The 58,299-nt window shown below is 39.8% G+C and overlaps 2 protein-coding genes and 1 pseudogene across 2 annotated transcripts; 2 read left to right on the top strand and 1 right to left on the bottom strand.

The window, feature by feature from the left end:
- Window positions 1-3,822: 3,822 nt before the first annotated feature.
- Window positions 3,823-22,788, top strand: GCAT (glycine C-acetyltransferase). Its single transcript, XM_026694906.2, has 9 exons — window positions 3,823-4,099; window positions 8,974-9,104; window positions 12,321-12,422; window positions 12,999-13,145; window positions 13,656-13,810; window positions 16,105-16,187; window positions 16,816-16,987; window positions 18,845-18,966; window positions 22,054-22,788. The coding sequence occupies exons 1-9, from the start codon at window positions 3,901-3,903 to the stop codon at window positions 22,203-22,205; spliced, it is 1,263 nt and encodes a 420-aa protein (XP_026550691.1). The 5' UTR covers window positions 3,823-3,900; the 3' UTR covers window positions 22,206-22,788.
- A 4,504-nt stretch (window positions 22,789-27,292) lies between these two features.
- LOC113430859 (noggin-1-like) lies at window positions 27,293-28,869 on the bottom strand (annotated as a pseudogene).
- Window positions 28,870-49,177: 20,308 nt separating this feature from the next.
- GALR3 (galanin receptor 3) lies at window positions 49,178-52,539 on the top strand. Its single transcript, XM_026693258.2, has 2 exons — window positions 49,178-49,567; window positions 51,878-52,539. The coding sequence occupies exons 1-2, from the start codon at window positions 49,218-49,220 to the stop codon at window positions 52,446-52,448; spliced, it is 921 nt and encodes a 306-aa protein (XP_026549043.1). The 5' UTR covers window positions 49,178-49,217; the 3' UTR covers window positions 52,449-52,539.
- Window positions 52,540-58,299: the final 5,760 nt, after the last annotated feature.

The raw sequence follows: 58,299 nt of genomic DNA, 5'->3' as shown, positions 1-58,299 counted from the left end.
AGAATACCATGCAGATGTGGCTTTATAAAGTTAAACAATTAATTGACATTTCTCTGACATATTTAAGATAAAAAATCAAAATGGAAAATTTCTGCAGGAATGTTTACTTTGTAGCTAAATCTTCACAATGGCTCCTGCATCTAGTCAAGATTAAGATAAAATAAAGGCAAATAGAGAAGAGAAATTGGAAGGAGGCGTGCATCTGCATCACTTTTCATATAATGCTACACACATAGCTGAAAATATGTGTTTGTCATTTGTCTTGTGATGCAGTTGGGAAAGGTGCATTCACAATCATAGTTTTAAGCCAGCATGCCTGCACTCACCCACCACACATTGCTGTAAATAGGTTTCTTTGAAGTCAGCCAAAATCTCCCAAGTTGAACAAGTCTTATTGAAACACAAACAAAACCCTAGTGTTTCCAGCTTGAAAAAAACATGAAAAAATTCTGAAAAATAGAATAGGAACAACTAACACTTAGCTGAAATATAAAAACCTGAGCAGGTTTGGGGTTAACTTCCATCTTTGAAGATCAGAAGAAGAAAAAATAAAAGCCCTGTAAACTAGTAATGGTAAACAGATTATCAAAGAACAGTGAATATAAGAGCATATCCTCCTCCCAATTGTAGCACAATTTTGAGAAATCTCATTTTTTCCCAAATTTGAATTTTCACTCTCAAATCCAGCTAAATATGTCCACTTTAAACAATCCTAGTGAATGTTATTATTAGCATTAACAAGTTAATAATTATATTATTTTAATTATAAAACCTTCACTGATTTTCTTCTAGTATGCAAACATTCTCAAAGCAGAATAAAAATATCCATTACATATAAGCAACTTACTAAATTAGAACAGATCTAAAGGGTAGCATAAAACCATGTGTAAATATTAAATGCAGGAGCAAAAAGATCCTGGCATGTTGACCAAGTACTTCCAACCTTATTTGAGGAGTGTGGACTTTCCTGAGTCCCTTAACAAATGGGCTTTTCGGTTTCAATTTTTCTGAAACCAGAGGAACCAGATGTTCATAGAGCTTAAGATATGTATTTTTCCTAATTTGTCTAAGGAAATCAAGGCAGACAAGAGAACACTGCAGATTTTAAACAACATATAGGAGACCTACTTCACAGCCTGATCTATAATTTTACTTTATTAATGCATTGTTATAGGCATTTATTTTGCATGATATAAATACGTTATTCCCACTCCCTCATTTGTTCTTTACCTTCTCTGATCTCTGTTGGGGCGTACAGCCAAGCCCCAAACACAAAGGAACAATACGAAATGTTAACAATGGCAAACATTACAAAACAAAAATCAAATCTAGGTACAGAAACCTACAGCAATTGAAAAGAACTTGGTTTCTATCAGGGAATTGTTTGGATTTCACACACTATTGCAAATCTCAAAAGCCAGGCAACTTTGTACAGGAGAGGCAATCTTTCAAGTAATTAGATCCTAAACCACTAATTGTACTGTTGGAAGAAAAATCCTTCTGGGTTCAGTTCCAAGTGGGGAAAAAGACACTGGAAACATGGAGGCTGTTTGGAAGGTTTAATGGTGGACCAGGACCACATGGCCTGGAGCTCCAGAGTGAAAAGAAAGGATGATCACATGCTTCAAGCTGAAGGAAGAGATCAAGAAAAACAGCTGAGGTGCTGAGAGTGCCTGGGTTTTATAACCTTTGTTGGGATTTGAATTGGAGCTTGTATTCTGATTGGTTGTCAGACTCCCATGAGGCCATGCAGGGGCAACTCTGTAGGCTGTCCTGAGTTCCAGGTTTGGTTGAGCCTTGCTGGATGATGATGCACTGAAAGGGCTTTTGAGCAATTGCTATAGTTTTACCTGGAGAACTTTGTTATGTAAAGTATTCTGGCCCAAGCCTTAATGGCCCACCCATTAACAAAGGTGGGGGTGAGCGTCTGCTTCTGAGGTGAGTTTCCGCTTCTGAGTTTCTACTCTTTTTAGAGGAAATATTCTGCCTTTTTAATATTTCCCAGGATATTTCATTTTTCTAGGAGAGGGGTGGGTGCTAACTTCCTACAGTACAAATTGTAACCAGTACTTTGAATGGTCCCAGAAACCAACCAGATATGCTTCCTTCCTAAACTGGGCAAGGTACTTCTGCTTGAGACAAACTTATTCCTAATTCTTAATCCATCACACATTTCTTTTGCAGAAGGGTTTCAATGGACTCTTAATACACTACTGGTAACAGGATAGCATTTTTCAGAATAATGTCTATGGAGATTGTGATGCAGGTCATAGCTGTCCCAAAGGTGCTTTTTTTCTTTTCTTTCAAAAGGGAATTGGACTATGTTATTCTTTGAAGACATTTCACTTCTTATCCAAGAAGCTTCTTGGATGAGAAGCGAAACGTCTTCAAGAAAAACAAAGTCCAGTTGCCTTTTGAAAAAAAAAAATCACCTTTGGGACATTTTTCAGCATACAAGCAAGATATCTAGATCAGCAAGCTAGATTAGGATGTGTGAACAAGCTGTCCCTCTCTGAGATAAACTTTTTAAATTTGGAAATAGGAATTTCCTAGTCTGAAATCAGAGCAGGATAAGACATATTTGGAAGGGTCATTCTACAAGCCAAGAAGAGAACTTTTTCCGCAGCAGGCATTCCCCTCCAATTTCCACCCATTTTATCTTACTCAACTGAACATCACATTAAAATCCCTGGGTGTGGAATAGTCAATTCCAGATAATTTTCGGATTCTATGGGTTTGTATTAAAGAAAAAGCAATGGCAATTTGAACTGATCCTACAGTATGTCCTGACTTCTATTTATACGTTTTATATGGTGAATTGATTGTAGTTCTCAAACTGACTTCAAGGCAATTCCACAGGAGAAACTTGAGAGTAATCTAATCATGAAACTTAGCAAAGCATCTCTAAAGTTTCTACATAAATAAAGGTTGAGCACAGATAGCAGGCAACAGGTAGATTCATTATGCTATGTTCCATCTCCAGAAATATCCAGTAGCTTCAAAAGCCATTGCACTTAACAAGCCACATACAAATAATCACGTTGCTCTAGTCTGTTGTGTTAAACTCAGCAAAAATGAGCTTCTCTTTTTCACAGATTTCAGTCGCATTAACTTGTGGAGGAGATAAGGGAATTCCATGTATTTCACAACAATTCTTATTACTGCATATTAACATTTTCAAAAGTTTCCATGGTTTTTCTAGCCAAACATCCCCTTAAACCAGTATTTCTTAAAGTGTGGCCCTAGAAACCCCCCCCCCCCCAGATCTCCAAGACCCTCTCAGGAGCCTGTAAAATCAAAATTATTTGCCAGCCTATGTTGAAAAATAGTACACTATTAAAATCCCATCCAATAATCATAAGAAGCAATAATGGCAGAAAATGCATCCACTTTAGTTTTTAATACAATAAATATCAATAAATGTAACTAATACGAACAAAACTCTTTTGGGTTCCTCCATAATTTTTGAAAGTGAAAAGGCATCCTAAGAGAAACAAAGTTTAAGAAACGCTCCTAAACAAATGAAAAGTTGCGGACAAAACTGATCGGTTAATTCTAAGGAAGTTAATTTTCAGTTAACTTAAGCAAGCTTTCAGGTTTCTTTATATTCTTTCCTATTAGGCCTGCATGACTTGTTCCAATAACCCATTTGGCTATTTTTCATTCCGCTCCTTACCAATTTCAGTTCAATTTCTGCTCCGCTTTAGAATCTCAGAATATCATTCCCCCCCGCTTAAGGTTACCCTGTCTCTTTAAATAAATTCTGCTGCTTATTGGTGCGGCTGGAGGGAGAAGCCTTTTCTGTTCCCTGATTGGCTGCTCAGTCCATGCCTCTTTTGACAAAAAGCCCTCGCCTGTCGGATCTCCCACTGTCGGTGTGGCAAGTTTTCCTTCGGAGCCATGTGGTGGAGCCAGTTCCTACGGGCCCCGTTTGTTCTGGGGCAACGCAGCCCTTCGCGGGCGCAGTCTGCTTTGGCCCAGCTCAAGCACCTGCTGGAGGGGGAGCTGGAGGGTATCCGAGGGGCCGGGACCTGGAAGAACGAGAGGGTGATAACATCAAAGCAAGGCCCGCATATTAATGTGGAAGGCAGCCGAGGAGGTAAGCCGTTGGGAAAGAGAAACGAAAGAGAAACGGAGCTTTGGGGGAAGGGGAATACAGAAACTTATTTGGCAATAGTTTCAGGAATTCATGTTTCTCTTTCTTATTGAACTGACATATTTGGCAAGCAGAAATCAGACAATCATCTCATGTATGTTAATGATGCTGGTTAGCCGTACATGAAAACGAATAAAAAAAGACAGATCAAGTATAAAAGTTAAGATTTGAGTTACTTTTAGAGTGGCTAAGTGGGAAGATGCTTGCCTCCCACTCAGAACAGTGGTGGGATTTGGGCATGGCAGGGGAAGGATACTTTAAAAAAAAACAAAAAACCATTCCTTCCCCATGCCTGGGGGAAGGTTACTGCAAAATCCCCATTCCCTCCCCACCCCACTAACCTGCTTTCCAGCTCTGTTCTCCTGTGCAGGGAAACAAAAGAAGACCCAGCCAATCAGCTGGGACTCAGGAGGCAGAGAATAGATGGGGGCGGGGCCAGTCAGAGGTGGTACTTGCTGGTTCTCCAAACTACTCAAAATTTCCACTACGGTTTCTCCAGAACTGGTCAGAATCTACTGAATACCACCTCTGACTCAGAAGTTTGAGAGTTCAATCCTGGGTTGAGAGAAAATTCAATCTGGGTAGTGGGAAGATGCTTGCCTCCCACTCAGAAGGTTGAGAGGGAGTTCTATCCTGGGCAGTGGCTGTGAAGGAGTCAGGAAGGACTCAGTTCCACCCAGTCACCCTGACTCTATACAGGGAAGTTTCTTTGAGGTTACTTTTCTCCTGCATGGGACAACTCCTACTGACTTTGCAGAAAGCGCTATGTCTTTTTCTTGGGAAAGATCCTTCATGATCTTTCTAATCTAGAAAGGTTCACACCCAATTTTTCTTATATGTCCCTTGGGACAGGGGTCCCCAACCACCGGTCCGCGGACCGGTACCGGTCCGTGGAACAAATCCTACCGGGCCGCTGGTTTGCTGGGCGCCGCCATCTTGTTTTGATGAAAAAGTGCTTCTGGTGAGCTTTTCCGGGTAGAAAGCTCACCGGAAGCACTTTTCATCAAAGATGCGCGCCACGATCGATGCGCGCGGCGCCCAGCTGATGCCGGTACCGGGCCGCGGCGCCCAGCTGATGCCGGTACCGGGCCGCGGCATAAAAAAGGTTGGGGACCACTGCCTTGGGATGTCCAGTAGTCTTGAAAAATAATACTTTGTTGAATAAAATTCATCTTAAGGTCATGTAATACTGATCTGACATTTTTTAAAAACCCTAGCCTGTTGATTTGCTAAAAAAAAAAAAAAAAATCTAACTTATTGAAGCCATGTGCAAATTACACATATTTTTCAGTGCCATTTTTCAATTGTAAATAAAAATTAGCTCTAGGAATAAAGCTTTTATTAAAATACTTGATAAAGTCAAGTATCTCCAGATGCACCTAATCAATCACACTCAAACCATACTATCAAGTGAGAATATTTTTTTCATCAAATGTATGATGAGAAATTTAATATAGTCAAAATTGTTTTCACAAAACATCAAAAGCTGCTCCAAAATGTTAATGCTTCCTCCTCAGGAATTCCAGAAAAATCATTTGTGCCCAATTTTAAGGATTAGATTGTCCCATAGGCATAATTCCACCTGCTTATTTCAAACCACATTTACCATTTTAGTCCCCACTCCTTCCATTTAGAAGCAGCATTTTAACTCTTTAGTAATTTGACTTGCACTGTGTCATTTGAGAATACATTAAAAAGGATCAGTACTTGGAATGTTGCTGAACTAGGAACCAATGCACAGATTACAGACTTTTGGGTGAGAATTAACCTGGTGTGTAAATGTTCATACCACCTCCATGGCTAATGCCTTCCCCATCACACACATATGAATATTGTTGCGATAGTTGAATTGAGAAAATTGGAATAGGTGAGGAAAGTGAAGACGGGGTAGATTTTTAAGGTCTGGGATCAACTTTTTTGAACAAGACCATGTTATATTTAGAAGAGTGGGTTTGGGGTAAATATGGGGATTCATGTTTTTTACCACTGATTTCTTTTGTAGGGCTTTCTACTTTAGTTTTCATCTATTTCCCAGATTTATTCACAGCACAGGCTCTTAAAGTTTCTTTTAAAGTGACAAAGGTGGTTCCAAGCCAACAAGAAAGGGATTCAAGTGGAACTTCCGTTTTGAAGGACTTCGGCGACAGGCAGGAATCTGCGATCGTGCGCGGTTTCTGCCTGGGCTTGCCACTGGAGCGCCCCGAGCCGGCTGGTTTCGGGGCTAAGCCACCCCGTAGAGGTGGTGAAGAGGGGGGAGATCGCCAGCAGGGTCGAGGAGGGCCGCATCTCTCCTCCTCAGCTGGCCATTACTCCCTTTCCCGAAGGCGGTAGGAGCGGCGGTCAGAAATGGCCGCCTCAAAGAAGAACCGGACAAGAAAGTGCAGGAGGAAGATAAGTGAAAGTTTTGGCTGACCGGGTTAAGCTGAAAAAACAACAATTAAGGTACCCTGGAACTTAAATTTTATAAAAGATAACATCGCTCCCAAAGAAGAGTTGGAAGCAGCGGAAGAAAGTGAAAAGGGAAAGTTTTTTTTTTCTTCTCTCTCCTTCCTTACATTGACAACCAAGAGGTCTGAATAAGAAATTGGAAAAATCCGCTTTGGCATCAATAGGCAATTAAGCTGAAAATATAATTAAATGCTAAAGGGACAATAAAGATTTCTGGACATTAAAAACTTTTTTTTCTATAAGCAGGAAGGGAGAGGAAAAGACTAAGGGCAGGATCTGGAGGGAGGAGACTGCCTGGATTTCAAAAGAATCTAAAGTAAAATCTCAATAAGACTTCTAAAAGATACATTTTAACTGGAACTTTGCAACTAAATAGTAACCCCAGGAAGAGAAAGTGAAAAAAGAAGAAAGTGTAAAAAGAAACAGCTTGTGTGTATTTGGATTGCTTGGTGACTTTTGGATTTTTAGTTATTATATTTGAATGACTAAAAACAATTGGGTGGTTGTTTAAATTTTTTTTACAATGGCATCACTTCTGGATGAATTGAAAATGGAACTTAAAAAATATAAAGAAAATTCACAAGAAGGGAAGGGCTGTTTTGGCTTCATTTTTCAATTCCTAGAAATGGAGATCTACAACTACGAGAAACAACAAGCAAAACAAGAAGACTGGGACAAAGAAGAAGCCATCTTTAATGAACAAGTAACTCTATGTGGTGAAGAAAAAGGAAAGGGGGGAAAGAGGATGGAGAATTTAAGACTTAAAAAAACAGCCAAAGAAGGGAGAAACAATTTGAAAAGTGGATATAATGTTGGAAAGCAACAGAAAAGGGGAATACAGAAGAAGGAAATGGAGGTGGAGAGACGGGGTAAAAAGGAGAGAGAGAAGAAGAGAGGGAAGAAGGAAGAGAAGTTACAAAGGTTTGGAGCAAGATGTAAAGAAACAGGACCTATTTAAAGAATGGGTGAAAATCTAACTGAAAAAGGGATTCTGTGAAGATACATAAGATTGTATTGTTATATTTGTAATAGAAATAATGTTAGAAAATTGGAAACAATATATGGTTAATAAGAGGGATAAAATAGTGTAATTTAGTGAAATGTTTGTGAATAAAATAAATGAAATAAAATAAATGAGAAAATTGAATTAGGAAGGAACGGGAACATTTTAATTAGTCAATGTTTTATAAAATATAAGTGAAGGGGGGGGGGGAATTAACTATGGAAAGTTTATAATTGTTCCCATAGAAGTATGATATTTATTTGAAAAGTAATGTGCAAAATGTTAAGATTTAAATGAATATTAATATTAATGATAGAATTGAATTGGAATGGATTGTTGTTTTAATTATATTATACATTTATAATTTTTTCTTTTTTTAAGAATATAGTGTGTAGTTTTAGAATGTACCAAGCAGAATCCGAATGGAAGTTATGTATTATATTAAGTGCTACAATTTTAGGGGAAAGATATAAAGGCATCATACTCCAATCAGTGATTACAGGAGAAATTTTGTTTAATGAGAAAAGATAGCAGACCATTGAAACAGGACAGACAAAGAATATAAGTACAATGATTTGAATTGAGATGAAATAAATAAAATAAAATTAAGAAAGTTAAAAGAGGGGAGAAGCTATATAGAAAATGTAGAATAGTAATAAGATATGGAATGGAATATAAAAATGAGCATGAACTTGAATTTGTGTCTGTACGAAGAGATGTAACCCAGGATTATGCTGCTTTCAAAAAAGATGTTTTATGTTTTTATGTTTTGTTTGTTTATGTTTGTTTTTAAAAACCAATAAAATTTACAAAAAAGGGGGGGGATTCAAGTGTGCATATTTGGGACCTCAACTTACCTACCTTTGGAGTAGATTAATACTATAATTTAGCTTTGATCTTGCTATTCTCATGATTAATCTTTGCATTTATATCCATAGTTCTGACAATCCAAACAAAGATTCATTCTCCCATATTTGCTAGTGTAAACAAAGGGTGTTTTTAGTAACCCAGTAGACCTGGACCTGCATATACTCTATATGCAGTTTTTAAAAAAAGTATCAAAACCTGCTTGAGGAAGATCTGTACAGTAATGTTATTCTTAAGGGTCTATCTTCAAATATTCAAACTTCAGACAAGAGGCAAAATGATGTTTGCTAGAAGTCCTGACAAGCAGAAGCTGAAGCTTAACCAGAATAGGATGTGGACAAAACTATCTCATGACATAAAGTAAAACCATATATATATAAAATTGAAATATAGAACATATTTCTATATATAATAGAAATGTAGAATTATTTAAGAAGCTGCATATGGCTGGATCCCTTGTGCCCAGTTCATTTCCTACATGTCATTTTTTTTTTTGCAGATATCCTGAATTTCTGTGCCAACAATTACCTTGGACTTTCTAGTCATCCAGAAGTCATCCGTGCTGGACATGATGCTCTGGAGAAGTACGGAGCTGGCCTCAGTTCTGTCCGCTTCATCTGTGGAACACAAGTAGGAAGCCATAGGAATGTGGATCTGTGTAAAAGCTATCATTTTATAATTCAATTTATAATGCCTTATAGCACTATATTTGTAGAGCAAGCATTTGAAAATTTGATTTTCCTTAGCAGTTGCTCTGGGGACAATTTTTAAGAGTTAAACATTTTCAAAAGCAAGGCAAGGTTCTGTTGTATTATTTCTTAGGACTGTTCAATTTTGAGGCAAAAAATGCTTTGGAACATATGGGGTACTCCCATAGCAGTATCTGCAACTTTTTGAAGGAGCTGCATCTTTCAGGATCCAATCTGGGTTGGTCACTGGGACCAAAGGTTTGTCTTCTGACTTTTGGACTCGTGCTGGAACCCATCTCCAGGGAACTTCTCTCTAGTTAACTCTCTCTAGCTTGGAAGACAACATTTTGGGTCCCAAAGCCGGACCCAGATTGGATCCTGCAACATTATCCCTGGACAGGTATATTCACCTTCATTCATCTGCTGTATCTTGAATTGAATTGAATACTTTATTTGGCCAAGTGTGTTTAGACACACAAGGGATTTGTCTCTGATGCAGAAGCTTCTCAGTGTACATGCAAAGCAACAATAATAATAATCAAAACAATGCCAATAGGAGGGGGTAGTAAAGAAGATAATAAGGATAAAAATACTACAGTCCTACTATATGGGTAAATACACATAGACATTTGAAAGCACTGTAAGAATTAGTGTTCAGGCATGAGGGAAAAAACTGTCCCTGTGTCTAGTTGGTTTGGCCTGCAATGCCCTATAGCGCTGTCCTGAGGGTAGGAATTAAAACAGTTTATGTCCAGGATGTGTGGGGTCTGTATATATCTTCCCAGCCTTCCTTCTGACCCAAGCGATATACAGGTCTTCTATGGAAGGCAGGCTGATTGCAATTCTATAGTTACAATTTCAAATCTCCCAGGACCTTTCTCCCGCTATAGTACAATCCCCAAAAAAGACTTTTGGTTGAAGGAATTGCAGGCAGTTGTCACATATATGCCCCATTACACACTGAGTATTTTTTTTTTTTTTTTACCTTTGAATCCAAAGCAGTGCACATCCTTCACATTTATATTATGGAATCTATAATTCTATATAAAAAGTTGGGTACTGGAAGAAAGATAAAAACATGAAAAAATATCATTAGTAATACATTTCTGGTGCTAGCTTTAGGAGCCTAAAGTTCATAAAAATTTGAGTTTCTCAGGATTCTACTATACACAAAGTTTGGATTTTCTGTTTTCTCATACAGTAGGTCTTTTTAAAGCTGCTGTGATTTGTCTTGGTGGGATAATAGTTAATGCATTTGCACTTATTTGGATATTTCTGAAAAGAAAACAGAGGTTACCATAATACCAGCCTTCCGTTTGGATTTGACTGTGTAGATATTGGCTTATTCTATGTGGAAAATGCTGGTGGTCCTTGACTTATGACCACAATTGAGCCCAAAATTTATGTTGCAAAATGAGACATTTGTTAAATGAGTTTTGCCCCATTTTACGACTTTCCATGCCATAGTCGTTAGTGAACCATTGCAGTCATTAAGTTAGTGACCTGATTAAGTGAATCTGGCTTCCCCATTGACTTTGCTTGTCACAAGGTTGCAAAAGGGAACACAACAACTGTCATAAATCTGAACCAGTTGCCAAGCATCCGAATTTTCAGCACATGGCTGCAACTGTTGAAAGTGTAAAAAACGGTCCTAAGTCACTTTTTTCAGTGCCATTATAACTTTCCGTGGTCACTAAATTAACTGTTGTAAGTCAAGGACTACTATGATAAGTTACTCTTGGACATACTGAAATTGAGCATAATGTTGGAGGTATAGATCTATTAGGTAATAAATAACATCTTTTCTCAAGCTACCGTGTTTCTCATATAATAAGTCCGGGTCTTATTTTTTTTTGAGCCCCGAAAAAATGGCTAGGCCGTCTTTTCGGGGGTGACTTAATTCCCCCCCCCCCTGCATCTTCGGGCGGGCGGGTGGTGATGGCTTGGATGTTGACCTCGGCATTGGTGGGGCACTTTGTGTTGGGGTCAACGCAGGCAGCACCATATCCGGGTGTGCAATAAAAGTACTTCCTAACGGCAAGCCCCCCACCATTCCCCCCATTTCGCATGTTTTAATATAGGCCTTAATTTGGGGGGAGGGGCTTAATTTCATTTCATGCCTATAAAACATGCTGGGACTTCCTATTGGGGGAGGCCATATTGTTGGAGAAACAGGGTACTACACTCAGATGTGTGAATTGTTTATGGCAGTGGTTGCCAACCAGTGTGCCGGGGACCACTGGTGGTCCGTGAGAAAATTTTGGTGGTCCACAGAGAAATGTTCCCCCCAAAGCAATTAATCCAGGCTGCGCAGGAACACAAGGCTGCGTCGCCCACATGACCTGTGGGAACACAAGGCTTGCATCGCTTGCATTGCACACAACACAAGGTAGTGAGGGGAGGGGGGAAAGGGCAGAGTGGGGAACTTCCCCCCCCTCGCCCCATGCGCTTGGCCTGGCCACCAGGCTGCTTCTTTCCACTTCTTTCTCCTTCTGTTTTTGGCTGCATACAAGGAAAGCAGCAAAAGTCTTTCTTTCTCTTCCCCCAAACTCCACCAGAAATGAGTCTTTGGGACCCTGCAAGACATCCTGCTCCAACAGGCTGAGCAGGCAAAGACTCATTTCTGGCAGAGTTTGGGGGAGAGAAAGAAAGACTTCTGCACCTGCTGCTTTCCTTGCATGAAACCAAAAGTCCCCCCCCCGCTCTCTCCCCCTCCCTGAGAACGGAGCTGGAGACTGTATCCTGTAATCCCAAATGTTCGATTAGTAGGAAAATGGGGTGGGGGATTTTCCTGCAGACTTTTTTGGGGATTTTCCCAGGGTCTTTGCTGCTTTCTGCAGAGACCCTGGGAAAACATCAGCAAGACACCATCAGTCAAAATTCATATTAGTGGTCCGCGGGATTTAAAATTATGAGTTTGGTGGTCCCTGAGGTCCAAAAGGTTGGCGACCCCTGGTTTATGGCATAGTGCTGCTTATAACACTTATCTACTTTGTGCAACAAAATGAGATTGAAGTAAACCATAATTAATGTGTGCATGCACTGTGGTTTGTATCACCAAAAATATGGGTGTAGATTCTTCAAGCTGCATGGGTAATAGTGATAGTTGTGGCCATTTATGTTGGGATTTTTTTTTCTCTATTTTCCAAATTTTCAGAATATACATAAGGATCTGGAGGAGAAGATCGCTCGTTTCCATCAAAGAGAAGATGCCATTCTCTACATCAGCTGTTTTGATGCCAATGCTGGGATCTTTGAGGTTGTTAACTTTGTGTAAATAGGAGATTGATGCAAGAAGGGGTGGATTACCCACCACAATTGTAAAGCAACCCTATTTCAGTGATTTCTGAATGGTTCACTATAGTAGTGCTATTACAATAAATAACAAAAATTGTTCTGATCCTTCTTCCATGATATTATGGCACAGTGATTAGACTCATATGATTTATGATATGAATTGATTTGGTTTAGTGTATTGTGTGAATCCAGCCAAATGTAGTTTATCTAATCATGGTTAAAACATGGTTTAGTGTGACATAAGTATCCATACAATATTCCAGTAATGTGCATATGGAAATAGATGTTGGGGGTATTGAGGGGTAAAACATGTAAACTGATGTTAAAGGAAAATAAATGTTTAAGAAAAAAACATTTTATAATTTGTTATAATCTGTGTTATAATCTGTTATAATTTACATGTCTACACAATAATACAATACAAAATAAACATACCAACATTCCAAACAGCAACAATAAATGCCTTAACACTGTTAGAATTCCCATGTATGATGGGATTATTTTTATAACTGTTCTATTTGTTTTCTGGTATTTACAGGCACTTTTGACGCCCGAAGATGCAGTACTGTCAGATGAACTGAACCATGCCTCCATAATTGATGGAATCCGTCTTTGTAAAGCCAATAAGTATCGTTACAAACATATGGATATGCAAGATCTGGAAGTCAAACTGCAGGAGGCACAGGTTAGTAGCTGGGTAACTCCTACCGTGTTTCTCATATAATAAGGCCGGGTCTTATTTTTTTTTTGAGCCCTGAAAAAATGGCTAGGCTGTCTTTTCGGGGGTGACTTAATTCCCCCCCCCCCCTTGAATCTTTGGGCGGGCGGGCAGCGACGGCTTGGATGTTGACCCCGGCGTTGGTGGGGCACTTCGTATCAGGGTCAACACATGCAGCACCATATCCGGGTGTGCAACAAAAGTACTTCCTAATGGCAAGGGCCCCCCCACCATTCCACCCCCCCCATTTCGCATGTTTTAATATAGGCCTTAATTTGGGGGGAGGGGCTTAATTTCATTTCATGCCTATAAAACCTGCTGGGACTTCCTATTGGGGGAGGCCGTATTGTTGGAGAAACAGAGTAGATTGTTCAGTAGTACAGATCTCCCAAAAACCAAAGCAAAACAAAGCTCCCAGAATCTTTTAACTAGCCAGAATCCCTTGCCTATACTCTTGTCACCCACTGTTCTGCACAGAAATGTCGTCTGCGGATGGTGGCTACAGATGGTGCTTTTTCCATGGATGGTGATATTGCCCCATTAAAGGAAATTTGTGGCCTCGCTCAGAAATACAATGCCTTTGTTTTTGTTGATGAATGTCATGCCACTGGATTTCTTGGGCCTAATGGCAGGTAAGAAACTATTACTTTTTTCTGATCGATGTTAGAAAAACAGCTATATTTGTTGAGAATAGCAAATTAAAATTTGTTTCTGTGATGCTTTTTGTAAAAAAAAAAAAAACAACCACATTTTTCTACATACAATGTGTAGAAATACAGCCTACTTTCTGACTTCTCACATCAAATCATCCACGATTTCTTAAATAAACCATGATGTCCAAAGCACACTGCAATACCGTTTCATGGTGCTTTACAGCCCTCTCTAAACAGTTTCCAGAGTCAGAATATTGTCCCCAACAATCTGGGTCCTCATTTGACTGACCTCAGAAGGATGGAAGGCTTTATCAACTTTGAGCCTGGTGAGATTTGAACTGCCAAACTGCAGCCAGCCAGCAGTCAGCAAAAGTAGTCAGCAGTACTGCATTCTAACACTGCACCACCACAACTCGTATTGATATGATTTTTGGTCCACAATGGTTGGGTTCGCACAACAAGCTAAGTCAAAATCAAATAAAACACAGTATGATTTAGCATAATGTAGGTAGTTCTTGGTTAACGACTGTCTTGTTTAGCAACCATTTGAATGTCTAGTGGCACTGCAAAAATAGGCTTGTGACCAATTATCAAAGTTACATGGCTTACAGCATCCCCACAGCAATGGGTTGTAATTTAAGAGCTTGACAATAAGTGTGATTTACAACAGTTACAGCATATCACAGTTACATGATCAACATGTGCAGCCTTTGTAGCCAGTTTCTAAGAAGCTCTCAGCAGTATATAATACAAAATAATCAGAATCGGACTAGAATGGAAGTTAAGCATTAAAAAGTTCAATGGAATAGGGATATGCTTAAAGGATGATGATAACGTGTTTGCCATTCTGCTTGTAAGATGACAACAAATACAATGCATTCTGTGCTGTATCTACATTTGTGTGAAATTCTGTATATAAAGGGAAGTATTAGCCTTTTAATTGTGTTTGCATTACCCCTTGTACATAAGTCAATTTTTATCAGATTGTTTCTGGGAATTCTTTTGTGAATTAATCATGAGTGGTAGATAAGCATTCCTAAAACTACATTAATCTTCTCCAATGCGAGTGCTGTTGAGAAATAAGCACCTTTAGGTTATATATTCACTTTGAGGTGTATAATATTCAGATCCAAAGTGGGCAAGTATTCTTCAAACCCAACATGAATACATTCTTTCTACTCCTTTAAAGGACACCTGACAAGTAGAGATCTGATCTCTATGCTGGATCTGAAGCATGTTTGTTCATTTTAGATCTGAGTATTCTGCATGCCGCTTGCCATCATATTTTGTTAGTCCCTGTTTTCAAATAGATTCTTTTGAATACATCTCCCAATCCTTTCTGATACACAAGAGCTTTTTTATTAGCAAGAAGGACATGTTTCTTTGAAGAGTTAGTTCTCTATAGATAGGACAAAAAAAATTATTCTGGAGTGGCTTCTTATGGTATGTATACAGAGATACACGGAATACAATTCTAGATCTGTTTGAGGCAAAGTCTTTTTAAGGGAGATTTAAAAAGCAAGACCATACAAAAATGTGTGTGCTATAGAATAGTCTTTCCTGATTGATGCCTTCCAGATGTATTGAACTGCATCAGCATCCAAGTTCTGTTGTTGAATTGGACAAGACTGTAATAATGGCTTGTATTCTATTAGAATTTATAGGTTTTCCCTTTCAGATTAGATAGTTTGTGTCTCTACCTTCTGAAAATGATAGTGAAAGAGCAAATGTAAGATGTCAGTTTTGGATTGTTGTTACTTTGACTTGAACTGCCTAGAGCAGGGGTTCCCAACCACCGGGCCGCGGACCGGTACCGGGCCGTGGAACATTTCCTACCAGGCCGCCGGTTTGCTGGGTGCCGCCATCTTGTTTGACGAGAAAGTGCTTCCGGGTGAGCTTTTCCAGTTGGAAAGCGGCGTTTGGGTCCTGAAGGAATCCTCGCGCCTTAGTTTCATCGAAGGGGGGGGCTTCGAACGAAACTAAGGCGCGAGGATTCTTTCAGCACCCAAGGCAAGGCGAGCCGAGCGACCGTCCTGAAGCCGTCCCGAAGCGAAGCCCATCGACAAAGGTACAAAGGAGGAGTTGAAGGTGGCGGGGAGAAGCGGGGGACGGCTGGCTGGCTGGTCACTCGGCTCGCCTTGCCTTGTCATGCGTGCTGATGCCGGTACCGGGCCGCGGATCTTTTTGTGATGCCGGTACCGGGCCGCGGCACAAAAAAGGTTGGGGGCCAGTGGCCTAGAGTCTAGACTATTAAGGTTCTTTTCTTCCTGCAGGGGCACCGATGAGCTTTTGGGAGTGATGGATCAAGTAACTATAATCAACTCAACACTTGGAAAAGCCCTTGGGGGAGCAGCAGGTGCCAATTTCAGCTAATGATTTTAACATATCGTTTCTAAATCTTGGAAGCTTTGAGGAAAGACAGGGCAATTTATCTTCTATTTTAGCTTTCTAATGTATGTTTCTAATTTCTGGAGTCCCTTAACATTGCCCTGATGAAATTTAGCAGCAAACCACCAAATACTAACAACATAATTTTCTTCAGGTTGAGGCTAAATGAGAAATAACAAGTGTATTAAGCCACTGATAGGAATAACAGCCCTATTTTAAGTGAAAGAAAAAATTGGAAATTCAGGCTTCACTCCATCCTATGCTGTCCTTAGCTTTCTACACCTACAGCCCCTTGCCATTCACTTATTCTTCCTGCATCTAATGCAGGTTCCTTTCAGAAGTGAAGTAAAGAACTTGGATACTCTTTTGGCTGAATACTGCATTTTTTTGCACAAGTGTATGAATTATCAGGAGGAGCACAGACCACCAGTTATGCATGGGGAAGATTCCATTTGGATCTTTAATCTTCACTGTCTGAATTATAAAAAAGCAAAAAATACAATGTGTCAGCTTCTTGGAAGACTCATTGGGGATTACTGGTTGGTGAAACGCAAGCCTTGGTGACTAATAGAAAAAATACTTTTTTCTCTTTGTAGGTGGCTATACAACTGGTCCTAAAGCACTCGTGGATCTTCTGCGCCAACGTTCCCGCCCCTACCTCTTTTCCAACAGCTTGCCTCCTGCTGTTGTGGGCTGTGCCTCCAAAGCTCTGGACCTACTCATGGAGAGCAATGCCATTGCGCAGTCCATGGCTGTCAAGACTTCACAGTAAGGGAGAATATATTGTGCTCTTCATGCTAATAATCTATCTAATAATAGGTTGCTCTACAGAGAAAGTGGGGTTCTCTAATGCAGGGGTCTTCAAACTTGACAGCTTTAAGACTTGTGGAGTTCAACTCCCAGAATTCCTCCTCCAGCTCAGGAATTCTGGGAGTTGAAGTCCACAAGTCTTAAACTTGCCAAGTTTGAAGTCCCTTGCTCTACCATATGGGTTGCTTAACTGTTAGAATAAACCTATATTTGCACTGCACGCTGAATCATAAACCATGGTTAAACCTTAAACATAGAATGCCAAGCTAAAACTAGGAAAGTTTTGTAATGTCTTAGCATGATGCAGGAATTGAGAAACACGCTCTAGTCTAGAATTTAACAAATCAACAGTCCTTACTCTGCACGGATTCCCTTCAGCAATGCATTTTTTAGCAATTGAACCTAGGTATGTTTTGTGACATGAACGGAAAAAAGTGGCTTGGGTGGATAAGTTTATATTTTCATCCTTGTTTATCCAGTTCCAATAAGTATTTTTCAAATGAGAACTGAGAAATGAACTGAACTCTCTCTGCCTCAGACAAATGTACACCCACTGAATTCTGTGGAAATACTTATAATTCCATATATAGCTCTGTCTCCTAAAACAGGGGTCCCCAACCACCGGTCCATGGAACAAATCCTACTGGGCCGCTGGTTTGCTGGGCGCCGCCATCTTGTTTTGATGAAAAAGTGCTTCCGGTGAGCTTTTCCAGGTAGAAAGCTCACCGGAAGCACTTTTTCATCAAAACAAGATGGCGGTGCCCAGCTGATGCCGGTACTGGGCCGCGGTGCCCAGCTGATGCCGGTACCGGGCCGCGGCATAAAAAAGGTTGGGGACCACTGTCCTAAAAGATGTATTAAGTTGACACTGATCTGATTTCCACAATTTTTCCTTATAGGAAGGATTTTTTTTTCCTGTTGCCTTCTGTTTTGATTTGCTTTTTCTATAATCTCATCCCAATCCTTGTTGAATATTCAACATTTCAGGCAAAGGCAATGAAATACTTTGCACTGCTGTGCCAATTAGGTGAACTAATAAAATTTGCTCAGCTTGTACAAAAGGTAGAACTTCTATTGAAATGCGGTAACATGGTTCTCTGGTTCTAGCCAGCCAATGTAGCTCTCCTTCAGGATGTTCTGTTTCATTTTCTGATATTTCTCCACATTCTGTGGCTACTGGCAGAGTTTTTATGTAGCTGCTTTGGTCTGTTTCATGAGAACTATTTTTTTTTTTGTTCTTCCTTGGTGTCATAAAGGTATCATAATGTGTTGAACCTACACATCCAATACTGACAACAGCACAAGTGCTGCTTCTCTTGGTCCTCTTCCTAATGATTTGAGATCAGCAACGTGGCATTTGGAGCGATTGTGCCTTCATTGCAAATGAGCTTTGAATCCTCTTATGGTTAATTATGAGATGGGGAAAGCACTTCAGCCAGTCTTCTGGCTGTGAGGATGGGGGAAGAGAGAGAACAGGAGACATCTTGACTCCTTAATGAGTTGTCTATGTGCATACTTTGCCAAAGTATTTTACTTTCTTTGCAATCAATGGTAGGAAGGAGAAGGAGAGAAACAAATTGGTTGCTGGAGCCAGCTGTTGCCTAACTAAATAATCAAATAATGCTTAGATCTTATTCTATTTTCAGAGGTAGAACTTGTACCCTTATACCGCACATATTCTCAGTGGTTCTCATTTTATATAACTATTGGCACCCATCATCTGAATTCTCTTAGAAAGTTATTGTTCCTAAGGATTGAATTGTTGAGATGTTTAGCTTAAAATAGATCAAATGATGATTTTCCTCTGACCTGCAGGTTCCGAAGTAAGATGGCAGCAGCTGGATTTACAATTTCAGGCAATAATCATCCTATTTGCCCTGTGATGTTGGGTGATGCCCGGTTGGCTTCAGTGATGGCTGATGATATACTAAAAAGAGGTAAATGTTCTGGAGAAGTTGGAGGCTCATACCGCATAATCTGATGTGATTTTTTTGGCCCTCAAAAATTGGTTTCGGTGCCAATTAAATCATAGGAAGGCGTAAAGTTATCACTCTATACCCAGTATCCTTTAAACATTCTGCCATAGATACTATGGGCAGTAATAATCCATAACTTCCAGAGGGCATTTGTAACAACCTACTTAAAATCTTAGCGCTGTGAGAAAAAAAGATGACTTGCAACCTTCTGCATTGAAGGCCATCAGAGTTGGAACCAGTGCTTTCCTGTCCCATTCAATTTACTCTTTAATAGAACAGGTAAATGAGGATAACTTCTTGGCAATTTTTAATTACAAATAGTTGAGCTACAATCATTTGTTCATGGCTGTTTGAAGTTATTATGGCTCTGAATCAAGGGAATTACAATCAGTCCTCAAAGTTCCAGCTATTGCAGTGCCCCCCACAACAGTCATGTGAATAGAAATCAGGCACTTGGCATCCAGCTCATACTTATGAACAGAGAGAAGGGCTGTCCAACCTTGGCAACTTTTAAGACTTATGGACATAAAGTCCCACAATTCTCCAGCCAATATTGCCAAAATTGGACACCTCTGAATTAGAGTATCCCGCAATCATATGATCACTGTTGCTGACCTTCTCTGCGCACGTAAAGTCAATGGGAAGCCGTCAGGGAAGATTACAAGCCACTCGGATACGTCCTTCCTTCTCCCACCCCCACCAGCTTTTCTTCATACGTGCATTATGCCCTCCTTCCCTCTTAGCTTGCTCATATTCACTGACACCCTCCTTCCCTGGGCCTTCCAGTCATGCACCCACCATATCCCTTCTTCCCTAGCCATCTTGTGCTTGAACACAGGCACCCCTCCACTTCTTACTTAGGACTCCCTCTGCTCCCCATGTAACAACCCATGTGTCTTAGGCTTGCTACGACAACTGGGACTGCTTGGATTGCCATCGCTAAGCGACGCATGATGCATCACACTTTACGATCACATCACTTAGCAACAGCGATCCTGGTCCCAGTTGTCATAATTCAACAACTGCCTGAGTAGAAGAAACATCTGAACTAATTGCTGCTTCTGGGAATTCTTATATTTTAATAAATGAAATAGAAATTCCTTTTGAAAATTCATAGAATTATGAAACTATCAAACTGAAAGATTATCTCAGAGGTTATCTACTTCAGGGAACTAGACCCAGGAAAACTAATTAAGACCTCCTTGAGAAGGGTCCTTCTTAAAAGCCTTCTCAGGTGAAGAACCTACAACCTTCCTAGGTAGACTGTTCCATTCTTGTACAGCTCTTACTTTTGGGTAGTTTTGCTTATGTTTAAGTGAAATCCAGACACCTGCGACTTATATTCATTATTTCTGACCTTAGTATCTATGGAGTGGAGAATAATTCGTGACCATCTTCCTTATGATGGGTCATGGCAAATATCAACTGAACTTTTAGCAATTTCCAACTTCTGTTTTGTCTCAAAATGATCCACAAAATGTGCCATTTTGCGATTTTGAAAGAGATCCTAAAATGATCTCTTAAGACATTAAATAGTACCGGAAGCCCAAGTACTTTAGAGCTGCTGGCTGATTTGGCATTTGCTTCCACCTTGGTTGATGAGTCCTAAAGAGAGAGTGAAATTAGAATTACAGATTTGTGGATGACAAGCATCCATGTCTGACTCTGAGTACTCTGAAATGTCCTTTTGATTTAGCTACTTGCTTCTGTTCTTTGCCTTCCTCTTCCTAAAGCCATCTACTCTTCCAAGGGCATCTCATTTTTCTATTCATTCTCCTGCATTCTTTAGGACTTTGCTCCTTCTAATTAGATTAGGAAAGATTCTGGCCTGAAACCTGGAGTGCCAGTTGAAGCAGAGGATGCCAAAGAAGATTCAGCCGGGGTCTGCTACAGAAGCTTTCTAGGATTGGATACACCACAATGTAGCAAATCTTTATTGCAATGCAATAAATGCTTTATTGCAGCACACACCTTCCCAACAACAGGCTATTGTTCTGCGTCCTAAAACCAAAGGGCTGGAATGGACCTTGGAGGTCTTCTAATCCAACCCCTTGCCCAAGGCACAGCTCTATCATGTAGGACTTGTAAGTTACTGTTGCCATGTAAATACATCATTAATACACATCCTTTATGCTTAGTCTTTTAATATTTCATTCAAACAAAAGTCTCAAATGTTATAAAATAAGAGTACAACCTTTGCCCTTTTCCAAAAGTTCTTACACTTGTTAGGATAAGGTGCTGCCTCAGGAGTTGTTCCTTTTCTAGCTGCTACCAAGCTCCCAGAAATGCTCCAGGCAGAACTCCCACCAGGATGTGCTGCCCACCATAGCTTGTGGTTCTCGCACAGGGCTGTCAAACTCACGACCTGCAGGCTGAATGCGTCACATGCTGGCCACACCCACACCTGGCTTAGCAAAAGGGGGGAAAGTCATGATATGTCACGTGACAGCACCATGACAATGTGAGTTTGACACCCCTGCTTTAGCAGTTGACTGTGATAGTCCTGTTGCCTACTTGTAATAGCTGTAGGGGGGCATGCATAAGCGCACCAACGTGCCTACCGTCCCTGTCCTATTGTTTCTTTTATTTTTTTTATTTTTCTTATATGTATCCATATATTCATAACTATGTTTTTTACTTATACCTATTATCTTGTAAGCAATTGACATAAATAAATAAAAAAATAAAATAGCTGCCAATCTCCAGACATTGCCTCCCCCATCTGCATGCCCTTAGCTTATTTCCTTTTCTCTTCTACTACACCCACTCTGTCTTAATGTTTGCTTTCATAAGCTAAGAACCTGGGTGGGAGGTGGCTGCCTCTGCCAATCAGCCTATCCTTGAAAATGCCGGATGTGACTCAATGATTACAGGCAGCTGAAAGACCAGCTTGGGTGCTTCTGAGTAGAGTGAATGTATGTATGAGGGAGATGGGAGTGGGAAGCATTTTTACCTAGCTATGGCTACCCTTCCCAAGTGCAGATAGCCATACCAACTTCACTCCCTCATGGCTTGACTAACAGCAGCACCATTCTTGTCACCCAACAGGCATTTATGTCATCGGCTTCAGCTATCCTGTAGTGCCCAAAGGTAAAGCCCGTATCCGAGTTCAGATCTCAGCTGTTCACAGCGAAGAAGATATTGATCGATGTGTGGAGGCCTTTATTGAAGTGGGGCGTAAACATGGAGCCTTGCCTTAAACGGCTGCAGGAAATGAACAGTGCCATTCTACAACGGGAACCAAATGCTGCCAAATAACTCCTTGGCTTTGCCAATGACAAGGATTGTGGCAACTACAGTTCCAAATTCACCAGTTTGCCTGCTCTTTTTATAAGGGTTACTTTGCAATAGTTCCAATGATGCAATGTTAATTGAAGGTTTAAGTTCTTCTAAGAACTGCAGTCCACTACTATGCTAGAAGATTGACAGTAACGATTGCCTCTCTCTTGGTCAAAGGCAACCAGAGCTTACAACACAAGGGAAAAGGTTGCAGGTTGCATAAAATACCTCATTCTGATTTGTGCCTTATGCTCAGGCCATTGTGCATTTTACCCCTTTTTTGCAGAAATCAAGTTGGAGGAAGGAGAGGGAAAGATGGCTTTTTTCCTTCTCACCTTTGCATAAATTTCTCTTTATGGAAGCAGTTTCTTCATATTGATCACTAGAGGGCATATTTGTAACTCTGGCCTCAGGGACCCCAATGCAGCGGAACATACATACATTGCATTATTCATTGTTGTATATTCATTTTCCTTACAATATACTAAAAATATTAACAAACAATTACTGGTTCTCTGTATTTTAATAGTCTCGTGTGTGTGTGTGTGTGTGTGTGTGTGTATATAAAATAAAGAAGTGGAAAGAGGGAAGGAATAGGATGTGTTCTAAATGGGACAAAAGAGCCAGAGTACAAGCATGTTTATAATGGGATAAAGCCAAATTTGATTTTGCAGCTCTACCATGTACATGACATTACCATATCTGGCCTGTAAAGAGCTGAACAGCAGTAAACGGCAACAAAGAAATATAGTGCACTAGTCCAGTAACTATATTTGTGTAGCCTGCATGTGGAAGCCCTAACTGGCACAAACCACTGTTAAGATTAAGAAAGAGGTTGGGTTCCCTTCTGTGAAATCAGACTGGCATAGGTATAAGATATAATGTAAGCAGGGGTGGGATTCAAATTTTTTAACAACCGGTTCTGTGAGCATGGCTTTTTTTTTTTTTTTTTTTTGCAGCAACCCCCCACACACACACTCTATTTTTGGGTCTCCTGGGCCTCAGGGAAGCCTCCTGGGGGGCGTTTTTGCACCCAAGAAGCTTCCCCGAGGTCTAAAAAGGCAAAAAAAAAAATGGAATGGGGGCAGGCAGTACATCCCCTCCACGCGCCCCTTTTTTGCCTCCTGGGCCTCAGGGAAGCCTCCTGGGTGAAGCAATAAGACAGCGAGGGGGATCCCGGCACAGCTGATCATCGGAACAGCTGATCGTCGGGAGGAAAAAAAATACCTTAATGAGTGACTGGGTGGGGGAGAATACAGTCAGCGATGTCGGGCATACACGCGATGTGGCGCATGCGTGATAAGGACTGACTAGGCAAGGAGGGGAGGGGCAGACGGAGAAGGGCAGGGCCAGCCAGGGGCACGATTTGCCGGTTCTCCGAACTGCACAGAATCGTAACAACTGGTTCTATAGAACTGGTCCGAACTGATAGAATCCTACCCCTGGATATAAGAATATATCTGAAAGCATTGCCATTTTTCTTTTTTAAAAAGCAGTATTGACTGCTCATTATTAGCATAAACCCAACCTTTTTCTGGCTGAAGCAAAAATAAAATCTCTGCCCTCTCATGTTACATGTATACAGGGATGGTGACAACCAGTGAGCCAGTTATAATGGCTAGAAACATACATTCTGTGCTATCAATGAATTACATGAGGTACCTTTGGGAAATACATAGAAAAACCGGACATATGTGACTTTCCTATTTCTCACTAATCTGCAATGATGACTAATCTTACTCAAGACATTTTGCAGTGATACCTCTTGGATTTTGTTGTCCTAAGCAACAGCAAACTGAATAGGAAAGAAACAAGTATCAAAGTGTTTTTTTCTTAATTCTTTCCATTATTACAGCCTTCTGGGTTATAGTGTGCTTGCTGAGGGAGGGAGGTCAAGGGTAAAGGAAATGAACACTTTAAAAATGTTACAAAGTAGGATATTCACATACATTTTGCCAATGTTCATAAGCTATACAGTAATTGCAAAATTAGAATTTGTATGTATTCCTTTGAAGCAGCCTTGACACCTGGCAACTGACTTCCTTCAGTTTTCTTGATAAGATTTCAGAAATGGTTTGTCATTGCCTACTTCCTAGGGCTGGGAGAAAGTGACTGGCCCATGGTCACCCAGCTGGCTTGTGCCTAAGGCAGGACTAGAACTAATGGTCTCCAGGTTTCTAGTCTGATGCCTGTAACCACTATATGAGACTGGCTCCTAGAATGGATTATTGGCATATAAGTAGATTTCATGATAATAAGAATGTAATAATATGGTCTTGTTGTGCCTGTTTGAACTGTTATCTCAATTGCTGGAAAACACCTAATCTTCTATGCTCTGCTCTTATGATCATTATGTTGTGAGAGCCTTTGACTCAACAAGCCTTTAAGCAATCAACAATTATAAAACAAGACACAGGGACATCTCTTGAAAGAGCCACTCAGTTTCAGGAATTAAAAAAACTTAGCAGAAATTCCCACCTCACTCTAGTTATGGGCACTAATGTTCTGGAATGTTTATTGTGGAACCACGATGGCTCAGTGGTTAGAATGTAGTACTGCAGGCAGGGGTGGGATCCGACTGGTGTAACTACCGGTTTGGTGATTTTACGCTGCGCGTGTGTGTATATCATCGTCAGCTAGCTGCCTGGAGAGCTGAGCATGGGTGCGCAGCGGTTGATAAAGCACCCTTTCCCTGCTTTTTCAACCGCAGCTGTGTCGCGCAAAGCAGTTGTGGTTGAAAAAGCAGGAAATAAAGGTCAGGTAACAGCCCGGGCATGCGGGTGGGCCAAAACTGCAGCAGAGATAGAACCGGTTCTATGTATGCTCTCTATTTACTGTTCTTCAGAGCAACCAGTTCTACAGAGGTGGACAGAACCGGTAGAATCTCACCCCTGATTGCAGGCTAATTCTGCTGACTGCCGACTGCCAGCAATTCAGGTCTCATCAGCCCAAAGTTCTCGGCCTTCCATCCTTCTGAGGTTGGTAAAATGAGGATCCAGATGGTTGGGGGAAATATGTTGACTCTAACTGCTTAGAGAGGGCTGTAAAACCTTATGAAGCAGTATATAAGTCTAAATACTATTGCTATTGCCATATTCTCAAGTGCTGAGACATTTTTTAGGCAAGGTAGGAAGGTTTGAAATATAACTCTCAAAGGATTTGGAGTGCTTCTGTCTTATGAACCCAGAACTGTCTTGCAATGTTGAGTTTCTATTGCATTTGTAGGAAATGATTTAGGAGGAAGTGCATTTTGGCAGATCTGTTGCCTTATGAAGTCAACATTGGTTCCTGTTAAGGTCCTTATTGTCTAATTTTTCATTAAGTCAAGATGAATAAGGAATTCCTCTGGCCAGGGCTTTTCCTCAAAGCAGTATTAATGTGTTTTCTTCTAGAACGGAGATGGCACAAATGTATTCTGGCATACCTCATGCTGCCTTCACTGCTGAATCATATTCTGCCTTCGTAGTGAGGCCCCTGATATCATCTACTGGCAGGAAAAACAGCCACCAGTCATTCTTTCAAGCAATGATACTGTTCTGGTTTATGAGGCAAAAGCTGAGGAATTCCCCAGCCTGCATGGATCAAACACTGCATAACATCTGCTTGAGCTTGATGATCTACATTGTCCTTGTTTTCAGTCCTAAAATACAAATACATTGAGTAATACAGACACAGAATAAAATAATATCAGAGCATTTCAGCATCCCAGGACGCTGTATTGCAGACCTCAAAGTAACCATTTTAGAAGCACAAAACTTACTCTAAGCAACACTGAGCAAGAGATTGCTAAACTCATCCAAACATCTCATCACAAAGGATTTTTAACACTTTGCAATTAATTGATAACATACTGGCAATCTATCTCACATGTAACAAGCCATTCAATCACATAGGTAAATTAAATTGCATCAAAATATCACCCAGCTTTATACAATTGGCCAGATTGGTTCCAGAGAAGCCAGAGAATGTTCTTTTGAGATGCTAGAAGGTTGGATAATTTAGCAACTTACATGTCATTTCAGACATACGCCATCAATTATGTAATTTTCTTGAAGGTTGTCAAATTATTATTGTGATATCATCCTACCCAAGTCTAATTAGAAGTCCCAGGAACCATGTATATAGTATTACACCTGTATTGCACATGGGGTATGTTTGAAACAAATACATAGAAAGGAAACCAGGCCAAAGGAAGTTTTAGCAAAGCAGGCTTGTATTCTATTAGAATTTATAGGTTTTCCCTTTCAGATTAGATAGTTTGTGTCTCTACCTTCTGAAAATGATAGTGAAAGAGCAAATGTAAGGTGCCAGTTCCATTTACTTAAAAATTTGCTAGAAATTCATATAGATAAAAGTAAACTGAATAGCAGTTCTTGAATTTCAAAGACCTGGATCAAAACTGCAGAACTTAACTTAAACAAAACTTTTTAATAGAATCCACAATGGAAAATGTACCCTATATATAAGGCTTACTAAATTACGCATAACCAAGACTATAAATATCTATAGTAACATAGAGATAATAATATGCTGAGATTTGTTAACCCAAATTCTAATTAAGACCTTTTGTTTCTTTATCCCCCTTTATTTTTTAATCTTAATCTCATGCATCATCTCCAATTAAAAGAAAGAAATACTATTACTAAATTTCCAGAGTTCCAAAATTCTTGATTAAAACATATATAGTTTCTGCTATTATTTCGTCATAGCACATTTGAGAAAGATGCTGGTGTTTCTGTTTTGCATTTGGCTAGCATTCTTTGGGTATGACAGAGAACTGTAATACCTGGTCTTGTTTTGTTTTTACATAGCTGTGAAGATTCCTCCAAGCACAGGTTTTCAGATGTTCATGAAAGACATCTCTCATTTTCATTACAATTATTGCTCTCAAGTTTATGTCATCTTGAGCTTTAATCTAATTGGGAAATGACAACAAAATCCTCACGAAGTCCAATGCTATAAAAAAAATCCTCACGAAGTCCAATGTATAAACTTCACTTCATCCGTATCACGAGCAGGCACACTTACATGCAGTTACAACAGGATAAGGAATTTATCTCCAAACACATTCCTTACGAGACTTTCTTAATGCATTTCTAGAGGCTGGGGTTCCATTTATCCAACAGTGCCATGCTGGGAGTTTGATGTGGGTAATTTGGGCTGGCTGGCAAGACATGCCTGGAGGCCAAGAGCTTGCAAGGGGGACCACTGCCTTCTGAGACTTTCTACTATTCAGAGGCTGGGTTCCATTTATCCAACACTGCCATGCTGGGAGTTTGATGTGGGTAATATGGGCTGGCTGGCAAGACATGCCTGGAGGCCAAACTTGCATCAGGTCACAGTATGTATGGCGTATCCAGCGTGGCCAGAAGACGGATCCCATGTCTACCCAGGAAGAGGTTAAAGAACAGGTTGTACTATCCACTAGCCATCGACATAGATGATGAATGAAGGACTGGCTCAAATTACGAGCGATTCCATCCTCAAAAGGCAGCAATGGCTGCAACTTGGGAAGCTGAAGTTTGCTTGTCTCCTGCAGGAGCTTCTTCTTAAATCGGGCTGTATGTTTAGCCAGCTCTAGGTTCTGTGTGCTCAGTTCTTCAGTGCTTGGGTTCCAACTTTGGGGGTCCTCAGGAGACATCCAGAAAGGGTCATAGGAAGATCCCAGAAACTTCATCAGCTTGGAAGTATGCAAGTGCTTTGGCTTAGGCACAGAATAGTGGTAGTCCTCAGGAGAGAGGGAGATGCTGTAAGGCCTTGCTTGAGTCTGCAGCTTAACTCCAGGTAAGATGTGTGTCAGGATTGGGCTGCTCCAATACCCTGATGTTATTCGATGGTCGGGGAACCCCACTTAAGGAAAACCCTCCATTTTGAGAAATGAAAATTGCTCCAATGTAGTGGGATTCCTGGCTCCATTGCTCCAGAAGCAGCATACAGGCCAACCATACTTTAACATCCATGTTTCTTCAGGACTTGAATGTGTCTCAATTGCTGCAAGCTAACTCTATGAGGCTTTCTTTCTCTCCACCTCTTTTATTATCAGCCTTTGACCCAGAGTTTAGCAGCTCCCCTCTATCCTGCTTGCAGGCTTGGATAACAAATAACACTGTGGTTCCCATTGACATAAACAGAGAGCCCTCGTTTAAGCCATTTGGACCTTTTTTGTTTTTTTTACTAACCTAGAGTTTTAATGATATGCTATCATCAGCATTAATAGTTCAAGAACTTTAAGTTGAGCAATTCCTTAAAAATGTTAGGGCTTGGATTCACCAGCCACTGTCAAATTGAAACTTAGTTCTGGGTTTTTAGTCTAAATCAGCATTCCCCAACCTAATGCCCTCCAGATGGGTCAGATCACAAATCCATCATTCCTGGCTATCTCAGATTTTCACTAAATCCGTCCACCCCATAGTAGACTATTAACTTGACATATATGCAAATTATTGTAACAGTAAAGCGGTTTCTGGATTATTGCATACCAAGCTTTTGTTCAATTGCTTGCATTGCATTTGGATAATATGCATGTTCTGCAAGAACAGTTGTGGTTCTGGAATCGAGTTCTTTTGGAACCTGAACATAGACCATGCAACCATTCAAAAATTTGATTCCGTCTCCAACAATGAGATATCAAAAAGTGGGAATGATTCTTTTTATCTCTATACAATTCACTAGAAGTCCCCCAATAAGACAAATGTTCAATTGCCAGGCATAATAGATGCCTCATTTTCCTCATTTTCTCTGGAAAATTGAAAATTCTTCAGTTAAAATCCCATCTGAAATTTCACTCTAGCTTTCTTTGTAAAGGCAACAATGATTAGCCATGTTTATAGATCTTTTTGTGACCCAGGACTCATTCTGACATTAGAATGAAGCAATAGAACATGTTCCAAGTAGAACATATTCTGTTGCATAGATGGTAAGTCAGTACAGAGAAAACTCATACATGCTTGGTCAGTAAATAGATCAGTCATGAGAAAAATAATTACAGCAGAACAATAATTACCTGGTGCAAAAGCAAGAGTTTATTCAAACATATCTCTAGCATTAACCTTGAAAATGGAGAGTTTTTAAGCTAGAAACTTCACTATTATATCCAGATATCAACTGTAAACAACCAGTCTTATTAACTTGAGTTATTTCCTCATAAGAAATGCTACATCTTAAAACTCCTATACTTACAGGACATCCTGTTTTACAGCTGGAGTATCTTTATGCATCTGAATTTCCACCCACCAGCATTTTGGGAATCTGAACAGTGTTATTCATATTCTCCAAGGCAACTCTGCAGTTATACAGACACAAACACAAAACAGATACTTCTAAGGAACTCATACTCCCCTCCCTCCAAATTTAATATTAAAAAAAACAGGTGTTGTTTTCAAGACACATGTGATTGAGAAAACTAAGCTAAATCATTCTTCTGCTAATCAGCTGCTTTCCTATTCACTGGAAGATGCTATCCTGTTTTGACCATTTAAATATTCAGTGTCCGCTCCATTCAGCTTTTCTGATGGAGTACATGATAACCTATACCTCAGCACCACACTATCAAAGTATGTCCTAATGGTACGGTAGGTTCCCAGTATGATACCTTGTGATGCCAGATGCTCATGGACACTTTATTTGTTTTTTAATTGTTATTTACATTTAATACACGACTAATAAAAAACGAAAAACCATCAAAATGTAAAATGTTATGTTTTAATACAATTCAGTTTTAAAACAAATTAAATGTTGATCATGTAAATTATTGTCTTTCCTTTCCACAGGTAGTCAGTTCAAAAATTGGGAGGGCACAGATGCCAGAATTTTTTTTTCTAAAACCAAAATAATAATTTGAACAATCCAGGCACAAGAGATATAAAGTTTTTCTAAGTACAAACATCTTAACTGTCTTCCTAAAACCTGGTTCATGTTCATATTACTAAGTGCAAATCTTCAGAGTCTCTTGGTCCTGATGCACGGACAATCCATTAAATGTTCCAGAAGACTGCCTGGATACCACTGCCTTTATTTTATCATCCATCTTTAGCTGAGTCGACCAAGGTGTGGCTGTTCTGGAAGGATTTTTTCCCCTCTTATTCCATCTCCAGATGCTGCATATTGATCAGGTAGAATGCATTGTTGCTCATGGAGAAGGTAGACTGAAATTATATATTCTGCGTCAGCCAATTTGTGGCTCCAATAGGTTCTGCTGGGTCTGCCAGGGTCTGCCCTCTTCCTTTTGGCCTCTGACTTCTTCTCTTGACCCTCAGTCCTATTTTCAGTGTAAGAAAGACTGGAGTTAAGTTTAGCAGGCAATTTGTGTCCTCCCCACCCCGCAAAACTTTATTAAATGTCAAAAACATATACATTCCAAAAGATCAAAGAGAAAGGTTAGAAAGAGGAAAAAAGTGAGTGGAAAATAAAACAAAATTGGGTGATGCAGACAAGTTATAGAAAAATCTATAAAAATGTTAACTTCCAGGTTTTTTTCTTTACAGTTATACAAGCATGAAATACAATGATCCTTTGAACTGGAATAAACCGTAGCACACAGTACTTCTGTACTCATTAGCAGTTCTGGTCATCAAATCCCAAGGTTAAAATTTGTTTTCTTTTAAGCAAAAAGTCCAAAAGTGGTTTCCAAGGAAAAACAAAGCTGGACAAAGTCTTTTCTTTAATCAAAGCAGCCAATTTCCCCCTCTCCTCCAAATCTATTATCGTCACAATCCATTCTTCCATTGTTGGCACTTGTGAGTCCTTCCATGTCTGGACATAATGCTGCTGTTATCTTGTATAAGAACAGAGGGTTATTTTTTTTAATAGGTTGATCAGCAGTTGGATGTCAGGGTTAGAGTGTGTGAAGCCTTGAAGTAAACTAGCCTGTCCTTAATGTATGCCATGATTGAAAGCACCCTGCTCTTGCTGGAGCAAAACTACATAATGGGTAGGAGAGACAGGAACACTTTATTTACAATGCCTACTGCCAAGGCCACGTATCTCCAAATGTACCCATTGCCATGGCAACAAAACATTTGCATTTAGGAAGAAATTATCTCCCTTATTTCTCTGTTTAATGTTTAACTATACATTTCTAAGAGAAACTATTCATCATGAAAAAGATGATTATAAATAATAATATGCAATCCTTTATATAAAGTTCGTGAGATAACCATAGCTGTCCTTCAAAGTCCCCTTCCATAGTATCAATTCAATTTCACTTCAACAGTTTTCCTATCCTTTTACCCCATCTGCTCAGAAGCCTCCTACTAACAGCACCAGGACTCTTCAAATAATCCTGTCTCTAGATTAAATTTGTCAGTGCTGTACTCTTCAAACCATCTAAATCAGGGGTGGGGAACAATGGCCCATTTACAATCTGTGGACTTCAACACCCAGAATTCCTGAGCCAGAATTCTGGGAGTCAAAGTCCACAGGTCATAAAGTGGCCATTGTTTCAGTGGTGGGATTCAATTTTTTTTTTTTACTACTGGTTCTGTGGGTGTGGCTTGGTAGGCATGGCAGGGGAAGGATACTGTAAAATCTCCAGTCAGAGGTGGTAGCCGGTTCTCCGAACTACTCAAAATTTCCACTACTTGTTCTCCAGAACTGGTCAGAACCTGCTGAATACCACCTGTGCATTGTTCTCCACGCCTGATTTAATCAATGTGGTTTGTTCCCCCCAATTTCGCAACTTTAACATGTGTGGACTAACACCCAGAATTCAGTGAGCATGATGCCTAAATCAAAAGGAATTCTTTTTTTCTGATTCTCACAAAGTTCTCTTCAGCAAGATCTATTGAAATGAAGAAGGGTATGGGGGCAAGAATTTCAATAAGTGAACAATTTCCAATTTATCAACAAAATATCTTCATATATCTTAAGGAAAAATATTTCTGGTTCTCTTGTTTACAGCATCTGTAAGCAGAGATTAAATGAGTGAGACCGAAAGTAACATTGCATCATTGGATGCAAACCTTTTCTACCTACATCAAAATGTTACACATATGTCCCAAATAGGTGGAGCTTGAGATGTGCTGCTCTGATATTACTTTAAAAAAACAGCAGATTCTTTAAAATATCATAAAGAAGAAAGTAAGTCTCTTAATTGATCAATTAAGAGACTTACTTTCTTCCTTATATCTTCAAGAAGATAATTTTTATAGCTACTTGTTTACATAACAGTCACCTAAATCTACCAGTCTTGGAATCAATTCTTATGCATCTTTATGTGGCCAAAATGACACCATCTACTGAGAGAAGCTATTTTATTTATTAGATTTAAAAATACATTAAATCTAATCTTGTCTCATTTCAAAGTGACTCTGGACAGCCTACAGCATTAAAAACATTAAAACTACATAAATATTTCTAATATTTTTATTCCCAGAAGGATTCCCTCAGGCTCAGAAAGGAAAAAAGTGGAGAAGGGAGGCATGCAGCACCCCCCTGTGCTCCATTTTGGGGCCTTCTGGGCCTCAGGGAAGCCTCTTAGGGTGGCATTTTTGTTCCCAGGAAGCTTCCCTGGGGCCCAGGAAGGCAAAAAATGGAGGGGGAGGGGTGCTTCTGTGCCCCCCCTCCATTTTTTTGCCTTCCTGGGCCTCAGGGAAGCTCCTGGGTGAAGCAGTAAGTAAGCGAGAGGAATCCCAGCACAGCTGATCATAGGAACCGCTGATCGTCAGGAGAGAAAAAAGAAAAGAAATACCTTAAGGAGTGACTGGGCAGGGAAGAACACAGTCAGCGATGTTGGGTGTTAAGTTTGAGGCATGGGTTTAATGAACGGAGACCAGACTGTAAACCGTGAACTTCAGCTCTTTATTCACAAGCATAACAGAGACAAAAAAAACCCAGCTAGCAGTCACTCTTTTATAGAGTAAGCTGCTATCCGGATAACCAATGGATAGTGTTATAGCGTTTGAATCTTGGCGCGGCCCGCCAACAGCCAGTCAGATTGCTTGGAATGGACCAATCACAACTTGCCATTATATAGGCCAATAGGACGTACAGGATTACGATCCTGCTAGGCAAATGAATCTTTATTAATTACATTTCTTTCGTTCACAACATTGGGCATGTGCAATGTTGCACATGCGCGGTATGGACTGACTGGGCATGGAGGGGAGGGGCAGCCAGGGGCACAATTTGCCAGGTCTCCGAACTGTGCAGAATTGTAACAACCGGTTCGATAGAACCGGTCCAAACCAGTAAAATCCCACCTCTGGTCCAACCTCTTGGTTAATTCAAGAATCCAAATTAAAGTTTTCTCAATGAGTTTCTGCCTAGTTTCCATTTGAACACAACCCATGAAGGGAACCCACCATTCTCTGAGTAATTGGTTTTACTATACATGGAAAATGGTAAGAAGCAGTCCAATGAGAACCAAGCCTGATAGAGGGCAGAGGTTGCAGGCTAATTTGGGGATGAGAGAACAAAAACATGGGCTGAAGAGGAGAAAAAATAGAGTAGGCTGTCCTAAAGAAAATTCATGGTTCCTTACTGCTCTCAGTAACTGATAAAGACAAAGTTCTTTATATATTAGCTCGTGTTTGAATTCTGGATCTTCTATTATATTTTTGTATTAATCATGTTTTGCTCATAGAAATTTGAAGAAAATGTTACCTTCTAAAAGTGGCATAATTACAACATATAAAAACATCACAGGTTTTCAAACTCACTAAGAGTCAAACACTGTAGAATGTTTATTTGCTAGTGCTAGATTTTGCTCAGATTGATTAATATAAATATTAAAGTTAAGATTATCTGCCTGTGCAATATAATTCAATCTAAAAACAATATTTAAAAATAATGGCTCACCATTATTTTTAAATGACAGGAAACTAACTAGATCTAAACCCAGCATAACAGCTTTAGTTTTATTTAATATTGGATAAATATGTAGTATTGGCTTAATATGTTTGTTTGGAAGAATTCTGCTATTTGGTTTTATATAAAGTCACTATATAACCACCAAATAGGCTATGTAGCACATGTAATTTCTCTCACTGGCTGTTTTTTCAGACCTTCTGAGACAGCCTGAATGTTTCGATATATGTATGTTTAGCTGCATCACATTCAATTGTGTTACCTTTTCATTCCAAAATGACATCTGTAATGGACTGGCCAGGAAGTTAAAAGTCTTTGCTATTACTTTGTCCTTGTTTTGAGTCCTGATGTCAAATTTGTGCCCATTAATTATTTTGTGTGCAATGTTTCATATTATCCTATGCAGAATCCAGATGGGCATTGAAGGAATATGCTGACATATATTGCATTAAAAGAAGAGAATGTGGAGCCTCTGTAGCCCAACAACTACCAGACATGTTCTGATTTTTGGCTACCATAGCCTTATGAGGCTCTCCTTCTGCAATGTTCTCTCATAGTGTAATCAATCCTAGCTAAAAAAACCAAAACCTTGAATAATAAGATTGAGTGTATTGGGATAAGATGTGACTCCCTAGCCTCTATTACAAAAAGCATTCTCCATTTGGATTTGTGCTCAACTGGATGTTCCTCCATAAGCCAATCAAATGTTTAGCTAAGAAATCTTAGTACAACAAACTATCAACTCTAGTTTACATCCAACAATAATTAGGCTCACACAATGTGCTATGCCAAACACTGTCTTTTAACAAAATGTGTGCATCCCACTACTCAGCTCTGTAGAAAGAAAGGAAATCTAGAAAAAAAAAGTTCCCTCATTGGAATTTCCCTCATTGGAATTAAAATATTGGGATGCAATATAAATTAGCATTTGGGGGGCACATCCCACTGTTATTACTAGTATAGCAATCTATTTATTTGTATATCATTTATGTCAGAACAAACAAAATTATGAAAATAAAATCAAATAAAAAAATAAACAGGACCACATTCAAGATATGGTATAAATATGCATGTCTGAAATAATGTTTTCAACAAATTTCTCTCTAGAAACAACTCCAAATATAATCGCAGCCCCCAAAACACAGCTTTAACAGAAGTAGAAGAAAATTATTTCATTATGATTCTGACAAATCTATTTTGTGCTGCATTATATATGACAGGATGTTTTCCTGGAATCTTGCAGATATAAGACAATAAAGCAAATAGCGAGGAAGATCTCCAACCGTATTTGTTCAGTACTGTATGGACAAAGGCATGAATTATAGAGAATAATTCATAACGTGCCTTCGGGCACTGGCGATGTCATCAGTCACATTCATAACTGATCCAAAGCCCTTCTTTTGGAAAATTCCAAATTGATAGCAAATTCTATAACAATAGGAGTTTTAATGGAAGGAAATCAAAGTCATGCCCTATTACTTGCTAAGGCAGAATTTGAATAGAATAACAGAGTTGGAAGGGACCTTAGAGATCTTCTAGAAAATCTAGTCCAAAGCCCTGCTCAAGCAGGAGACCCTATACTCTTTCACACAAGTGATTGTTAATCACTTCTTTAAAACCTCCACGTTTTGCTCTACTTGTGGAGCACACACAAATTTTGAAGATAACCTGATCCATTGATTAATTGTTCTGTCAGGAAATTTCTCCTTATTTTTAGGTTTGTTCTCTTCTTGATTAGCTTCCATCCATTTCTTCTTGTCCTGCCCTTAGGCACTTTGGAGAAAAGGTTGACCCCCCTCTTCTTTGATTAGATTAGATTCAACTTTATAGTCATTGCCATGGATACAGGCAATGAAGTGCAGTTAGCATCCAAGCAGAAGTGCAAAACAACAGTAAAATATAAATATATGTATGCAAATATGCAAGGCATCTATGAATATGTCAATGGAAAACACAAAAAAATGTATGTACATGAGCACACGAAGATAAGTGTGACTGCACATATATGAACATATACAACTGTACAAAATGTTTATAGATACATTGAATATAAATACAAATGCACAGAGGATTATACAAAATACATCATATATTATCAAGGGAAGCATCAGCATATGTGTGGGGACAAACGAACTGAGAAGTTCAGCAAGGAAACCACTGTGTGGTAAAAACTGTTCCCTAGCCTACTGGTCTTAGACTGCAGGCACCTGAACCTCCTCCCAGATGGAAGAAGAGTAAACAGTTTGTGGGCTGGATGGAAAGGGTTCTTAACAATGCTGTGGGCTTTACGCAGACATCGTTTCCTCTGAATGTCCACAATGGCAGGAAGTGGAATCCCTATAATGCGTTGGGCGGTTTTCACCACCCTCTGTAATGCCTTTTTTTCTTTTATAGTGCAATTTCCATACCAAACTGAGATACAGCTAGTTAAGATGCTCTCGACTGTGCAACGGTAGAAATTAATCAGAACAGCTAAGGAGAGGTGATTCTTCCTCGGTAATCTCAGCTAGAAGAGGCACTGGTGAGCTTTCTTAATCAGACTAGTGGTGTTAATCTGCCAGGACAAGTCCTCAGAGAGGTGGATCCCCAGGAACTTGAAGCTGGTGACACATTCTACCATTCTCCCGTTGATGTATATAGGAGAGTGTGTGTGACCATTCTTTTTCCTGAAGTCCACAATGAGCTTTTTGGTCTTGTTAGTATTAAGTAATAAGTTATTGTCAGAGCACCACGTAGCTAGGCACACTGCACCTCCTCCCTGTACTCTGAATTGTCGTCATCATTGTTGAGTCCAATCACCGTAGTATTGTCTGCAAACGTGATAATGGAGTTAGAGCCATACACAGGCCTGCAGTCATAGGTGAAGAAAGAGAACAGGAAGGGGCTCAGCACACAGCCTTGGGGTACACCAGTACTCAGTGTGATAGTACAGTGGTCCCCAACCTTTTTTGTACCAGGGACCGGTTTCAAGCAGAAACACTTTTTCAAGGACCGGGGGGGGGGAGGCTTCGGTTTCCTCCCGCCTCGTTCTTCTCTCAGTCGCTTTCTCGCTGCTCCACCAGCCCAGGAAGAAACTGCTTCAAAGAAGCCGGGGGTGGCTTTTCCTGTCGCCGCAGCTCCTCCGAAGCGCCCGTTTCACCCCACCCCACCCGCCCGCCCGCGCGTTCAGCCCAGTGCTCCGTTCTGCCTGCCTGACTGCCTGCCTTAGTTTCTGGTTGTTTGGGAGCAGCTTCGGCTGAGAATAATAACTATTAGCCTCTTTTACTCAGCGAAGCTGTTCCGAATCAACCATTAACGAAGGCAGGCAGGCAAGCAGGCAGAACGGAGCACTGAATGCGCGGCGGCGGCGGTGGGGTGACCGCGCTTCGGAGGAGCTGCGGCGCAGGAAAGCCACCACCACCACCCGGCTTCTTTGAAGCAGTTTCTTCCTGGGCTGGTGGAGCAGCGAGAGCGACTGAGAGAGAATGAGGCGGGAGGAAACTGAAGCCGCTGAGCCAGAGAGCAGGACAGGCTTCGGTTGCTTCCTCCCTCCCCTTCTTTCATTTGTGTCCTTGATCCCCGATCCCAGCAGCATTCACCGAAGGCGAAGAAAGCCGCCATTTTTTTTAAAAAAAAAAATTCTTTGCGGCCCGGTACAGAGTGCTCCACAGACCGGGACTGGTCTGCGGCCCGGTGGTTGAGGACCCCTGTGATAGTAGATGAAGTGGAGTTATTCAACTTGACATGTTGTGGTCTTTTTGTCAAAAAGTCCAGTATCCAATTACAAAGAGTAGTGTTAATACCAAGGTCACCAAGTTTAGTGATCAGCCTGGAGGGAATGAATGTATTAAATGCTGAACTGAAGTCAACACACAGCATTCTAGCATAGGTATTCTTATTGTACAGGTGTGTTAAAGTGGTGTGTAATGCTATGGAAACAGCATCCTCAGTACCCCTGTTCTTGCTGTAGGCAAATTAGTAAGGGTCCAGTGTAGTTGGGAGGCAAGTTTTGAGATGTGCCAGGACTAGCCACTCGAAGCATTTCATAATTGTAGGTGTAAGTGCTATAGGGCGATAGTCGTTCAGACACTCTGGCTTGGAGTGTTTAGGCACCGGCATGATGGAAGTGGTCTTGAAGCAAATTGGTACAGTTTCTTGGGAAAGAGACAGATTGAAAATGTCAGTCAAAAGCACAGACAACTGTTCAGCACAAGCCCTAAGTACACTTCCTGAAATGCCATCGGGGCCCACAGCTTTACGTGTGTTGATCCGGCTCAGAATAGCGCAGACTTCAGTGGTAGAGAGTGTGAGGGGCTGTAAGTTTACAGAGGGTCTGATCTTGGTGACTATCCCCGGTTGTCTCGTTCAAAGCGAGCATAAAAATCATTTAGCTCATCAAGAAACGAGATATTAGCAAATGAGGGAGTAAAATGGGCAGGCTTGTAGTCGGTAATATTCTGGATGCCCTGCCACATGCATCGAGGATTGGAGTTAGCAAAATGATCCTCAATACTTAGCTTATAGCTACACATTGCTTTCTTAATACCCCTTCTCAAATTGGCCCTAGATGCACTATAGGCCTGTCTGTCACTGGATCTGAAGGCAACGTCTTGAGCCTTAAGCAAGAGATGGACCTCCCTATTCATCCATGGCTTCTGATTAGGATATAAGATTATCTGTTTTTCAATTGTGACACTGTTGATCATGAAGTTAATATGATCCAAAACGGAGGAGGTATATTTATCAATGTCCATGTGAGAGTCAGAGGTAGCTTGAGAGGCAAACATACTCCAGTCTGTGTGCTGAAATCGGTCCTGCAGTATATTATCTGATTCTTCAGGCCAAACTTTGATTGTAGTCACAGAGGGTTTCACACGTTGGATGAGCGGTGTGTATTTAGGGAGTAGGAACAATGGGAGGTGACCAGACTGTCCCAGGTGGGGGAGAGAGAAAACTCTGTATACATCTTCAACAGTTTCAATTCCAGGGTACCTTATTTGTTGCTTTTGCTGTTTGACCCGGTCAACCAAAACTTTCACTTCTTATCTTCCTCCTGCACATTCTTTTCCGGTCGAGTTCTTCTTTGAGGTGGCCATTTCTGACCACCGCTGCAACCGCCTTCGGGAAAGGGAGTAATGGCCAGCTGGGGAGGAGAGATGCAGCTCTCCTCAACCCTGCTGGCAGTCTCCCCCGTCTTCACCACCTCTACGGGGTGGCTTAGCCCGGAAACCAGCCGGCTCGGGGTGCTCCAGCGGCGAGCACGGATCGAAGCTTCGCAGAGACAAGGTTTCGGTCTGTTGCTGAAGAAGTTCAAACCGGAAGTCCCAGAAAAATGACACCTTGATGCAGTGGTGAGATTCAAATTTTTTTATGACCGGTTCTGTGGGCATGGCTTGGTGGGTGTGGCTTGGTGGGCATGGCAGGGGAAGGTTACTGCAAAATCCCATTCCCTCCCCATCCCACTAACCTGCTTTCCAGCTCCGTTCTCCTGTGCAGGGCAACGAAAGAAGACCCAGATGATCAGCTAGGACTAGGGAGGCAGTGAATAGATGGGGGCGGGGCCAGTCAGAGGTGATATCTGTCAGTTCGCCGAACTACTCAAAATTTCTGCTACTGGTTCTCCAGAACTGGTCAGAACCTGCTGAATACCACCTCTGCCTTGATGAGATGTGTCAGTTTAATCCCAGGCAGATGAAAATAATGTGACTAGTTAGTGACAGGAAATATAGCTAAAGATAAAACTACCCAATGATAAGGGCTCATAATTATGATAACAGTTTTCTGGACATAAAGCATGATCTCATATATGCTTAGGTTTCCATTAAATAAAGGATGTGTTTCACTCTATCTCTTGCAACTGAACAGACTTCAGAAGAGTAATAATGTTTGTCTGACCCCAGCCTAACAGTCTGCAGAATATTAAATGGATAATTATTAACTATTTTGTCTAAATCTTACTAGCATTTTTTTCTCCGTATAATTCATCTGCTCTGGAGACTTTTTTGCCAACATGCAAACTGTAATTTTATTTTATTTTTTGAAACAAATTTTATTAGTTTTAAAGACAAACAAAACATCATTAAACATTGCAAACATAAAACCTCTTTCCATTGTAAATTTTTACATGGCAGATAAAAGATTATTTTATACAGCATAATTCTAATTTATCCCATTTCCTTATAGACACATAAATATCTTTTAGCAAATTTCTCATTATTTCTCTTTACTTTTATTCAATTACATTTCTTTTCTATATTTATCTATTTTATAACCACCAAGTTTATATTTTCATCTGACTTGTTTACAAATATTCTCGTCTGACATTCCTCCAAGGTTTTATTAATTCTTAATCAAACATAAACACACAAAACACAAAAACATAAAACTTCTTTTTAGAAAGTGGCTTGGCCCCAGATTACCTCTCTTTGTACAGACTTCAATTAAATTCATGCTCATCTTATATACCATTACTTATCTTATTTACCATTCTATATCTTCTATATAACTTCTCCCCACTTTTCACTCTTCTTAATTCTATTTTATTAATTTCATCTTACTTTAAATCATTATACTTGTATCTTTTGTCCATTCTTTTCCAATTATCCATTTATCTCATTCTCTTTAATATAAAAAAAAAAAAGATTTCTCCTGGAATCACTAATCGAAGTATGATGCCTTTCTATCCCCTAAGTTGACATTTAGAATAATACCTAGTTCCCAATCTGATTCTGCTTAGTACATTCTACCTATTAAATTTTAAGAAATAGAAAAAAGAGAGAATAATAAATCTATAAAATAATTAAGTACATAATTACCATTCTAATTTTTTAATACATTTTAAATAATACATTTTAAACTAAAGAAAAGAAAAAAAGAAAGAAAAAAATATTATAACGTTAAGAGAATAACAAATTAAACTCTATCATTAAATCTTAAGCATTTTACACATTCTCAATAATATTAAATGTTAAGATCTATCATTAAATCTTAAACATTTTAATATTTTAGTTTATTAAATCTTGTAATATTCCAATTGTCTATTTCAAAAACAAATACTACAATAATAAGTTTATAATAACATTGACACAATAGCCAATAAACTCTATATTTTAAACATTCCCTTTAATATTTTATTAAATCTTAAAGTCTATCATTATTAAGCATTTTGATATTTTAATATTTTATTAGTTCTTATAAAATTCTAACTTTCTATTTCTAATACAAGTACTACAATACTATCTTATGTACTTTTGCAGATTCTTTTTTTTTTTTATAAATTATACATTACCCTTTGTCCCTAAAAAAAAATTTCTTTTTCCCATCTTGTTTTATACCTTTGTGGCTTTCCACCCCCTCTTTTCCCTTCCTTTCTTATCCCACCTAGTCTTTTTACCCCCCTCCTAACCTCCACCTTTTTAGCTTCCCTCTTTGTTGTATTCCTCTTTTCTTTTGCTTTCTGGCATTGTATTGATTTTGCATCTCATTTTTCTCCTTCTTGGGTGTTTTTTTAGGTCTTAAGTCCTTCATTTTCCTTCCTCTCTTTCTCTTTTCTTAATTAGTCAGATTTTTTAATTCATTAAAGATGGCTTCTTCTTCTTCTTCTTCTTCTTCTTCTTCTTCTTCTTCTTCTTCTTCTTCTTCTTCTTCTTCTTCTTCCTCCTCCTCCTCCATTTGTTGTTGTATTTGCTGATAAGTAGCAAGCGCCATTTCTAAAAAGTGAAAGATATCTCCCAGAGAGTCCTTGCTTTCTTTCTTTATTTTTCCATATTCCTTTCTTAGTTCATCAATAGATAAAGCCATTATAAACCTTTCTTCTTCCTCTTTTTTCCCCCCTCTTCTTCTTCTTAGAACAACCAAGATGTTTCAAAACTTAAAAGACAGTTCCCCAAAGTCCCAGAGTCATCAAGCATCCAAACAGAGCAGAAAGTTCTTCCCTTTACACTTTCTCTTCCTGGGGTAATATCAGTTAAGAAAGGGAAAAAAAACCCAATCTGTACTTTAAAGCCTTATTGCAGTTAACTTGTAGTCTCAAAGTCTTCAAGGCATCTCCTCCAACAAAATCTTGATATAGGTGTTTTTTTTTTTTTTTTGTCCTCTCCCTTCCCACTTGTAACAAAGAGCTTAAAATTTTACCTTCTTTAGAAAAACAGGTTTTTCAATGTCCATTTGCTAAGTCCATAGGAAAGGAGAGTAAACTTTCCCTTTCAGCACTTCCCTTCGCCGCTTTTAGAATCTCCTCTGGAAACAATGTATCCTTCAAAAAATCGTGATTTTCAGGATGTTAGATGTATCTTAAAGTCCCGGTAGCCAAAAAACTTTCACTTCAGAACTTTCAAAACTTTCTCCTTCTTCCTCCTGCGCACTCTTATCCAGTTGCCGGCTTCTTTGTGGCGGCCATTACTGACCGCCGCTCCACCGCCTTGAGAAAAGGGGGTTTTGCCAGGTGGGGAGGGGGTCTGCGACACCCCCGAACCCCTATCCGGATCCCCCCTGTCTTCGGCTGCCTCTACGGGGCAGCCTTATCCTCCAGACCCGTCGGGATCGGAGGCACCAAGACGGCTAGCGCAACAGGGATCGCGCTGAATCGCAAATCCCTGCCGCCACCGAAACCTGGCAAACCGGAAGACAAACTGTAATTTTAGATCATTATGAAAATAATATTTTTTTCACCTTTGTTCTGTTATTTGATGTGTGAATATACCACAGTTAAAGTGTGCATTCTACTATTCATCTAGATAAGCTAAAGCATGGTACCAGATTTTGAAACTGTTTTTTCATATACATACAAGTCTTCTATGAATCCAAAGGAAATTAATCACTGGAATGAAACCTACATCATTATAGAAGCAAATTCTGCCTGTGAAACAAATCTTTGAAAAATCCGTTTGGATTATGATGCTAAACCATAGTAAATGGATGGCTCTTTTGGCTCCAGGGAAAGGAAAAGAAAGGAAACTTCTCGATATAATCTGGAAACCTCTGTATGCCAGCAGATATGTAACATCAGTTGGTTATGTTCCGGGCTGTCATTATTTGTATGGTCATTCAGAATACCCTACTTAGCTACAGCTGCAAATATTGAGTGGGAAAAATATGCTCTTCTGTCATTGATGGGAGCAATATATAAGATATATATTTCCTGAACTACATTCCTATATTTCTTTGTTGTACAGGCATTATTGCGTTTAGGTAAGAGGCTAATGGATAGATGGATGGATGGATGGATGGATGGATGGATGGATGGATGGAGATAAGCAGTTCTGGCTATTGGAGGGTTAACACAAAGGCACAGTAAAAACAGGAGGGGGAAGAGCAAAAACAAATTATAGAATGAGAAGAAGAAAGAGGAAAGCAGAGGCAGGGAACAGTTGGATAGATGTACTGAAAGTAGATTACAGAGAGGGGAGGTGAATCGCAGGCCAAATCTGTCATCTCAACTTCAGAAATTCTGCTCGGTCTGTTTTTTCGGGCTCTGGAATGAAGGGAATGAGGGCTTCTTCATGTTTCCAGTTACTGCTTCTTCAGGTCCAGGAGGAATCTAATAAAAGTGAGTAAGTGCAGCTTGCAAAGGAGAAGACAGCTAGTTACAGGGTGGCTTTTCCAGAGCTCTGCAGGTTGCACAGAGACAGAAGGAGGGAGTAAATGTTGCTGGAGTCACCAGATTCAGGAGGCAAGCTCTGCCTACTTTTAGTGGGGAGAATTTCAGCAGGTGTGTTTTCTTCCGTGACAGTTTTATGTTCAGGCGAGGCAAAGAAGAAATAACTCTAATCTGAGGAAGAAAATGATGCAGAGAGCTGCATACCATCTCCAAATAGGGCATGTGGCAGTGGACAATGACTGGATGGGTGAAGCTCAGAACCAGTCCAGCTGGAGGGCCACAGACGAATAAAACTGTATATTCCATTACTGGTCAAAGTGGGTGAAGAACAGATAGCAGTTCAGTGCTTTTTGAAGGTGTTTTCTTTAGGTAAGTGACGCATGGCTGCAGATATGACAGCATTTGTTTTATGCTTTATTAACTTTGCATGGTACTGTGCTCTGTTAGTATTATAACGCCTTTTCTCTTTGACAATTCTCTTTGTTCGCCTTTGTAATTTTTGTTTGATGAATAAAATAAACAATAATTTTAATAATAATAATAACTTTTGTTTGTTGAATAAAATAAATAATACCTTTGGCATCTCTTTCTGCCAAGGATAAAGCTGCAGAGTGTACCAGGTCTTTGTGTTGAACCTCAAAACACTCCAGAAACAAGTAGTAGAAAGAGTGCATTTCAAGAGGCTTTACGATTCTGGAATAAGGCACAGTCCTCTCTGTCACTCAGAAAATTTTCTGACCTTCAGGAAAGCTAACCTACGTTCTTTCCTCAGTGGCTCTGAGCAATCTTCCCCAAGTCATGCAAACCTTCGTTTTATATTGTAAAATGTTTTACATTTTATATTGCTAGCATAATGGACATATTAGTCAAATGACAAAGTGTTGTTTAAAAAGTCATGTGGAGTTTATTTTAAATAATAATCATACATGAATAAAGGCTAATATGCATGTCCCAGGATAATGTTGCAGGATCTAATCTGGGTTGGTCACTGGGACCAGAGGGTTTGTCTTCTGAAATTTTGGACTTGTGCTGGACCCCCTCATCAGGGAACTTCTTTCTAGCAGAGTCCGAAAGCTTGGAAGACAAAACCTCTGGTCCTGATGATAGACCCAGGTTGGATCCTGCACTAATCATACCAATTATGTGCTTTCCCAGTAATCTTACTTGAGAATATATTATTATCACACAGAGTTAAAAATTGAAAATATTAAAACAAACCTGGTGCATTTTTCCTCCAATTGGGATTTAGTAACTTGCAATCTCCAGGCTCTTTTCCCTGGCAGAATTTCTTTCTGTTGATGAAACAAACATGGTGCATAAGCGCACCAACGTGCCTACCGTCCCTGTCCTATTGTTTCTCTTATTCTTTTATTTTTCTTATATGTACCCATTTCATGTATTCACAACTATGTATACATTTATACTTATTAACTTGTAAACAATTGGCAAATCAAATAAATAAATAAATAGACAGCTGTGGGATTGTACTCATAATAACTTGGTGGCCCCTTGTTTAAGGCATCAAGGTTGAGGTTTTTTTACAACCAATTTTTGGAACAGTATGTACTGTAAACAAGCTAATTGCGGCATAATCAGGAGGTGCAAACCATCACTATTGCTTATTCTATGCAAATCAGAATTATTCACTTAACATGAACAGTGGAAAGGAGGCTGCAGAAACACAAAAAAGACTGTCAAATGCAAAAACCTCAATTGTATGCATCAGAAACAAGCCTAAAGGCTGAACCCGGTTAAATCAAGTTAGAGCTACAGAAAGACAATAATTTTATTCAATGATTCCACATGCTCAGCTCTGATATGAAGTTATGAAAAATCTACAAAATCTATTTGTCCACAAGGACCAAAGAATGTGAGTATATATTGATTGTCCCTTGCAGATACCCAATTTTTCTTAAAATCATATACTGAGTTCATTCATTATACTAAGCCATAATGTTATACAATTGGTTTTGGTTTAGTATGATGTATGAACCTAAAGTCATATGTGAATCAAATTATTGTGAGTAATGAAAGTTTTTTTTTTCTTTTCATCCATACATTATGTGCCAGGGCTCCTATCATTCCCAAGATTGAGAGGAATCCAAAGTTCAGTTTTTCATAGGGAAAATGTAAAAGAGAGGATCTGCTTCAAAACCTAGCAATTTATACAGGATCACAAACAAAGAAAAAAAAAAGATTTAACAGCTATGAGGAAAATGGCTGGATAAAAGAGGGAAGCCAGAAGTTTTTATCTTGACCCTCATAAAACGAAAGACGTTTTGAACTCACACCCTGAGTAATGGAGAAGAAGGAGCTTTATAGCTCAATATCACCACACTAAACTAGCATATTTAGGGTAGGCACCCAAAAGATATTGGTTGGATACATGAAATATACTAAGCTGTGGTTTATTTTAATGATGATTTGTTGAATAAACCACAGTGGCTAGATTAAGACATGATATTGCAACAAACCATAGCTTACAAATGGCAGTGGCTGGATTCCCACACAGTATACAAAGCCCAACCATACAAACTCATGATGCAGGAGAAGGATATAGTTACCTTCAAAAACAAATCCCAGAGCCAGCTGACCAAGATGTCAAATTCAAGCCCCTTAGGTGGAGCCTAACATACAGTAGCACTATCCAATTCTGTATGTCCTTGGATAGTAGATGGGTGCCAAAACTCCAGCCGGTGCCATTCAGATTAACAGGTTTGCATGTTGATCAAAGCTGCTATGTTCATTTTTTGTGGACCCTACTGTCATATTTCTATTCTTCCTCTGCTCCTGTGTTGAAACATTGTCACACATTAATACATTTCAGCCAAAGATTATTTTCTCCCAACCTATACGCTAAGCTTAACCTGTTGAATGCATGTGTCAGATTTCTGCAAAGACAAAGCAGGAAAGTAGCAGTTTAGAGAAGCAATCGCCTCCGTAGCTGACTTTTCATTCGCTAATGGTGTCCTGGGTACAGGATGCTTTCTTCAAGACAGTATGAGTAGTCCCCTGTTCTGTCTTTTAGGTACTAAGTAAATTCTAGGCATTTTATAAATACTTGTTTTATTTACCAAGGGAGATCTTTATCTATTACTAGCTATGTATTTTACACTCTTGAATTTTATCTGTGCCTTTCTTAATGCATCTATTTCCTATGTACGGTATTTTTGCTTTGAGAAAAGCAGGCATTTGATGCACGTAAATTGAAACTAAAAAGCATTTGGGATTTTGTGTGTGTGTGTGTGTATGTGTGTTCATGATAAGCAACACACAGAGTCATCAAATATTTAAAAATTTTAATGTTTGTAATTGTTTTATTTCATTTTAATTCTGATTGTTGCACAGAGTCACTTGTTATGATGGGCAGTTTAGGTAGTCCTCAGCTCACAATCATTCATTTAGTGAGCATTCGAAGTTACAACAGCACTTGAAAAAAGTGGTTTATGACCATTTTTCAAACTTACAACTGTGGCAGCATCCCTATCGTCACATGTTCAGAATTCAGATGCTTGGCAACTGGCATATATTTATGATCGCTGCAATGTCCCAGGGCCAACGTTTGTGACCTTCTGACAAGCAAAGTCAATGGGGAAGCCAGATTCACTTAACAACCGTGTTACCTACTTAACAACTGCAGAGATTCAGTTAACACTTGTGGTAAGAAAGGTCATAAAACGGGGCAAAATTCACTTAACTCTTGCTTAGCGACAGAAATTTGGGGCTCAATTATGGTCATAAATTGAGGATTACTTGGCAATTGAATGAAGTAATAATATGCCAGTCCTGATCAGATTCCCATTTGTTTTGTATAGTTCAGGAGTATGGAATTGCTTCTGTTTGCTGTTTCAGGTTGCAAACATTTTTGCCCTGCTTATTGGAAACGATGGTTGCTGTGTATAGATTTACCTTTGAAAATATTAAACACAAACATGTATATATAGTAATGCCAAGATACAAATTTAGAACAAGTATATAGTCCTTGCTCCAAGGAGTTTATAATGTAAAGTTTAACACAAATGTTATTATATAGTCCTTGCTCCAAGGAGCTTATAATATAAACTTTAACACAAATATTAAACGAAATCATAGCTAGCTTGGGCAAGATGTGCAAACAGTATATTCAGTTCTTCAAGTTGTAGATGACCTGGGACATAGTTTGGCAGGGATGGACAAGCTTTGGGTCACTGTACAGCTGAAGAAGATTGCCTTGGAGAAGCAAGACAAAGGTTGAAAAAACAAAAGTGTGTTTTAACACAGACATAGAGAAAGTGTGAGTAAGAAGATGAGATTCATTCCTCCTTGATTCATTAGATTTATTCTTCCCTAGCCAGAACTCCCCAGCCAGCACTTCTGGGAATTGCACTCCACACATTTTCCAAATGCCAAAGTTGAGAAACACAGCACTACGATATAAAAGGCAGGGAGGGAAAAACTTTTAAGATTCTAGTTAGGCTTAATAAAGTATAGTTCCAGCTACATTTGTTGAGTCTGCTTCTTTTCTTGGCCTACCTCGAAGGGCTGACAGCTACTTAGAGCCAGTCCAGCCCAATTTTTGCAATTCTTAGATCCCCCATGAATCAGGAGGAGTCTTCTACCACCTTCTCTAACTGATTTTATTCAAATGTGTTATTTAGAAAAAGTGCTGTCAGACTCTACCATAGACTAACATGGTTCTCCTCCTACAATATCAACATACAGCAACACCGAAAAGAGTGGGAGGACACAATATTTTTGACCTTGAAGCCTTGCACATTATTTGTCCTACCCACTTTAACCATACCCCCTCCATTCTTTTACTCATGTAATTTAAATGTGGCACTTCTTCCTCTTGCCTTCCCACAACTCTGCCAATGCAGAGCTTGTCGATCAGAAAGGTCGGCAGTTCGGCGGTTCAAACCCCTAGCACTGCATTACAGAGTGAGCTTCCGTTACTTGTCCCAGCTTCTGCCAACCTAGCAGTTTGAAAGCACAAAAAAAATCCAAGTAGAAAAATAGGGACCACTTTGGTGGGAAGGTAACAACGTTCCATGCGCCTTCGGGCATTTAGTCATGCTGGCCACATGACCATGGAGACGTCTTCGGACAGTGCTGGCTCTTCCGCTTGTAACGGAGATGAGCACCGCCCCCTAGAGTCGGACACGACTAGCACGTATATTGGGCTTGAGTGGTAGGTTGCTTAGAATAGGAGAATTGCAGAAGTAAGATGGTGCCCCAGATCACTGATGCTGAGTGCTGTCAAGAGTTAGTAGCAACAATGAACACCTTATCCTGTGTCCCCTGTATGGGCTTTCAGCTCTCGGGTGTGGTCAAGTGAAATAAGATATAAGATGTAAAGAACTCAGTTGGGTTCTTTAGATGGAATGGTAGGGAACAAGAGTTATGTTATCCTTCACCTCAAGTTGGAAAATGCTGGGATAGAAAATGAAAGTGGTAGTTTTGGGAGATAAAAAGAGCATATGCTGAACCCAGGAATGAAACCATCCTTAAGGAGAGGTCATCATTTACTTCTCTTTCTATTTCTGCCAGGTCTATTATCTCTGATGGAGAGATGCCAGACAGCTGGAATATATCTTCAGACAGCTTAGAAGCAAGAACTATAGGCATTATTGTGCCTATAGTCTATTCCCTCATCTTCCTTGTAGGCACAGTCGGGAATAGCCTGGTATTGGCTGTGCTGCTACACAATGGAGAGGTGAAATATAACACCACAAACCTGTTCATCCTCAACTTGGCAGTGGCAGACCTCTTCTTCATTGTCTTCTGTGTCCCATTCCAGGCCACCATCTATACTTTGGATGGATGGCTCTTTGGTGCCATTGCCTGCAAAGCTGTGCATTTCTTCATCTACCTTACCTTGTATGCCAGCAGTTTTACCCTGGCAGCTGTTTCTGTGGACAGGTAAATATAAATGTTCTTTTTCCTCCAAAAGTCAAAACTTCTTGTCTCCTCCTATAACAAAACATTGCTTGTGTAGTTGCTCTGACATTGCACTAATGTGGCTTGATTGATTCTGGCAAAGTATATTGTGTTTATTCAGGCACTGAAACCATTTTTTTTAAGAAAAGAAAAAGAAGAAACCATTGCTTAATATGATATGTGAAATCAGTCTATTTATTTCTAAACAGGAGAAGGAGGAGAGTCTTTAATCTTTTATCCAAAATCTTAAATTACCTGACAGGTGACCTATTAGAAGAGAATATTTGTAACTCAGGGTTGAAATGAGGGGTCCTGGTGCTCTCTGAGCCATGTAGATTTGTGTGGTGTGTAGATGAATGGTATGTAGATCTTCTGACAAAGCAGCCATCAACAGCACATAGACACAAACAACATTTACGTGCCATTCAGGAGACAATCCACAAGCCAAAAAGGGAACCAAAAGACCAAAACTTTTACCAGCAATCAACACTCAAATGAGCAGAGATTAACACCAAGGTTAGCATTAGACTAAAAGACTAGCATGTATGTGTGAGAGGAACCTTTACCTTTACCTAACAATCAAGAAGCAAACAATACCCTAGTCAAGAAACTGACAAACCAGCTAACAGTAAACAACCTACCAAAGAACCATCAAGACCACTCCCACCAACATTGATAGGGAAAGCCACTAGAGCAGGGGTGTTAAACTCGCAGTGTCACGTTGTTGTCACATGACGTATTGTGATTTTTTTTCCCTCCCCTTCGCTAAACCGGGGCTGGGCGTGACCAGTGCATGACACATCCTGCCTGCAGGCCATGAGTTTGACACCCCTGCACTAAAATATAAAATGAGAGCAAACTCCACTCCCTACCAGCACCGATGATGTTACCTAATTTCAGTAATAAAACATGTGCAAAAAAACAACCAAGCTCAGAGAGCACCAAGGACCCCACACGTGATCTATTTTTATTTATTTTAAAAAATGTACTTCCTATTTTCCCATAACTAAAGCATCCCAATTGATTTGTCTCTTTAGAAATGTCTTTATGTGGTTGAGGCCAGATTAGATTAGATTAGATGGTTTTCAGTCAGATTGAAGGATATATTTAAAATCAACCATGAACATTTTTATGTAAATAAAAATATGACACATCAGGAAGGTAGGATCTCGTCTCCACATTCTGCTAGCTTTCTACTTGCTAGCAAAAATCTTCCTGGCAACAGAGTTTACATGGATTGCTCACCTGCCATTTCTTCCCTACCCAAACTTTCTCATTCCATCCAACTGAAGTGCAGAGTTGTGGCCTTAGGCCTGATCTCCTGATCTGCATCTTCATTCCAAACCTCTACCTATGTCACAGTCAATCAAAAAGAAAATGCCTTGTGTTCTCCACATAATTATTTCTATTTTTATCACTTTACCCTTTTCAAGCTTTCCCTACTCTTTCCCCTTAATAATTGTAGCACATTTACCAGTTCTTTATGTTTCCTGTCAAATGTATATGAATAAATTCTTTCAGGAAAATGTCATATCCAAACATAGAATGAATTTCTAGCATGGGTTCCAAAACCTTTCTACCTGTATCAGGGGGAAAAAGATCCATATTATATTTACGCAGGGGTGGGCTTCCAAAAATTTACCAATTGGTTCTCTGTCAGGTTGCTGGGTGGGCGTGGCCATGGTGGGTGTGGCCTAGTCGGCTCCTACACTACACAGGCCTGGGAGCGAAAAGAGGCCACGGGGGGTTATTTTTGCCCTCCCCAGGCTCCGGAGACTTTCCTCGAGCCTCCGGGAGGGCAAAAATGGCCTCCTCGGGCTCCAGAGGCCCTCTGGAGGCTGGAAATGGGGGGGTATTTTTCACCCTCTTCGAGCCTTCACATGTGCCCTGCAATTACCTGAGATCCAAAATGGGCCGCGTAGGGATTCCTGGGAGGGGAGAGGCAGGATGGGCAGGGCCAGCCAGGGGTGGGATTTACCAGTTCAGTGAACTGGCCATAAAATTAACATCCGGTTCACCTGAACTGGTGGAAATCAGTAGCAGCCCACCCCTGCATTTATGGGATTATGAAATTATGAACACCTACGTCAATTTCAGTAGACTTTCAAATAGTAGGTTTGGGTGGCACTTTAAGTATCAAATTCATGCTGAAAAGGGCATAAAAAAGGCTTGTCCCAAGTAGAGTCTGAATCTGGAAGAAAGTGCAACACATTTAAGCAATAAAGGTGAAAATAACGATAGATGTATGTATACATAATATATTGAATTTATCAACTTCTGTCTTGTTTCCAGATATTTGGCTATTTGCTATCCACTGAAATCTCGGAATCTCCGTACCACTTGCAATGCAGTCCTTGCTATTGTCATGATTTGGTCCTTCTCCCTGCTTTTTGCAGGACCCTATCTCAGCTATTACCAAACCATTAATTATCAGGAGACATTCATGTGTGCCCCTGTTTGGGAGGACCAACACCGGAAGATCTTAGACATCCTCACTTTTGTGTTTAGTTACATCCTCCCAATCTCTGTTGTCAGCCTGGCTTATGCTAGAACCATCAAATTCTTGTGGACTGCTGTAGACCCTCTGGAAGGAATCTCAGAGTCCCGCAAGGCCAAAAGGAGGGTCACCAAGATGATTATTGCAGTGACTGTCCTCTTCTGCTTGTGTTGGTTGCCCCACCATCTGTTAATCTTGTATTTCTGGTTCGGCTATTTCGACTTTAACCAAGCTACCTTTGCCTTACGCCTAGCTTCTCATTGCTGCTCATATGCCAATTCCTGCCTCAACCCAATTGTTTATGCTCTCATTTCCAAGCACTTCCGCAAGAAGTTCAAGCAAGTCTTCACTTGTGTTCTTGTCTAAGACAAGAACAAGAAGAAATGAACTGATAATAAATCCAAGTGGCCAATGCTGCTGATGGTTTCATCAACCAGACTGTAGGTTTCTTTGGAGGAAACACAAAAGTAGCATGGCTTAATGAGGAAAATATGAGCTGTTGCATAGAACTGTTGGTAAGAACATGGGAAGACATTCTTCCTGAGAAATGGCTCTAACATTTACAAGACATCATATTTAAACAGAAATTACCAAAGGACCAAGAAATTTCTGGAACTATCAACAGTCACCTCACTGAGTGCAACGTGGACAACAGTAATTTTTAAAAATTAATGGCAGGTGGTATCAATTATCCCTTCTCAGCATGACTATCATATTTTCATTCAAATCAGGCTTGGGTCAGTGGAGTATAGGTTAACTCAAATTAATTTTCCTCAATGCAACCAAAGTATCCCAATTCTTTAGAGAACAGCTTGATATTACTTAGTCTGTCTCCATAGTTGGCTGAGGATGAGACCAAGACAATGTCATGAAGATGTGTAACTTGAAAATGGTTCACAAGGCTCCTTGTGCTACAGTTAGTGGGATGTGAAGATGAGCCTGGAAGATCATTTTAATACTTATTTACTCTTCCAGGAGTGGTTATAGAAAGCATAAATGAAAGCTTCAAAGTTCTTGGGTTGCTGCATAGGAATTAGAGTTTTGAAGATATACCTATAAACAAAGAGATTGTTGCTTTTGTTGTTGTGTTTTAGCCTCTGGACCCAAATTGATAAAGGAAAGTGCTTGGACTCTTTCTCCTTTTCCTTTCATTTTGTAATGAAGACATTTATGTTTCGATTTCTTTGTCTTTTGAATTTGTTTTTGCTTTTTTTTTAAAAAAAAAAGAAGGACTTTACATTATTTTAAAGCACTTAAGCATTGTTCTGAGAGAGGAGAAAAAAGAACTGAAGAAGCTTCTTGAATGAGAAATGAAATGTCTTCAAAGAAAAACCAGAAAGTCCAGTTGCCTCTTGAAAAAGCACCTTTGGGATCACCATGACCTGGATGACTGAGAATCTCCAAAGACACTTGTTGTTTTGATTGTCACAAGGATAATCCAAAGAGCTGTACTGGCTGATGTCTTGGCAATGTGAGATCAAGTTCAGAGGTGGCTCTGATTCAGAACTTTTTAGGATTCTGGGAATCCTAAGGATAAATTTCCCACTCACTCTCTCCTCCTTTTTTTCTTGTTACTTCCAATGTCAATATAGCTCCCATCCAACGTTGTCTCTGTTATTTACAATTAGTAGACAGGTATGTAAGAGGAAACACTGAATTATAGAATCATTTTGGAGCTGAATTTAGTTTTATTCCTTGAATAAGTGTATGGTTTAATTTGAACATTACAAATGCTGAACCATTTTTGGGGTGGAAGTAACTTTGTATGTGAGGCTTGTAGCTACTGAACCTTTTGCAAACCCAAAAGACCCTGCTTACCATCTCAAAGTTGAAGAGTTATTATATAATTTGTGATGGAATTCACACATCCATATGGCTCTGCATTACATCCTACAACACCTTGGATCTCCCAATACCTATGCAAGGGTCCTCTTTGTAGACTTCAGTTCAGTATTCAATACCATCATTCCAGACACTCTTCTATGTAAATTAAACCAACTAGCAGTACCTGAACACACTTGTAAGTGGATCATAAGCTTCCTAACAGACAGAAAGCAGCAGGTGAAGCTAGGCAGAATCACATTGGATACCTGTACAATCAGCACAGGGGCCCCACCAGGCTGTGTGCTCTCTCCACTTCTCTTCTCCCTATATACCAATGACTGCATCTCAAACGATCCATCTGTTAAAATACTGAAGTTTGCTGATGACACAACAGTGATTGGTCTCATTTGAGACAACAACGAATTTGCATACAGACAGGAGGTTATACAACTTGCCTCGTGGTGTAAACAGAACAATCTGGAACTGAACACACTCAAAACCGTAGAAACGGTGGTAGACTTTAGAAGAAACCCTCCCTTACAACCACCTCTTAAGTACTAGACAACACAGTATCAATAGTAGAGACCTTCAAATTTCTAGGTTCTACTATATCACATGACCTAAAATGGACACCTAACATCAAAAACATCATCAAAAAAGCACAACAAAGAATGTTCTATCTGCACCAACTCAGAAAGCTCAAACTGCCCAAGGAGTTCTACAGAGGAATTATTGAGTCTATCATCTGCACCTCTATAACTGTATGGTTTGGTTCTGCAACTCAACAGGACAGACACAGACTTCAGAGGAGAACTAGGACTGCAGAAAAAAAACAATTACTACCAACCTCCCTTCCATCCAGGACCTGTATACTGCACGAGTCAAAAAGAGGGCTGTGAAAATATTTATAGACTGCTCACATCCCAGACATAAACTGTTTCAATTCCTTCCCTCAAAACGACGCTATAGAGCACTGCACACCAGAACAACTAGACACAAGAACAGTTTTTTCCGGAAAGCCATCACTCTGCTAAACAAATAATTCCCTCAACACTGTTCAACTATTACAAAGTCTGCACTACTATTACTACTAACCTTCTCATCACTCCTTATCACCCACCCCTCCCACTTGTGATTGTAGGACTGTAACTTTGTCGCTTGTATCCTTACGATTTATATTGACTGTTTCCTAGTATGATTTGATTGCTGATAGTACTCTATGATTATAATTAAGTGTTGTACGTTATGATTCTTGATTCTTAACGAATGTATCCTTTCTTTTATGTATACTGAGAGTATTTACACCAAGATAAATTCCTTGTGTGTCCAATCACACTTGGCCAATAAAGTATTCTATTCTATTCTATTTATATTCAACCATAATATGATTGTTTGGTTTTAGCTGAGTGTACTAGATGAAATCATAATTAGATTGAGAAACAAAAATATGACAGGTGAACCCAAGTTATTGTGTATTTATTTTGTGGTTCAGCAGGAGTTTTAGAGATTAGAGAAGCCTTTTTTATTTGCCTGATAATTGCAATTTTCTCTTCCTTGAGCAGTTAAGTTAATTTGAATTCAGCAGTAACCTAGAAACAAAGTGCTACATTACTGATATCAATGAACATGTATTTCTCCCAATGTCCTTACGTTTAAAACTATTGTTGTTTACACACTTATTTGGAATGTTGATTCTACTGATTTAATGGGACTGACTTCTGAGTAAGCATGAATACCAGTGAGAATCATCAGCATAATAGGCTCTGGTCCTGTGAGCCATTATTAACAGACAAAAGGAATTAGCAGAATACATTTTTGAATAAATAATGATAAACTGGTATTTTCCACACTAATATCAGTGAGACTGACTCCCCCAAAGGCCTGATCAAGGTTTAACTTTAATTATTTCACATTCATAAATATGCAGCGCAGCACCTCTGTTTCTGTTGCTGGATTCTGAAAATTACAGCTGGCCCAGGAGTATTTAGTTAATTAATCCTCCACCTCCTAGTTTCAAGGCTTTGTATCAGAACAAAACACAGTTTTCAATCTTGCACCTTAAACCCAACAGCAAAGAAAGCTGATAACTCATATAAATAGCTTATTATTTCAGTTTCCCTTCAGCATTTGTTTCTCCAAAGAATTGTTGAAAAGGTGTGAGAATATCTGACAAGTTTGCTTCAATTACAGTCCGTTATTATCTTTCCATTTTTCCGTGAATTCCAGAATATGGGAGCTATTATGAGGTTGATTTTTCTGCCACACAACTTTGCACCCAGGATGAGTTTTCTAGGGCCATGTTCATCAAAGCCTCACATGGGTTTTTAAGGCAGTTGAAAGTGGCACAAAAGAACCTTTGCTTATATATTCATTTTTTAAAATGTTTGCAACCATTCAAATAGGCTTTGCTGGTTTTGAATCAATGTGCAACTTATTTACCAAAGCAGCACTTATTTACCACAGGAAGATGAATTTCGCTTCTTTCAAATCAACTTCAGTTTGTTGCAAATATAAAATGTCATTTATCCCCCCCCCCCCAATATATCTTTACAAGCCCAATTGGCCCATCAGTCACATGATCTTTATTACACTAGCGGCTAGCCCCATTTCAGGTGATTCTCTCTCTCTCTCTCTCTCTCTCTCTCTCTCTTTCTGTGAGGTGGGGGGGGGGAGGGGCCAGCTTTGATCAGTCATTGGTAGATTCCTAGGGATTCCTCTCAAAATGTCTTCTTCCATGAAGACAATACATGTTATTAGCCACTGAGGACAGAACATAAATGGGGACAACATATTATTTTCCCATCAAGCTATTATTCTGACACCCCAAGAGCTGGATGACACTAGTGAAGAAATGTTCATTTGTGTGCCTGAAATCTATTGTTGGAAGAAATATCCTTCTGGGTTCAGTTCCAAGTGGGGAAAAGGACACTGGATTCATGGAAGTTGCTTCGAAAGAAGGTTTAATGGTGGACAGGGCTACATGGCTAGGAGCTCCAAAGTTGGGTGAAGGAAAAGAAGGGCCAAGATGCTGAGAGACCCTTAGTTTTATACCCTCTGTTGGGCCCCACCTTAGTGTTTCCTGTCCCTGTGTAAGAAATGTATCTTATTGGCTGTCAGACTCCCAGGGGCGGGGGTCTTAGCTAACTTTGTAGGCTTTATCTGGACCACATGGCTTCACCTGAGTGCTGGCTGATGCAATCTTCCCAGGCCAGGTGGTGAGATGGGTAGAGGCCTTTGTTATGTATGGCCCACCCATTAACAAAGGTGGGGGATGAGCTTCTCCCTCTCTGGTTTCTACTTCCCTTTTAGGGGAAATATTCTGCCTTTTTAATATTTCCTAGGATATTTCATTTTCCTAGGAGTGGGGCGGGTGCTAACTTCCTACGCTATATTTTTGCTTCTTCTTTTTCTTCTTTTGGTCTCTTGCCTATATCTTTCCCAAGTCTATCCTACTGTAAGAATCTATTATAAAGCTAGTGGTGCTTTTCTTTCATAGATACAGATTATGACAAAGTAGAATATGTGGAAAGTTTACAAGGAAAATCAAGATGGTCTTTATCAGATTATTACTCGAACCTCCATAAAACTATTCAACATTTGGACACATTCTTCATTGCATGTGTTGACCCGGAGCAATTTCTCTGTGCGTTAAAGGTATTGATTGGGGAAGGGGACTTTTACAGTACTTCTATCCTGGAAAGAGGTCATCTCCTTCCTCAATGTTGTATCACATAAAGCATCTAAGCTAAGGCTATTCCCTAGAAGAAATTAAGAATTGTAATTGTGCTTCTTAAAAAGACCCTACTAAATGCCATTTTTTTCTGTTGAACTGCAACTGAGCATAAAGTAAACCAGTTCAGTTCTAAGTAGAAATTGTGTTGTGGGATTGTGCAGGTGTGGAACCAGTCTGGGTGTGTCACAAGCATTGTGTATGGCTGTGCTTACTTTTGTGCTTACAAGTTGCTTACTTTTCTTTCTATAATGAACACTTTCTTCTAGTTCATTTTAGAATTACAACAAATATTTTAATATACGATTGGCAATAAAGCCATAGTCATATTTGCATGGAAATAAATCCTAGCACAGGAACTTACAGGACATTGTGGACTTGGGTCCAAATGTATGGTGTTTTAGCACCAGGCTAAACACCAGGAGACTGTGAGTTCTAGTCCTGCCTTAGGCATGAAAGCCAGCTGGTGATTTTGGGCCAGTCATTTTCTCTCAGCCCAACCCCCCTCACAGGGTTGTTGTGGGGAAAATAGGAGGAGGAATGAGTATCATGTACATTTACCCTTGAGTTATTCATGAAATAATTAAGGCATTTGATTTGATTGATTTAAGTAAAGTGAGGTATTCAGCTCCAAAATGTTATAAAATGACTGCAAAATGTTAT

Source organism: Notechis scutatus, chromosome 6 (genome assembly GCF_049901735.1).
Source record: "Notechis scutatus isolate UNSWTSFEM ecotype Mainland chromosome 6, rNotScu1.2, whole genome shotgun sequence".
NCBI classification, from domain to species: Eukaryota; Metazoa; Chordata; class Lepidosauria; order Squamata; family Elapidae; genus Notechis; species Notechis scutatus.
The sequence above is the reverse complement of the archived record's forward strand: the minus strand, read 5'-3'. Positions and strand labels throughout refer to the sequence as shown.

What these genes read in the sequence shown, in the direction of transcription:
- GALR3 (XM_026693258.2), top strand. Translation starts at nt 49,218, where the DNA reads ATGCCAGACAGCTGGAATATATCTTCAGACAGCTTAGAAGCAAGAACT. An exon ending in GCAGCTGTTTCTGTGGACAG is followed by an intron (nt 49,568 to 51,877) that starts GTAAATATAAAT and finishes TCTTGTTTCCAG; the next exon opens with ATATTTGGCTATTTGCTATC.
- GCAT (XM_026694906.2), top strand. Translation starts at nt 3,901, where the DNA reads ATGTGGTGGAGCCAGTTCCTACGGGCCCCGTTTGTTCTGGGGCAACGC. An exon ending in ATGGCTGTCAAGACTTCACA is followed by an intron (nt 16,988 to 18,844) that starts GTAAGGGAGAAT and finishes TCTGACCTGCAG; the next exon opens with GTTCCGAAGTAAGATGGCAG. An exon ending in TGATGATATACTAAAAAGAG is followed by an intron (nt 18,967 to 22,053) that starts GTAAATGTTCTG and finishes GTCACCCAACAG; the next exon opens with GCATTTATGTCATCGGCTTC.